The sequence below is a fragment of the Garra rufa genome, chromosome 4 (genome assembly GCF_049309525.1).
Source record: "Garra rufa chromosome 4, GarRuf1.0, whole genome shotgun sequence".
NCBI classification, from domain to species: Eukaryota; Metazoa; Chordata; class Actinopteri; order Cypriniformes; family Cyprinidae; genus Garra; species Garra rufa.
In genome coordinates, this window is record NC_133364.1 from 21,719,344 (window position 1) to 21,791,432 (window position 72,089).

Genomic DNA, 72,089 nt, shown 5'->3' on the forward strand with positions numbered 1-72,089 from the left:
CGTCTAGGACGAGTTCGAAAAAGTAGGTTTTATAAACAAAAAATTATAGAAAAAAAACTAAACCTTCGGATTTTTGAAATTTGGTGTTCATTCGACTCGGCATGACCCAAGGATTCAGGGAAAATTGGAATTTTGATTTTATGGCTTACGGTTCAAAAGTTATTAGCAAAAAGAAAGTGAAAGTTTGGACAAGTGGTGGCGCTAGAGAGTTTGAGTTAGAGACTCCAAACTTGCTATGGTTAATGTTGGGAGGGTCCACTATTAGTGTGCTAAATTATACAACTTTCCCGCAAGAGGTTCTATGGGCTGCCATAGACTTGCGGCGGAAGAATAATAATAATAATAATAAATATAGCTGCAAGCAGCAATTACGGGGCCAAGCACTCAAAGCGGAAAATGAGGAGCTAAGGATTCCAGGAACAGCAGACCAACTGCAACAATAAGTAAAGAGAAGCCATTTTAGGATGATTTTAGTCAAAACGACAGAAAAATGATGTAGAACGCCTACTGATATGATTTAATGGCTTATTAGGTTTGACCAACAGGTGGCGATGTTATCAGATTGATGTGGTTTGTTTAGTGTGAGGTGACAAAGGCACACACAAAGTTTGGTGTCATTATGTCAAAGCTTTGCAGAGATAAAGCCTCAGAGTCATTTTCACATCAAGCCTAAAATTTATAGAGGTGCTGTACGAAAACGGTTTCAGCTATCAACATGAAATCCATAACTTTTTGTCAGCACAGTCTGAAGATGATCTGACTCGATTTTGGTGAAAATCGGACAAACGGTCTAGGACTAGTTCGAAAAAGTAGGTTTTCAACATAATTCAAAATGGCGGACAGGGAGTTTGGCCAACTGTTGCATAATTGGTATCTATGTTGTCGGCTGGACCCAAGGAATATTTTGAGACCAGTTTCATTACAATAGGCTAATGCTATCTACAGTTATTAGCATTTTTGTTCATTTTAAAACTAATGGTTAATGAATGCTTCATTACTCTTGACCAATAGGTGGCGCTGCTACCAAATTATTGTGGTGTAATCAGTGTGAGGTGGTAATGCCACATACCAAATTTGGTGCAAATATCTCAAAGCTTTGCAGAGATACAGCTTCTGATGCGCTTTGGCATCTTACCTGCAAAGTCTTTCTTGCGTTAAATGAAAACAGTTTCGAAAATCGCCACGAAATCCATAACTTTTTGTCAGCATGGTCTGAAGATGATCCGAGTCAAATTTGGTGAAAATCCGACTAACGGTCTCGGAGGAGTTCGCAAAAGTAGGTTTTCTACATTCATCAAAATGGCGAACAGGAAGTTAGGCCAATTTTGGCATAATTGGTATCAATGTTCTCGGCCTAACCCAAGGAATATTTTGAGATCACTTTTATTACAATAAGCCATTTTTTTCAGAAGTTATTACCATTTTTCGAAATTTCGTTATAACTTTTGACCACAAGGTGGCGCTGGCCCCAAAATTTTTATGTACATTCAGGGCATGGTGCCGAACATTTTTGTAATTATTGTCGAAACGATACGTTAATCCGTTCTCAAGATACAGCATTTTAAAGCTAAATTCAAAATGGCCGACACCCAAAATGGCTAACATGGGAAAATTGGATATGGGTCGACTCGGCATGCTCCTCCGAATCTAACAAGACCAGTTTTGAGATTTTTGGTCAAACCACTGAGAAGTTATAAGCAAAAATAGCCATTTTTCATATCTCCTGACCACTAGGTGGCACTGTGAGGAAACACTGCAGGTAGCCTCAGGTCATGCTTATTATAACACACACCAAGTTTGGTCTCAATATTCCAAAGCGTTCCGGAGATATTGCCTCACTTCCATTTTTGAACACTTTTCGTAGAATTAATTAGCGCGTTATTCGAGAACGGTTTGTCCAAACAACTTGAATTCCATAACTTTTTGCCTGCATGGTCAGAAGATGATCTGACTCAATTTTGGTGAAAATCAGACAAACCGTCTAGGACGAGTTCGAAAAAGTAGGTTTTATAAACAAAAAATTATAGAAAAAAAACGAAACCTTAGGAATTTTGAAATTTGGTGTTCATTCGACTCGGCATGACCCAAGGATTCAGGGAAAATTGGAATTTTGATTTTATGGCTTACGGTTCAAAAGTTATTAGCAAAAAGAAAGTGAAAGTTTGGACAAGTGGTGGCGCTAGAGAGTTTGAATTAGAGACTCCAAACTTGCTATGGTTAATGTTGGGTCGGCCCTCTATCAGTGTGCCAAATTATACAACTTTCCCGCAAGCGGTTCTATGGGCTGCCATAGACTTGCGGCGGAAGAATAATAATAATAATAATAATAATAAGAAACGGAACGGATACAATAGGTGCCTCCGCACCTTCGGTGCTTGGCCCCTAATAATAAGAATTCTAACGGATACAATAGGTGCCTTCGCACCTTCGGTGCTTGGCCCCTAATAATAAGAATTCTAACGGATACAATAGGTGCCTTCGCACCTTCGGTGCTTGGCCCCTAATAAGAATTCTAACGGTTTCAATAGGTGCCTTCGCACCTTCGGTGCTTGGCCCCTAATAACCATTATTAATAATAGAGCACCAATGATAATTGCTAATAATTAGCCACCAAATCAGCATATTAGAATGTTTTCTGAAGACTGGCTGCTGAAAATTCACAGCTATAAATTACATTTTCAGACAATTTTCAGATTTTAAATAGAAAATATTTGTAAAAAATTAGGCTATAATAATATTTAATTAACTTCTTTCAAAAATATATATTTAAAAAAATCAGTTATCATTTAATATATTCATATAATTACTATTTAAATATATATGTCAAATATTTAGAATATATCCACCTTCAAGATTACATGAAGGTTAGCTGTATTGAAAACAGATGCGTCCACATATATAACATTACAGCTCCCCATCAGAGTGAAGTTTGCAGGATTTTGTCCACAAAATGATAACAGTGCACATTATTTTAACACATTATTTTATTATTTCAACACAGTATTTCTTAAGACAGAAACACGAGAGCATCCAAACGGAAGTTAGAATCCATCATGGATGGACGGCGCTCATCAGTTACTCAGAAAAAAGGTGGATATTCAAATAAGATTTAGCAGAAAATACTTGACCAACAAATACTTGGTTCATTCTTTATTTCAGCATAGATCAACTTTGAACTCAAACGCATTTCAAAATTAAGTTTTAGGTGTGCAATAAGACACATGGGATTCCTGTAATGCAATATTCATTGTCAGTAACAGTAGCATTCATAAAAAATAACCACATATGAACTTCAAAAATATCCCTTCTTGCGCATTTACTGTATACCTGAGCGAAAACACACATGACAAGATACAGTATTTAAGGTTAGACAATTAATATGACACGTTTTTGTAATTTATTCTGACAGAAATTCATAATTTGTTGTATTAATAATGCATAGTTATAATAATTGTTAAAAATAGTTTTTGTGCAAGTTGCAGGACAAACAAATTAAAATCAACTTAGATACAAGACATCTTTGAATTCCCATAACAACCTCTGAGAGACATATTTATGTCATAATGGTCATTTATTGGTCCATAGTTTACCGTTCTCTCTCTCATTTATACACACACACACACCCCAATAGATCGTGCACTTTTCCTCTGCTTTATATTAGAGATAGTCACATGCAGCTACCAGCCATAAATTCTCCTCTGTAATTTCACAGTTCAACGAGCTCAGCTTCTTTTCATCCCTGTGTGGGTCTCATTTCGATCCATCCTCATTGATGACACTGATTTTTTAAAGACTTTTTGCAGATGGTTCAGAGACAATGTGAAGACAGTCGTAAAAGCCCAGCACTGTTGAAAAATCTACAAAATTGTGAAATATAATGAGTAAAGCTACATATACACTACCAGTCAAAAGTTTTTGAACAGTAAGATTTTTAATGTTTTTTTAAAGAAGTCTCTTCTGCTCACCAAGCCTGCATTTATTTGATTCAAGATACAGCAAAAATTTTGAAATATATTTACTATTTTAAATAACAGATTTTTATTTGAATATATTTTAAAATGTAATTTATTCCTGTGATTTCAAAGCTGAATTTTTAGCTTCATTACTCCAGTCACATGATCCTTCAGAAATCATTTTAATATTCTGATTTGCTGCTCAAAAACATTTATTATCATTACGTTTATTATTAATGTAATGATAATTACGCTGGAAACAGCTGAGTAGAATTTCTACTCAAGAAGACTGGAAATCTTTTGTAACATTATAAATGTCTTTATCGTCACACATATCAATAAAAAGCATCCATAAAAATGTTTCTGGAACAACAACATATCAGAATGATTTCTGAAGGACCATGTGACACTGAAGACTGGAGTAATGATGCTGAAAATGTACCTTTGATCACTGGAATAAATTACATTTTAAAATATATTTGAATAGAAAGCAGTTATTTTAAATAGTAAATATATTTCACAATATTACTGATTTTGCTGTATTTTAGATCAAATAAAACTTTTGACTAGGATTGTACTTGATGTTGAATACTGTAGAAAAATATTGTGTTCTACTCCAGTCAACTTAAATTATTGCTAATAAAAACATGCTGAGTTGAGCGTGTGCACTATAGGTGATTCTCTTGGGAGTTTAACAGGCCCTCTGTCATCGACGGATGAGTGCAGAGACCGATAAACAGGCTAGGAAAAGCATGATGGATAAGCTGATTGCCACGGCCCCACCGCAGTCTTTAGCATTCTCCTAAAACAGACCAGAGACACAAAATATGTACCAACAATCTCTAAAAAGAAAAGTTATTTTGCATGCAGACAGATAATAATCAAAAGGCATTGCTGCAATGCACGTCTGAAAGCAGTCTAGTATGTGCGTGTTGTTTACTTGAGGGTGATAAGCGTGACAAGACTCAGGCCTTCTTCGTATCTTCTGAGATCTCATGCGGTCACATTTCACAGAGGCATTGTGTGCTCAGCGGTTAAGAAAAAATGAAGAAAATGCAAGAATAACAAACAAATACCTCGATCCAGTACACAGATATACGTTTTAAAAATCGAATATACTTTTATGATGGCTTGCTTGTTTACAAATCTATAAAGATATTTCCTGGTAAATGAAACATTTCAAATGAAGTTAATGTACTGGTTGCACCTTTAAGTGACTAAACTGATCTCATTGAAAGCAGTGATTCATCTCCTCAGTGTGTGGTCTGTGGAGCCTGATTTAGCTGGGGTTTTAAGGATATATTTGACCTCTTTGGGCTCCATGGTGATGGGTCCGTACTGCCGAGAACAGTCGCAATCTGCCTGAATCACCACCAACAGCAAGTTACTTTCAGGAATCTGATTAATTACAAACACCCTGTGGGCAATAAGGGAAAGAAAGAAAAGACTATTTAGGTCTAGCTAATGGTATTCTTATTACATGCCAAGTTTAATAAAAAAGAAACAGTTATTCAGAGCAAAATGAGGATTTGTAGTTAGGAGAGAGTCTGGCACCATGTAGACGCTCGTGAAATGAAGTCACGATGACATAAGAAGGTAACCATAGCAACATATACTGTAAGACGGCCTGTCTCAAGTGCCTTTTGCTAGAAACTGTACATCGACCAAACATAAATACAGTCATAGTGCTGTTAGGACTAGAAGAAATACAAACTGTGCCTTGTTATTCTTGTATACAAAAGGGTGTTTTTGCAGTAATACCATAGAAGAACAATTTTTGGCTCCCAAAAGAACCTTTCAGTGAACAGTTCCTAAAAGAACCATTTTGAAGAACATTTTAAAAATCTAAAGAACCATTTTTGACTATGAACAACCTTTTCTACATTTGAAAGATTTTCAAGGTTCTTCATAGAATCGTTGATACCAATAAAGAACCTTTACTTTTAAGAGTGTAGATTAGAAATAGAGTTGCATCGATCCGATACTCTGGATCGGTATCGACGCCGATCCAAGCTTTTTGAATGGATCGGATATCGGTGATGCGTGACCGATCCAAATTGGATACCGTTACTAGAGTTTGATTAAATAAATGGCAAGAAATAATAGTCTACTGTAAAAACTATAATAATTCATACAAGAACACAATTATTTTAAAACATTGCCTTAAAAATAAAATACATTTAAAATACGTTGCGCTGCTTACACAAGCATATCTGACGTGAGTGTGACAGGCGAGTTCAGAGGGAACTTTTACATGCAAAGTCTGCCTCAAAGTCCCTGATTTGGAAATATTTTACTCTTGATACAGCAGCTAGTAGCACTGCAAATTGTAATATTTGCAAAGCCAAAGTTTCAAGAGGTGGAAGTAGTGTTTCGAATTACAACACCACAAATTTAATCAAGCATCTTCAAAAGCATCACGCAAACGAACACAAGGACTTCGCGAACCAAGTGACAGCTTTTAATACTTTCTTTGTAAATACTTTGTAAATGAGATATTGTTTAATACAGCAGTTAAATAAATAAGAAGTTGTTATTAAATGACTTGCATTGTCTGACTCTGACTATAACACTGTCGCCTGATTTTGCTCTATTTCGTCGTCAAAAGTAATCTGAAACAAGTCACAACTATGAATGAACGTGCATTTTTAAACGAATCTATTGAAATGATTCAACTTCCCATTCAAACAGAGAGTCACTTGCTTTATTCCTGCTGAACCATCCGTTCGAACAAATCAAATGAATGAAATGATTCAGTAATTAAATCAGTGTCTTGCCGCCATCTGCTGGCAGATCTGTTCAGTTATTTATATCTGTAATATTTCTGTTTTCAAAATGTTATTTTTAAAACATTAATCTAAATATGAATTTGATTGCACTCATGCATGCATCTCTTTTTCCCCCTTTTTTTATCCAACAATGTGCAAGCAGATTTGGTATTTCTTTCTTTACCTAAAACAAATAAATCTTAATGACAAAGTGAATTGTATACATTCTTTAGTTTTGAAGGTAAAATACCCCCACTGATATTGTCCGGGTATCGGTATCAGCCGATACTCAGAATTTTTGGTATAGGATCGAACTGGTTTTGAAAAAATGGTATCGTTGCATTCATAATTAGAAACTATAGTTAAAAGAGTGAAACCCCTTTATGTTGTTGTATGATAAGCACGTTCAAGTAAACTGAAACCTTGTACAGAAATTTATTTTACCATATTCATTATTTCAAGTATTAAGCACTAAGACCATAATGCTCCCAGCCATTGTTGATAGGAAAATAAAGCAAAATGCTTAAAACAGTTGTTTTTCTAAATATGTCACCCTGGACCACAAAACCAGTCGTAAGTAGCAGGGGTATATTTATAGAAATAGCCAAAAATACATTGTATGGGTCAAAATGATCTCTTTCTCTTTTATGCCAATAGGATATTAAGTAAATATCATGTTCCATAAAGATATTTTTTTCAATTTCCTGCGGTAAATACATCAAAATTTAATTTATGATTAGTAATATGCATTGTTATGAACTTCATTTGGACAACTGGACGACAGCGATTTTCTCAATATTTAGATTTTTTTTTGCACCCTCAGATTCCAGATTTTCAAATAATTGTATCTCAGCCAGTATTGTCCTATCCTAACAAACCAGACATCAATGGAAAGCTTATTTATTCAGCTTTTAGATGGTATAACTATAAGACTGGATTTGTAGTCCAGGGTCATATATTATTAGCATATTCTCTCTGTGAAACTGTAGCTTTATCTTCCAGTATATTATTTGTGTTCACCACTAGAGGGCGTCAAAAAGACAGTTAACTATGTGAAGACAGTGAAGCTGTCTGATTGTGAGCATAGGTTTTCTTTTTGCTTGACCAACTAATACATTAACGCTGCATTCCAAACAGGATAAATCCATCTCCGAAGGGCATTTTGGAGTGAAAACGATCATGGCCGCAATATAAGGGTAGTTTCTAACTGAAGTTCTCAAAACTCAAGCCCTTCGAAACCCAAAGGGTACAACTGATGGACACTTCACTTCCATGATTTTTTTGTGCAGGTTTAATTGTCTTAAACTTTAAAGGGACAGTTAACCCAAAAATGAAAATTCTGTCATTAATTACTCACCCTAATGTGGTTCCAAACCTGCAAGACCTTTGTTCATCTTCAGAACACAAATTAAGATATTTTTGATGAATTCCATGAGTTTTCTGACCCTGCATAGACAGCAATGCCCAGAAAGGTAGTAAGGACATCATGAAAAAAGTCCATGTGACATCAGTGGTTGAACCTTATTTTAAGAAGCTATGAGAATACTTTTTGTGCGCAAAGAAAACAAAAATAATTTTTTTTTAAACTATTTATTCTCACCACATGTTCAGGAGAGTACCTCGATGCACTGCATGTTGTGCTGCTGACTTTATTGTTGAATAAAGTCATTATTTTTATTTTCTTTGCGCACAAAAAGTAGTGGCTTCATAACATTATGGTTGCACCACTGATGTCACATGGTCACATTGGATTTCATCAAAAATATCTGTGTGTTCTGAAGATGAACGAAGGTCAAGATGATGCAGAAGTGCATTCCAAGGATTTATAAATCCAAGCACAGCTTTAGGTTCTCGTAATTACAATTTCACATTTCGCAAATCTGACTTGTCAAGAGCTTATTAAAAATATATTTAGTTGTGAGATATAATCCAAAGGAATTGCATTGCAAATCCATCCGTGGTCAAGTGATCTATGTGTGTTCTTACTTTTGACATCTCCCACACTTGATCAAGCTGTTGGATTCTTTGATTGACGGCTCGTAGACGAAGCTGGGATACTCAGTGTCGCATGGCTGCAGAATGCCCCCCTTTGACTTCTTACTAGCTGCAAAACAAACCTACAGTTATCTTTCAAGATAAATTCGTACAACGGTGTTTTAGTGCCACACTCAAAAAAATTTTAAATTACAAGATTAAAGTCATAATATTATGAGAATAAAGTCTAATTATTTCAAGAATAAAGCCAAAATTATCAGAATTAAGTCGAAATAGTTAGCCAAAAAAGTCAAAATTATCAGAATAAAGTCTAAATGTTTCGAGAATGGAGTCTAAATGTTTCGAGTATGAAGTCAAAATATTTTTAAAAATAAAGTCAAAATTATGAGAATTCATTCATAGCAGTTATGAGATTAAAGTTGTCTCATTGTAATCGAAAAGATGATTGATTCACATGAATACTGCTCTGTGTCCTGCCACATTACATTATCACAGCGTGATAAACACATTATTTCAAGACACATTGTTTGTATTTCGCTTAAAAACTAACAGATTTTGTTTTATATTAAAAATAGCAAAAGCACAAAGCTTATTGCTATTATTGTTTGGCTGGCGCATTACAAATAGGCTTAATGAATGCAATTGATTATGTAGAATATTATTTCCAAGCATACTGTCCCTGAGAGTATAACACATGGTATGATTTCTGCTAATAATCCCACATATATTAAAATCAATTCCGGTGGCCTGGCAACTTCACGCATTGCTCCCAATGTGGGCCATTTGCATGCGCAGGCTACACTGTCAAAATATAACTTTAATTGCTACGATTTAATTCTTGTAATTTTGACTTTAGTCTGTAAACATTTTGACTTTATCCTTGAAATTTCGACTTTATTCTCGAAAAACATTTCAACTTTATTCTCTAAATATTTAGACTTTATTCTCAAAATAGTTCGACTTTATCCTCATAATATTTCGACTTTATTCTCTAAATATTTCGACTTTATCCTCATAATATTTCAACTTTATTCTTGTAATTTCGACTTTATTCTCAAAATATTACGAATTTATTCTCATAATATTACGACTTTATTCTCGGAATATTTTGACTTTTTCTCATATTTTAACTTTATTAACTTTATTATAACTTTATTCTTGTAATTTTGACTTTATTCTCGAAATATTACAACTTTAATCTTGCAATCTTAGATCTTTTTTTTTCTAAGATGACACTAAAATGCAGAATTCAAAAATGTAGTGTCTTTTTATTTTTAAATGCCATAAGCTATCTACCATTTTCTTTAACGCAGAAATTAGCCTAATGGGGTGAGACTTCCATTTCTTTTGCCGCTATAGAGAAATAATGAGAAGAATAACAACGTGCAGTAAACGGTTAAACCGTTTGCACTACAAACCAGTGTGTTCATAATTAAGATAATAAGTTAAAATAACATGGTAGGACAGACCAATTTGCAATATCGAGCAGCAAAACGAGTTGTTTTGTACAGCTAAATATAGCTTGATGCAGATGAGACCGGAAGCCAGACCCATAAAATTTACAAATGGCCAAGCCCACTTTTATGGGAAGAAAAAAGTGGATAGAATATTTTCAATATTTCAATTTAGGCAGCAATAAAAAAGTCACTTTTGATCATGAATAAGAACATGACCAAATCTTTCTCTGCTTTTTTTTTTCACACACAGCACTAGCAATATCACACACTGTGACGGCGACAGCACTTACATGCATGGAATAAGGTCTTGGCTGTGACACATCGAGATGAAGGAGGGTTACAGAATTAAAGATGAAGATGAAGAAGGAAGACACAGGAACACCCATACAAACAGGTGAGGAACACAAGTGAATGATGAATTGATTGTATTGCTTTACACAAGGGATGCACCGATACGAATCGGCCGATCATGCTTGCGCGTTTTGTCAGTAAAGCCGGTTCTGTAATAAGCGGTAAATGCCATCAGGTGCGTGATTTCACGTTGAGCCGTATATACTACACACAGCCGTTGTTTACCGACGAGCTGCGCAAATCAATGTTCATTATCTGTGTGAATGTGCGCAGCTCGTCAGTGAACAACGGCTGTGTGTAGTATGTAAGGCTCAACGTGAAATCACGCACCTGATGGCATTTACCGCTGATTACAGAACCGGCTTTACTGACAAAACGCGCAAGTGATCGGCCGATACGGATCGGTGCATCCCTACTTTACACCAAGCTTGTAGCTTAACACATACCCTCCGCAAAAGGATCTGAGTGCCACAGACTGTAGAAGTTGAAGTCCAGTAAAAACCTGGCAGAGAGAACATGTCTGATTTTACAAGGGATGAACTGAGTCACTGATGATTTGAAGCACAGAAAGCTCTGAAAAACAGCCACACTTACAAGAGGAAGTTCGATAGGAACCATTTCAGTGCTGCCAAAAGATTATAAAAGGGCTGAGGGAGGAAGAAAGACAAGCAGAATGAAGGGAAAAGCAATACAAGAAAGAAGCTGGCATCTTTTCAGTTCATGACAGAAATCATATATCTAGTCTTTTTTTCTCTACACCATCACAAAGGGTCAAGGTGTGAAGGCCAAGCCTTCATTAAGATCAGCCGTGACCTGTGACCTCCAGTCATGCACGTTGGTTTGCCAGAACAGCATTGTAATGTTTCACTGTAACACTGATAGCATCCGATGGTTGTGTTCTGGTAGACGTTATTCAAACAGACAGGACAATGCTTACACTTAGCAGGGGTCGAGCGCCGCTAGCAGAGTGAGGATTCACCTTACACATGGCCTGATAGTCATAGAGTAGCACTCTGTGGAGAACATGCAGTGACAGCGTTTACATGTTAATGCATTTCATCACTTTTCAGGTTTCGTAACGCACACAAAATGTTCTCATACCTTTTAAACATGCCCATTTTTAAGAGCTGCGACATCACCGACCCATCAATTTCCCCTAGAAACCTGCCAACCTACAGAGAACATAGAAACACGTGGCTTTAAGACTTGAAGATGGTAGTTATTTATTATTAATTTCAACAGGATTTTTTTCTGGTTCACAACAGGAACAATGACAGCTCAGAATGAATGTGACTGTATTAGTTCGTTTTTTTATAGGCATGGTGACTTTACTGTTCAGTGAAATCAAATTTTAAACAGTGTTTGGCCTCCGTAAGGTTGCAGGCCCACATCAGAGTCAGCGTTTACCGCACCCAGCGCGCTGAATTATTCAGATAACCCCTGTTATCCCTCCCCTCCTCTATATTTACCCTGATGATGCACTGTTCTCCTTCTTTCTCTCATAGGACCGCTGCTAATGATGGAAAACACCTCATGCATTTATTTATTTATTCATTCATTTCCACAGTCCCTTTCCTATGCTGAGTCAACATCAAATAGAGCTTTTTTTAATCTGTGTTATTCACACCTTAAAAGTCCTTATTTAGGACCCGTTATATTTCATGACTTTTTTTGTGACTGTGACCTGCTTTTAACCGAACCACTTAAACGGCACTCTAGATAAAAAATTACTGCGTGTCATTTCCCCGTTTTAACCTAAATCTCCACGGGTTGAATGACTACTAAGCACTAAAGAGGTCTTTTGTAGCTTATATTTTTTTTCCATGTTGTTGTCTTTAGAATTTCTAACAAATAATATTAATTAATAAATCAAGAATGATTTATAAAAAATAAATAAAATATTTACATACACACTGACATTCTAAAGATTATTTTGCTAATCAAAATACAGAAGAAAATGTAATTTTGTCAAATGTTATTGCAATTTAAAATACGGTTTTCTATTATGTATATATATTTTAAAATATAATTTATTCCTGTAAAGCAAAGCTAAATTTTCAGCATCATTACTCCAGTCTTCAGTGTCACATGATCCTTCAGAAATCATTCTAAATTGCTGATTTAGAATCAATGTTGGAAACTTTTTCAGTATATTATGATGATTAAAAAGTTAAAAAGAACAGCATTTATTTAAAATAGAAATCTTTTATAAGTCTTTACTATCACTTTTGAATCCATTTAACACAACCTTGCTGAATAAAAAACTTTTTGTTTGGGGTCAGTAAATTTTCTTTCTTTTTTTTAAAAGGTTTTTTCAGCAAGGTTGTGTTAAATAGATAAAAAGTGATAGTAAAGACTTGTATTGTTAGACAATATTTTTATTTGAAATAAATGCTGTTCTTTTTAACATTTTATTCATCAAAGAATCCTGAAAAAAGTGTTACAGGTTACAAAAAATATTAAGCAGCTCAACTGTTTCCAACACTAATAATAAATCACCATGTTAGAATGATTTCTGAAGGATCATGCGACATTAAAGACTGGAGTAATTATGCTGAAAATTAAGCCCTGCATAACAGACATAAATCATATTTTGAAGTATATTAAAATAAGAAACCAACATTAGAAATTGCAATAATATATCACAATATTACTGTTTTGTTTCTGTATTTTTTAACAAATAATTGCAGCCTTGATGAGCATATACTGTATATATGCACACACACACACACACACACACACACACACACACACACACACACACACACACACACACACACACACACACACACACACACACACACACACACATTTTGAAATGAGCTATGAATGCAATTTCATGTTGACCTTAACCTGTCACTTTAAGTGCTCTTACATCAGTCCTGTCCTTAGAGATGATGATGAAGCCATTACTGTCCATGACGTAGCAGTTAACATCCTGTAGACATAAAACACAAAAATGAAAAGCATTTGTCACGCTGAATTAGTTTCATGGAGGACTGACCATACATATTTTTACAGATATGTCCACAAATGCTCTAGATACTCAGCACTTATGCACTATAAATACTACACTGTTAGACACTCACCGCATTATCAGTACAGCTTAGAGGACAAAGCCCTTCTACACCTGAACACTGTGAAAGAGAGAGAGACAGACATTGATGAAGACAGACAAACAGAGCATTTCTATTAATATGTATTAAGTTTTGATTATGGTATCAGGTATTTGTAATGAGTACATACATCTGTGTCATTCCCCTGATATCCATCCAGATAATATGAAGCAGCAGTAATAAAAAAGGAAAACATTAATTGATATGAAATAAAAAGCTCAACTCAACTCCGGCTTATAACATCACTGTTCTGCCTTTGAGCTATCACATGATCTGTGTAGGCTCCGGTGTGCTTTTACTCTAGCCATGTATCAGATGAGAACAGGGATAGGAGAAGCAGAAACAAGCCCTCTTACAGGGACCTGTAAATATTTAGTATAACATCATATACTGTATCTTAATTTAAAGCATTTGTGTGTCCTTCTGAGGGACCATTGTTTTCCTGTAAAAATATTGAAACCACCCTAAAACAAGATAAATGGACGTTGAGCATCATGCTTTTTAATACACACTACTGCTCAAAATATTTTTTTTAAATAAATGTTTAATTTTAACAGCAAACCGTGAAGACTTTTACATTATTACAAAAAAATATATTTCAAATAAATGCCGTTCTTTTGAACGCCTGACTGGAATGGTGCTTTAATGGTGCTTTACATTTCTGGTCTCTGGCGTTTAAGTCAAATTTTTCAATATTTTCTGAGCCGACAATATAACGTTAAACCTATGAAAATGGTTTTAAAAGCACATTGGGCCATAGTTTCATCACTTTACAGTGTCGCAATAACTGTCTTTTTTGCAGTAACTCACCTGCCATAAGTTTAATAAGTGGAAAGGTGACATGAAGCAACGGACACATTAAAGAACAGATTAGCACAGGGCGAAGTTTGTGGGATTTTGTCCACAAAATGATAAGAGCACACATTATTCTATTATTTCACACACAGTATTTTAAAATTAGCATTTTAAGCCATGCTCATTGTCGTTTGTCATCATTTATGAAAGTCAGACAGTGCTAGATACGGACAGATTTGCTTGTGCGAAAAACAGGAAATCCTTAATACATTTATTGCTGTTACTGTGGCAGCCAGCAACAGCACAGCTTAACCCTGTGCACATTTTCATATGTAGTTAAATTGAAAAAGATTCAGTTCAATTAAAAATTAGAATTTGTCGGTTAATCAGGAAAAAGGTGGATAAAGAGAAATGTTTCTTGAGTAGGAAATCAGCGTATTAGAATGATTTCTGAAGGATCATGTGACACTGAAGACTGGAGTAATGATGCTGAAAATTCAGCTTTGCCATCACATGAATAAATTACACATTAAAATTTAAAACAGATGTTTTAAAATGTAATAATATTTAACAATATCTCTGTTTTTACTGTATTTCTGATAATATGTAGCCTATATATATATATCAATATATATATATTGTTTTAAGTTAAAGGGATAGTTCACCAAACCCATAAGACCTTCATTAGAAATTTTACATTTTCTTTGCGCACAAAAAGTATTCTTGTACCTTCATAAAATTGAGGTTCAACCACCGATGCCACATGGACTATTTTAACAATGTCTTTACTACCCTTCAGGGCCTTTAATGTGGTCATTGCTGTCTATGCAGGGTCAGAAAGCTTTTGGATTTCATCAAAAATATCTTAAATTGTGTTCCGAAGATGATTGAAGGTCTTACAGGTAAACTATCCCTTCAAGTTTATGCTTAAAAAATGCTTTATGCTTCAAAGATGTATACTCCTAATATTTTATCTTGCACAGCTTTGCTATGCATATACATTTTTATTATTTTATAGATGTGTGCTCTAGTGGCAAACACTCATTATTTTTAACTAGGACTGAGAATAACCTTGCACAGTTTACACAGAGACATTAATGCCAGGCTCTTTCTTACTTCATGCATGTTTAATCTTATAGTGTGTGCCATGTCGATGATCCTTACAGATTTACTCCAAACATTAAAATTGTAAAAATAATCACTATGCTGTTTCATTAGCTTTGACTTCACTGAGTAAGGCATTAGTTAATATCGCTGGAGTCACGAGTGAATACACACACACACACACACACACACACACACACAATGGTAATGTGCCAGCTGAGGTGGAAGAGCGTTCAGGGAGGCATGGAAAATCCCAGGGGTTCGAGAAAAAAGGGAGAGTGTCCTCCCTGAGGAGGATGTAGAGAGATATCGCCTCTGCTCCCCATTATTTTCGAGTGCCTTCTGGACTCTCCCTCCCTCTCACAACACTCAACAGCTTATGTTTGTATCATAAATGTCAAACAAAAGCCTGTGCTAGTAGTGTCACCACTAACATTATTGTGTTTGTCTTCACCTCCCATCACAGAACGCACAATGTTTACACAGATAGGACACATCCGGCCAGTATCACACACACGCTTGTGTGCATATCCTTGCGGAGACATCCTGTTGACATTTGTTTTATAATATAATATAATATAAGCTGTACATTATAACTGCAGTAGATGATTTGATATATTTTAGTACCTGAGTGGTTATGGACCAAATCCTTTTTTCCAACATCTCAAGAGATATCTGTACACCGATGGCTATGCAGGAAAGAAACAGACACAAAAATGAAAAAAGATCATGATTTTCATATTCAATTAGTATTATAACATTTCAAATAAAATGCATAAATTAAGAAACAGCAATGTATATGTGATAGTTGACTGACACAAAACCCTGTTCCATTCGACTGGGATATTATCCCAGAATGCATCAGTGGCCGCCCACTCTCACAAGCTTAAACATACAAAATGTGCTGATAGCTCATGTCTCAGCTCAATATATTAAACCTGATACCTCATTCCTCAACCCTATACCTTTATTAGCTTATACCCAGTACCTCATATATCAAACCCGATACCTAATAACTCAAATCTGTACATCCGCGTCCCCCATAAACTGCTGCTTTTTACAAAACAATGTTTTGTTGTTTAAGGGCTAATTAGTAAGACAGTTTGAATTTGCAATGGGCTGACGGGTCTGATTAAACTGGAGTAAATTGTTCGTTTGAGTAAAAATCTTTTAACTTCAATAATTCAGAAAGAGAGAGAGCAGAGTAGGACCATCTATCATACTGAAGCTAATTAATAGAGTTGAATAATAAAGAGCCAGAGAGTGGAAGGCGCCGTTGGTAATAGCTGCTCGGGGCAGGGAAGATGGCTAGCAGAGGGGAGACAGTCTCTTGAATGAATAGATGTGTATTATAAAGCCGTAGACCCGGCAGACATACTGTAACAACACTGAAAGATTACAGTCACCGTGTCTCCTCCAGCGTCCTAAAGATTTGGACAACCCTGCAATGAAGATTACCCAAAAATAGTGACGAGCGAGCGAGCTCGCAGACGCATTCCCCAGCGCAGTTAGAAGTGTGAATGACGGAAGACATGTGACTCCAGCAGAGCAGATAATTTAGTAAATACCCAGTTTTCTGAGCTTCTGTCATTCTCTTTTCCACACAAACATCCCACACACAAAAACAAACACAATGATGTGATACAGCATGAAGCCTCAACCAAATCCTCAGAGCGACAGCACGGCGAGAAATCAATCTTACTTTAACTGAACAGATTTTACCATTTGATGGTTAAGTACAAATCCTTTAATGAGGGAGCAATGGGATGTAAGGGAGAAAAATAGAGAATGTGTGAAATATATGTGGCACTTTCTATGAATAGGCTGCAAGAACAAAGCGTGAAACTTCAACAAAACAAATACAGTCAGTGAAAATAGATTTTCAACCTTCAGGAAAATTGATCATTAACCTAAGGTCAATATATAAGATGTTATATATTCCATTTAATATGAGATTTGTATATAAGATTTTTTATAGCCCTGCTACTAGTATGTAAATGCAGTTAAACTGTATAATCATTTGTGTAAATGTGTTTTAACAAACATGGCAATAAACAGTAAATCATTTTTTTTTTTTAAACATGGGACCCTGCTAAATATTATGTTTTTGGTTATTATAATATTATGAAATATTATAAATTCTAAAATATAATTGTCTGAATTATTACAATTTTATTTGATTAATAGAAAACAGATGTTTGATGTTTAAAACTTGATATGTTAATTTTAGATCAAATTTACTCTAACAAACTCTAAAAAAAACCTCACAATTCAGACAATTCATTTTTTTCTCACAACTGAGAGATAAACACTGTTGTGAGATATAAACTCACAATTCAGACTTTTTCTTAGAACTGCATGATATAAACTCTCAATTGCGAGTTTTCCAACTTTATATTTCGCAATTCAGTCTTCTGCATAATACAAACTCGGAATTCTGACTTTCTCAAAACGGTGAAATACAAACTCGCAATTCTGACTTTTTTTCTTAGAATTGTTAGATAACTTGCAATTCTGACCTTTTTTCTTGCTGATGTGAGTTCATATCTTTTCCTGCTGATGTGAGTCTCATATCGTGAGTTTGTATATCGCAATACGCACTTACTTCTCGCAGTTCCAAGTTTATATCTCATAATTCACACTTTTTTTCCTCAAACTCAGAATTCTGACTTTTTTTCTCTCAGAATTGCATAATGCGAAATCACAGTTCTGACTATTTTTCTTAGAATAGTGAGTTCATATCTTTTCCTGCTGATGTGAGTTTCATATTGTGAGTTTGTATCTCACAATTCACACTTTTTTTCTCAGAATTGTGTAATACAAACTCAGAATTCAGACTTTTTTCCCCAAAATTGCATAACACAAACTCATCATTCTCGACTTTTTCCGTGCAATTCCAAGTTTATATTAGAAAAGTCGGAATGAAAGTTTGAAAAAAGTCAGAAAAAAAGTCAGAATTGCGTAATACAAACAGAATTCCATGATATATCGCAATTGCTAGAAATAAAGTCAGAATTGCAAGATAATGAGATAACTTCATATCCAAGATTATATCTCACAATTCTGACCTTATAACTTGCAATTATGTTTTATAAAGTCATAATTCTGAGTTTATGTCATGCAAATCTGGGGGGAAAAAAAAATCTAAATTCCGAGTTTTTATCACACAATTCTGACTTCATATGTAAACTCACAATTGCAAAAAAAAAAAAAAAAAATCTGAATTGTGACATAACTTAATTACATTATTTAATTTTTTTTTATTCAGTAGCAGAAACAGGCTTCCATATGATTTGTGCCTCTAATGCTTTCTAAATCCAAAAATCATAAGACATAAAAGTGTACCATATTTGTGAAATGTATGTCAGAATATAATTACAGACAGAGTGGTGTGTGTATTCATGAGTGTGTGAAAGTGTGCTATTTCGATTATGTAAAACAATACCTCGTTAATTAAGAATAAGATTCTTCTGGTCGTAATAAGCTTAATGTCCAGTGCTCAGCTCGTGTGCGGGTTATTGAAGTAGAAATGAACTGAGTGTGTGTGTACTTCATGTATTGTTTTAACTGGTTCACTAATCTCTGCAGTAGATTCTGCTATATTGTATGGTTTAAAGCTTAGCTTAATATGCATTTCAAATTCTAAATTATATTCATGTATACTAATGTAGTTAATATCTATTTGAATATGCCAGGACTAAACTGCAGGGTGTGTGTGACGGCAAACAGAGCAGAAGGGTCTTTACATTGCAGATTATCACGAAGAGCTCAAGTAGCATACGCTAACAGTGAGTCAAAAAACACCCTCTCAATCCCCCCACCTCTCTCTCTCTCTCTCTGTTTCTTTCCCTCTGTTGCTTAGGTAACATGATGTCAGCACAGCCCCTACCAACACCTTGAAGACTCACCACCAAAATATGACACTGTCCTCAACGTGAGCAGCGCACACGGGATCATCAATGTACGTGCCCACAAACACACTTCATAACATACAGAGCTTCTGATAAGGAGAGAAATGGCATGGTAAGGATTTAATGGAACTGTAGTGCTTTTTCTTGTCAATGTCTGGCATGTGAAAGCATGTGGGCGGCACTGAGGTCCTTCTGAAATACACGGTGTGTTGCAACAGCCCACAACACACAGGAGGTAAATGCTTGTCGCAGAATGCTTTTCCTCTTATAAATAGCTGCAATGGATGCATTTCTCCTTTTTTCTGAGGTGCTGGTGCTGCAGCCTGGCCTGCATGCCTCTATGCATTATTCAGCATGCCAGGCAATAGCAGGAATGTTTGTATATGTGGATGAAGTTTGGTCTAGTTAGTCCATGTGAACAATGGCCAGAACATGTATGATTACATTCCTACACCGTTGCATGATGTCAGCACTCTGATGACATCACAGAGTGTAAAATGCACTGCTGCTGGTGTTGGCTACATGTGATTGGATCAATCTGTCCATTCCATTCGTATATCCATGCAGCATCCATTCATCCATCCCTCCATAACAAGGGAGGAAGAATCATGTTTATTTTTTAGATAGAAAGATTCACATGCAGCCATAAAGCAGCAATGTTGCATAATGATCTATTTATCTATATACATAATTGATACACTATAGGTCGGACAGATCTACATTATAGATATAGATACGCTATACGATAAATAGAGGATAGATAGATAGATAGACAGATAGATAGATAGATAGATAGATAGATAGATACTCTGCAGATAGACAATATACACTATATGATAGATAGATAGATAGATAGATAGATAGATAGATAGATAGATAGATAGATAGATAGATAGATAGATACTCTGCAGATAGACCATATATACACTATACTGTAGATAGATGAATATATTGTAGATAGGTGGATAGATTTATATACTACGCAGGTAAATAGACAATATACACTATACTGTAGATAGATAGATAAACTCGGCACTATATACACTATGTTGTACATAGATGGATAGATAGATTTAGATACTCTGCAGATAAATAAACAATATATAAACTATACTATAGATGGATAGATAGATTTAAATACTCTGCAGATAAATAGACACTATACACTATACTATATATAGGTTGGTAGATAGATTTAAATACGCTGCAGATAGTAGACAATATATACACTATATGATAGATAGATAGATGCAGATAGACAATATGTACACTACTATACTGTAGATAGATGGATAGATTTAGATACTCTGCAGATAGACAATATATACACTACACTGCAAATAGATCAATTTAGATACTCTGCAGATCGATAAACAATATATACACTATAATGTAGATAGAAAGATAGATCCATTCATATTCAGCCAATACAAGAAGCAGTTGAATGATGTCAGTGCTGACATCACAGAAAGTCAAATGCATCTATCTATCTATCTATCTATCTATCTATCTATCTATAAAGAGGGACAACAAATCAGCTGTTTTCTCGACCCCCTCATCCCTCACTAATGTTACTATCTTTGACAAGGCTGGCACACGCTTACACTGCACGCCTCACCACATGCACATATGGAGAAAGCAACACACGCACACACACACTTACTCACGCAGACACACATGCGCACCAAAGGCTAGCCTGAGGACAGCACGCGCTTGAGAGACAACCTCCTGACACACACACACAATCACACACACACACACACACACACACACACACACACACACACACTCAAGTGCATTCTGTGGACTCAATATACCAACACAGAGGCGAGCCGATCTGCTGGAAACCACAGAGAATTGAAAGACTGGAGCACACCTCCCCCTCCTCTTTCCCCCCAACTCTCTCTCTCTCTCTCTCTCTCTCTCCTTCTCACTCACTCACTCACTCACTCACTCACTCTCTGTGTCCTCCTCTCTCTGAGCATTACAGCAAGGCATTGCGCAGGATTTAACTCCCCTCCTTCATCTCCCTCTTCTTTATTTTAATCGTTTTTTTTTCCTTCCTCCAATCCATCTCTCCTTCTGTGGCAGCCGTTGCTCTTGGCAGCGGAAGGATATTTTCATTTCCATATTGGAGCGTTACGAGAGCTGCTATTCGCTCATTTCTCCCACAACCGTGTGTGCGTGCGTGTGTGTGTGTGTGTGTGAGAGAGAGAGTGTGTATGAGCTTGGGGGGGGGACGCCGAGAAGGACGGCATCTAAAGACGGTGAGTGAAACACTGTTAACCTATAACACACATACACACGCGCATATTGCATTTTGCCTTGATTATGATTGCATGAGGTTTGCCGAGGGATGTTTTTTTACGAGACCGACTCATACGCCTGTTGTTTTGGCTGTAGAGAATGTGATGTCCAGTTTTTCTATATAGACACAAAGGAAATGTAAAGACTTGTGTGTGAGCACAGGTGATGTCTTGGAATGCTGCTTTTGAGTGTATATAAGCATTTAGGAGTGAGATGGTGTCTGCAATATGCAAACACTTGCATATATACTTACATTTATGGTAGGACTGTTTGTGTTATAGCTTTGCATGGCTTTATGCATACTGCATATGTGTTGCTCAAGTGAGCGCGTGTGTGTGTTTTTGCGAGCGTGTCTTTGTTTGTGATTTTGCTCTTAATAATTCATCCCGTGGCCTCCGCGCCTTTGTTTCTAACGTTTCTTCCCTCAGCCATTGACTTCGATGGCCTTCTTTTTTGTGCGTGTGTGCATGAGAAAATGGACCAGAAGGACTGGTTCAGTGGTGAATATCTAAAGGGCGTTTCTATTTACTTATGTGTTGCAAGTCACAGTAACAACATACATGCTGTTGCACACATGCATAGTTGACCTTGTGCATTCGCAGGAAGTTAGTGCGGCGTGGGGTGAGAATGTGTGAAATATGTGCTGAACTGGACGTGGAGAGAGATGCTGCTAAAGTGAGAGACTATTACATCACGTGTGTGTGTGTGTGTGTGTGTGTGTGTGTGTGTGTGTGTGCGGGCTGCATGCTCAGGAGTCAAATGACACATCTCTCAACTAATTATCCTCTCTTCACACACACACACACACACACACACACACTTGCATATTATCACACTCTGAAACTTGCATGTTCTAGGAAACGTAATGCGGGGAAAATGTTCACGTGTTGAGCAACTCCAAAAGGTGTTTGCAGAAACTCTCACTTGCGCACACACTCATACACACATGCAATATAACCTCTAAATGTCTGCACATTTTTCCACTGTGCCGTTTCGGATGACAGCCTGGTGAATTGGTGTTGCGTTGCGCAAATACGCACACACAGACACAAACACTCTCTGATGGATGTGGCAGGTGACAAGGCCGAAGTGTCACAGAAAGGGAGTCTAAGACAGCAGCGGCCATTTTACAGCAAACCGGCCTGGCGTAAACAGAAGCAACTTGTAACCTTGTGCTCGATGATCTGAGACGCACACATTCACAGCATTGCGTTACACAACTGGTATTACATAATGGTACGTCGTTATAATAATAATATTCCCGTCTCTGTCATGTGCTGTAAGTGTTACAGTGTCAGATTACTGTACTGCAATTAACTAAATCGTGTCTGCGGTGCCAGTTCTACTACGGTTTTGTACCCTGGAGAGCTGTATTACTGTAAGCACCGCTGTATTGCAGATGGCTTTGTACCGGGAGGAAAGTTCTGTTGCTCAGATGTTGCTCTTTCGTAGCTCAGGGATATTTCAGTTCTGTTTGATTGAGGTGTCAAGTTTGTCTTTGATATTTCTCGTGAAATTCTATAGGAGAAATACAAATAGAAACAAATGTGACCCAGTCTTAAGTAGCGCAGGTATATTTGAAGCAATAGTCAGCAATACATTGTAAGGGTCAAAATGATTGATTTTTCTTTTATGGCAAAAATCATTAGGATATTAAGTAAAGATCATGTTCCATGAAGATATTTTGTACATTTCCTACCATAAATATATCAAAACGCATTTTTTGATTAATAATATGCATCGCTAAGAACTTCATTTGGACTACTTTAAAGGTGATTTTCTCAATATTTTGATTTTGTTGCACCCCCAGATGGCAGATTTTCAAACTGTTGTATCTCGGCCCAAATATTTCTCCTATCCTAACAAACCATACATCAATGAAAAAATAAAATAAAATAAAATAAATGCCCCTTATGACTGGTTTTGTGGTCCAGGGTCACAAATGAGATAATTGTTGACTTGAAGTACACTTCCATTTCCATAATTAAACAACATATTTGAACTTTTGTTATTTTCTGATGTTGGTTACAAATAGCCTTTTTTCTCAATTTATTATGATTTATTATGATTCTATTTATTAGAGTTTGACATTTTGAACAAATCTAAGAACAGTTTGAGACATTGTTTATATCTCTTCTGAAACTTTAGAGGAAACTATTGTGAGATTACTGAAAGGAAAAATGTGAGAAGCAGGCGATGCATAAGTCTCTATTTAATCTCATCTGAGAAAAAAATAATATTATTAACAGTATTAAATAATAAAATTAACTTTTATATAAAAATTAAATTACAAAATAAAATGAACTATTATATAAATATTATATGATAAAATATTTAAAATGAAAATAATTTTACATATTTAAAAGCTCACTTTTTATTTTTATTTTTCATAGAAGTGAATGTAATTGTACTGTCCATCACTGTACAGAACTGGAATATGTTAAATAATTTAACTGATGTTACGGTAGAATATAGAACAGATTTGAGAAGCACAGTGTTGCAATATTTGTGTTGAAAGTTAATTGCTAATGTATTCCTAATTTAAAGGGGTAACGGCTTTTTTATTATGTGTGACCCTGGACCGCAAAACCAGTCATAAGCAGCACAGGTATATTTGTAGCAATAGCCAAAAATACATAGTATGGGTCAAAAATATTGATTTTTCTTTTATGCCAGAAATCATTAGGATACTAGGTAAATATCCATAAAGAATTCCATAAAGACATTTTGTAAATCTCCTACCGTAAATATATCAAAACTTAATTTTTAATCAGTAGTATGCACTGCTAAGAACTTCATTTGACCAACTTTAAAGGCGATTTGCTCAATATTTAGATTTTTTTTTGCACCCTCAGATTCCAGATTTTCAAATAGATGCATCTCAGCCAAATATTGTCCTATCCAGCCAAAATATATTCAGCTTTCAGGTTATGTGTACATCTCAGTTTTTGGTCCAGGGTCACATTTTGAACTGTTCTCTGAGGTTCTATTATGTTATCAAGATTTTTACATCGAAAAACATAATTTAGAAGTAACAGTCTAGTTTCTGTTCTGTTTTAACCTTCCTCATCAGAACACTCTGTTTGAATGTGTGTGGCGGATTGTAGACTCAGACATAAACGCCCACTGCTATGATTGGCTAACACTTGTGTATGTTTGACAGCCTACATCCTTCATAGATGAGGCATAAGAACTCAGTACATACCAAACGATCTGTAATAACAAACAAAGCAACAGTGACCATGTAATAAAAACAGTCACACTTGTCTGGTTTGACATTACTGTCGGATTCACTTTTAGTCTTAATAAATGAGTTTGTAAACAAATTTGCTGTAAAATGTGAAAAAACTTGGCACTGCACAGCATCTTGTTGTATTCGGAGCCATCTTTATCGTTTGGTTTCTGCGTAGACCTGTGTTTGCCTCTCTCATTATTTACACTACATGCGTGAATAAACAGGCAGTGATGTAGAAGCAGGTGTTGATGTTCTTCTGCGGAGGTGGTGTTTACCCTCACTATTACGTCATAAAACTGTTGTTTTGGCAGATTCAATATAAGCTGTTTTTAGACTAACGAGAACGTTTTAAGCTCTGAAACTTACAGGATGTTTTTATAGTACAATGACCTCTTATTTGTCAAAATATCAAGACAATTTTAATTACTCAGTTCTTGACCTCTTTAAGAAACTTTCCATTGAGCCTAGACTAGAATACGCACAGACGAGATAAACCTTGAAAACCTGAAACCCAGAAAGTAAGCTGATTTGAAAAATAAGCCGTGACATGACAGTGATACTGTTGTTACCAATATGTCAAGGTTTATTTGACTTTCACCGCAGCCACTGAAAACACAAACCAGCAGCTCACACTCTCAGTAAGTCATCTATGCTGAGACAGGCAGAAAACAAGTGCTCACCTTCAAAAGTCATATTAAGTACAAAAAAACTGACTATCCTTCAAACTCTCTCTGCAGTCTCGTCACTGGCCCCAAATCGCTGCCTGCGGAGGCTGGCATCAGGGCCGGCTGATGCCACAGCAGATCTGAGGCAGCTGCAGTAGTAGAAGCGCAGACATGCAACTCAGCACTGCACCTACAGTGGGTCGCAGGAGGAGAGGAAATCCGGAGAGCCAAGGTGAGCCCAACACACACACATCCACACATTCACTCTTCTGTACAGTACAGTCCATTCATAGTTTTAAATGCTTTGTGTGACTATCAGCGAACTAAATCAGTTATTTACATGTCACGCAGATTGATGCATTTTAGGAAATGATCAGTTTTACTAATGTTTGTGGGAAGAAAGTTGGCGTGTGTTGACGTATGCATCCGTGTGGGTGTGTATAGAGTGCGGCAAACATCACCAGCTGCCCCAACAACAGATGGATTAGGATGGCTTTAGTTAATGTTTGTCTGATTAAAGATCTGCATGAAGCAAAGCAAAGGCAACACACACACTCTGCTGCATTGTCACGTATACTTACTGTATAGTGAAAATTTTTATCTGCTGGTTTAGAGTCCGATTTGAAATCTATATTGAAATCCATAGGGCTTACTTTTTGGAAAGCGTTTTGAGAGGAATATCCTAGCCACTCCTTTCAGTCTAATGAAAGTGAATGAGGACCAGTGCCGTCAAACTCCAAAAACACCATAAAATGATCTTAAAAGACTTGCACACTCTTCAAAGACTTCTGAAGCCGTAAGCTAGCTCAGTGTGAGGAAAAGCCTGTACACTGATCATTCACTGCTAATCTTGACATCCACACTAGCTCGTTTATGAGAGATCTGTGAATGAATCTTTCCTTTGAGTCTGATTGTTTCAGTGAATGTGTTGAACCAGTTTATAAAATGTGTCTGAATTCAATGAGTCAAAAGACTATGGAGTATAGAATATAGAGTATGTATGTTGTATGGTGCTTTTGTGTCCTTTTTGTAGCTTTAAAGTGGCAGTCTCCATTAATTTTCAATGAAGCAACCAGCACATTCTTAAAGGGATAGTTTACCCATCATTAATTACTCACCCTCATGTCATTCCAAACCCGTAAGACCTTCGTTCATCTTCGGAACACAAATTAAGACATTTATATTGAAATCTGAGAGCTTTCTGACGCTGCATAGACAGCAGCGCAACTGAAATGTTTTATGCCCCAGAAAGGTAGTATGGACATTGTTAAATAAAGTCGTTATTTTGTTTTCTTTGCGCACAAAAATTATTCTCGTATATAAAAAATAATGGTTGAAACACTGATGTTACATGGACTATTCTATGTTGTCCTTACTACCTTTCTGGGCCATAAAACATTTTAGTTCAGGGTTAATTTCACTGACAAGTAATTTTCGTCATAATTTTTGTCAACAACATTTTGTCAGCGAATAAAAACGAGATGTGAGGTAATGTTAGGGAGGGATGATTTGGAAATAGATTTGAACTTTGGACTGTAACTGTTACACTGTACCTGCCTATTGATCTATTCGGCGGGACATAACCTAGAATACACTTGCTGCACGTCTCATAGAAAATTAAGAAATGTCAATACATACATTTGACGACGCAAACAAGAACTCAATTCGGTCAGGTTTTCTGAGCGCAGACATCTCATGAATGTAGAATAAACACAAAATTATGCTGAATTGTCCATTTTGATGAGTATTCACGTGAACATACTTAGACGTGTATCAGTACATTATGTACTTGCATTCAGTTTTAAAGGGACAGCAGCCTAATTTAGTTACTGTTGTTTGTGGGATTGATATTAATTAAGCAACAAAAGAAAGACAGGAATTCACTCACCGCTTTAGACTGAATCGCTTCAATAATTTTCTTCATTATTTTTGAAAATTTAGGGAAGGACGATTTGGGAAGAAATTCATTCAGAACGAATCTGTTGCGTGGTTAGGAGGTTATACATTTGAACTCTATCATAGCCTATTGATCTATCCGGCAGGACATAAGCTAGCATACACTTGCTGCACGTCTCATAAAACGTTCAAAAATGGGAGAAAGATTAGAGTAGACATATGGATAAATTTGTCGACGCAAACGAGAACTCAATTCGGTCCGGGTTTCTGAGCGCAGACACCGAAGCAGAGCATCTCTCACAGCGCACGAGTACTCTTTCGCATCTCTTTCGCATCTCTTGAGCAGAGAAAAAACATAAAATTATGTCGAATTGTCTATTTTGACGAGTTTTCACGTAAACACACTCGGTTACGTCTTAGGAGAATGTAAACAGTTGGAAGAATATCTGACATGTATCAGTACATTGCATTCGTGTATTCGGTTTTAAAGGGACAGCAGTCTAATTTAGTTGCTATTGTCTGTGGCATTGATGTTAATCAAGCCCTAATTAAGATTAATCTAAATTTATTTATATAAATAAATGAAGAATGTGGTAAACAAGTTGTTGTAAAGATTGCATAATTAGCCTACACTATAAAACCATTAGTATTTAATTGAAAAGAAGACCATTTTCTTGTTTCTTTATGAGAAGTGGTTTTATTTAATTTTTATATTAAAGCGTGTTGTGTGTCACAGCAGATAAATCTGTCTGTCATGATAAAACCTTAATATCAAAGCTATACAATGAGTTTCATAATTTTAGAAAAATGCTTAATAAATCTGTAACTAAACCCATTAGAACCTAGTAGACTTGATCTACTGTAGATTTAGATTTACTGAAATCTTATGAAATTTAGTCGACTAAAACTAGACTAAAACTAAAACAAATCAGATGACTAAAATATGACTAAAACTAAGTGGCATTTTAGTCAAAAGACTGTGACTAAGACTAACTCAAAATGTCAAAATTAACACTGATGCATGTTCAGACAGCTCGTGGAATTCATCAAAAATATCTTAATTTGTTTTCCAAAGATGAATGAAGGTCTTACAGGTTTGAAAAGACACGAGAGTGAGTAATTAATGACAGAATTTTCATTTTTGGGCGAACTATCGCTTTAAAATGTCCAAATTTCTTTAGTGATTTGCTGTATTTATTCTTGGAACTGGAGTCCTCCCGTTAAAACGAGCCAATTCTAAAAGCTAAGAAAAGAAGGACACTTCATAAAATTGCAGTAAAGGCACAGAATAGACGTTTATCCTATTTTAAACTAGGTCCAGTCGCTAGGAGATTTCCGTCCTCGCCAGTGACATACAGCCTTCTTTGTGGTTATCTCCAGGATTGTTCTGCACACATAGGGAACATGACAGCGAAAGAACATTGTGTTTCAATAACAGCAGTCATATGCCTATCCTGATGTGCTGACACACATTTGTCCTCAGTCAAGCAGAAGAGATAAAAGGAAAAAAGGCAACTCGTGCTGGAAAAAAAGCGATATACTGAAGATTGAAGGTTGATTGGCCAAAACAGCAATTCTAGAATCATTCACAACTACATAGTTTAAAAGGATGGATTAATTATTGACATTACAGAGAATTGTGTGAGTGTGTATAAGAGAGAGTGTGTGTGTTTGTGATGATTGTATGTGTCTCTGATTACAGAGGGATCAGGGTGTTGAGGCTGGTCAGGATCAGATATCTGAGTGCTGTAACTGCATCTGTCTGCACTCAAACTGCCAAACACTTACACACACATTCAGCAATGAGACAACTGGGAACTCAACGTTTAAAGCCGTCATATAGCATGTGATTGTCTCACACACACAGAGAAACACTGCTCCCCACCCTCATGCACAGTTGCATAAAAGAGAGAGGTGACGAACAGTTGGCAAATGTTTGTTTTGTCATAACAGAGCAGAGGACGTTCTCTGTTTAACTCTGAGGCACATTATATTCCCATCATAAATGTTCTTTTAGAACGAAAAACGCATGCCATCGGAGAACCTTTTTAGGTTCCACAAATAACATTCGATTCTCTAGTTCAGTGGTTCTTTAGTGGTTTTACTTGACAAACTGAAGTATTAAAATTGTTTATGGCATGAAAATAACAGTATTAATGCTACTGTACACTGCATAGGCCCAAAAATATGTAAAATATATTAAAAAACATTTCAACTCCCTATTTATTTCACTAGCCTATGCTTTGTTTTCCCTTCTGCCTTTAATTATATCAAAACAGAACATGAATCCATTCAAAACGCTTGTCCAATTAATGGTAGAAAAACACAATTTTAGTTGCAACACACCAATTGAGGACCACTGCAGTTGCTATAATGCAGTGTTTTTCAACCACTGTGCCGTGGTACACTAGTGTGCTGTGAGAGATCGTCAGGTGTGCCGTGGAAAATTATTCAATTTCACCTAATTGGTCTAAAACATATTTTGGAAACTAATAAGTTATCAGCTCTGTGTTCATACAAACAGGCCCAGGTTTCACACTGAGTAGGTAGAAATATGAAAGATCAAAAAACTGTTTTCATTGTGTTTATTTGATTCCTATTCAAGACACCTAAATAAGAATGACTGTATATTGTTAATTGCACTTTTTATTTAAAAGTAGAAGAAATATGAAAGATAAAATACTTTTTTCTTTGTGTTTATTTGATTCCTGTTCAAGACACTTCGATAAGAATGGCTGTATATTGTTAATATAGGCTACAGAGTTAAATTTTTTTTACAGTTTCGATTGTTGGTGTGCCTTGTGATTTTTTTTCAATTAAAAATGTACCTTGGCTCAAAAAAGGTTGAAAAACACTGCTATAATGAAACCTATTTAATTCATTAAAGAACCCAGAAACCAATACTGATCTCAAGAATTTGTTACATCAGCCAACAAGCAACCATTTAGCCAACTCAAGGACCTCATTCAAGAAACGACAAAGAAATATCTAAACTGTCTTCATTCATTCAACCTTATGTACGTTCAGTATAGTTCTCAAATCTCATTTGCACTTAGTTCTCAATCACACTCACATTTAATTGAAATATTGAACGTTTAATGTAAAGTATCATCGACTTTTGTGTTTTGTAATTGATTTTCTGTAAAATAGCAAGTTAAATTACAGTCTTTTCCTCAAACAAAGCAAGCGTATGGTTTCAGAAGACTTTGAATATAGCGCATAAGTAACATAGACTTATTTTTGGTGCATTTGTTGTCATTTTTAGAGCTTGACAGCTCCATTCTCCATTATTATAAAAGCATTTTAGACTTTCTGCATCTTTTGTGTACTATGGAGGAAAGGAAATCATACATGAAGGCGTGTAAATAATATCACGGTTTTCATTTTGGGGTAAAATAAGCCATTAAAGGATTACTCCACTTTTCACAAATTACTTGTAAAATTTACTCACCCCTATTTCATCCAAGATATTCATGTCTTTATTTCTTAAATCGCAAAGAAATTGCTTTTTGAGGAAAAAATTCCAGCATTTTTCTCCATATAGTGAACTTCAATGGTGCTCAATGGATTGAAGGTTAAAAATGCAGTTTCAATGCAGCTTCAAAGAGGTCTAAACGATCCCAGCCAAGGAATAAGGGTCTTATCTAGTGAAACGATCTGTCATTTTATAAAAAAAATATACATATTTATACACTTTTTAACCACAAATGCTCCTCTTGTCTAGCTTTGTGATGCGCATGCGTATTCTATGCACTCTCGTTCAATATAATTGCAATGCAATCCGGTTCAATATAGTTAGGGTATATCGAAAAACTCCCATCTCATTTTCTCCTCCAACTTCAAAATCGCCCTTTTTTTTGTAAAGGGTGTTTGATCCTCCTTGCATGCTCACTTTGTAAACACTGGGTCAGTACTTCTGAAGCGAGTTTTGAAGTTGGAGGAGAAAATGAGATGGGAGTTTTTCGATATACCCTAACTATATTGAACCGGATTGCACAGAGTACACGCTCACATTGCAGAGCTAGACAAGACATGCATGTGAGGTTAAAAATAATAAATGTAAATTATACACTTTTTTTTTTTAGATCATTTCGCTAGATAAGACCCTTATTTCTCAGCTGGAATCACGCAGAGACCTTTGAAGCTGTACTGAAACTGTATTTTAACCTTCAAGCTGTCGAGCACCATTGAAGTCCACTATATGAAGAAAAATCCTGTAATGCATTCCTTAAAAAACATAATTTCTTGGCGACTGAAGAAAGACAGACATGAACATCTTGGATGACATGGGCTGAAAATTTTCAGGAAATGTTTATTTTGGAAGTGGAGTAATCCTTCAAGAGCACACCATACATAAATCAAAAAAGTGAGTGAAAAAAAAAAAACAGCCTGAAGGTGCTGCAACAGATAGCAGCTACTTACAGCAACTGCATTAAAAAATACTGCTATGTCTAGAGGTCTGTTTTTATGATCATGTAGGCTCCAGTTTAAAATAGTGTGGTAGGAGCAGTAGCTACAGGTTCAGTTCTGTTGAGCACTGGTCTCCTTCATTAAATACAGTACATGTGATTCACAGTAGCACTTAATCAACACCTGTCAGATCTTTCACATCAATCAAAGCTGCTTTCAAAAGGAAATGGCTTGTGTCAACTATTTCAGACGATATACACTTCTGTTTTTTCTTCTTTCCCACAGGTCTTCTAGGTGTGCTGAGTGTGTGTGCTACGTTACTGCAGTTATGCACTGGCTGTCCTTCAGAGTGTGTGTGTAACTCACTGGAAGCTAACTGCAGTGGGCGGAGTCTAGTATCTGTGCCCGCTCTCGCTTCTCTCCCGGAGGATACACATACCCTCCTTCTGACCAATAACCGCCTTTCCACCCTCCCCGTCTCTGCCTTCGCCAACCTAAGCACCCTGGAGATGCTCGACCTGTCCAATAACTATCTGGACAACCTGCCTTCCAGACTATTCCGTGAGCTGAGTAACCTGAGTGATTTGAGTTTGCGTAACAACAGCTTGACGGTTTTGGATCGCGAGTTGTTTCGCGGCCTGATCCAGCTGCGGAGACTGGATCTGTCTCTGAATGGCTTGGCCGCTGTGCCGCTGGGCCTGCTGGATGAGCTGCAAGGGCTGACCTGGCTCTCCTTGGCTGGGAACAGACTTCACGCCCTGGAGAGAGCCACGTTTGAGCCTCTCGTCAACCTTCAGCACCTGGAGCTGGGCATGAACCCATGGGAGTGTGACTGCAACCTGAGAGACTTCAAACACTGGATGGAGTGGCTGATATATCGAGGTGAAGTGTTTTGATTCTCTGCAGGTGTACAAACACATCCTTTAAAGGGTTAGTTCACCCAAAAATGAAAATTCTGTGATAAATGTCCTTCTCATGTCCTTCGTTCATCTTTGGAACACAAATAAAGATTTTTTTTTTGATGAAATCCGAGAGCTTCTACCCTGCATAGACAGCAACACAACTACCACATTCAAAGCCCAGAAAGGTAGTGAGTATATCAATAAAATCGTAATTTAATGACGCTACGAATGCTTTTTGTGCACAAAGAAAACAAAAATAACGATTTTATTCAACAATTTCGCACGTGTCCTTACTACCATTCTAGGCCTTGAACGTGGTAGTTGCGTTGCTGTCTACGCAGGATCCGAAAGCTCTTGAATTTCATCAAAAATATCTTAATTTCTGTTCTGAAGAACAAAGTTCTTACAGGTTTGGAACGACATGAGGGTGAGTAATTAATGACAGAATTTTCATTTTTGGGTGAATTATCCCTTTAAGCAATAAGCCACAAGAGGCTGTGCATTACTGGGATTTTACCTTAAGTAAGAGATGAGATCCAAAGTGGACGCTTTAAAAATCACTGTCATCATTTTGTGCCTATAAAACGACGACAACAGTAGTATGATTATAGTGTTCAATAAATAATTAAAAATATTAATATTTAAAATTTGAACAAACTACTCTTCCATGAAGTAATATAGTTCACTGGTATTTTCCAAGGGCTTTGAATGTGGCTTAACCAATTAAATTTAGAGAATTATCAATTTAAAAAAAGCTTTATTAAGCCTTTTAACAGATGGCGCTGTAAGCTAATGGTAAGTGCATGTACACCAGACATATTGTAGGATATGTACCAACTCCCTCCCTAATAATTTCCTGTCTATCTTTTGTCTACCACTGGCAATGAAATGTGGCAAAACCCCAAAAATCATTGTGAAGCAGAGCTTAGAAGCCTCTGCTTCTTATTCTCCATACCTCTCGCTTTCTATTTTTCTCTGTCTCAATCCTTCTACTCTGAGTCAGAGAAACTCATTTCATTCTATTTCAGAGCAGCTTTGAGAGGGAGGGGGATTTGAAACAGACATGAGAGGCTGAGTCACAAAGCTTTTAGCGTGTGTGAGAAAGAGACTCCAGTCATGGTGGGCTCTGGCTCTCTTGCTCTGTTCCAAAACCTAGTGAGCTGCCTACGGAGGCAGCATTTTGAGGCTCTCTTGACATGAAGGTAGGTATCTTCCTTATGCTACCTTCTGTTTTGATTAAATTCTAAGGCAGCATTGTTTATTTTCACGGAGATACTACAATGCAACAAACAAGAAAATCCAAGTGCGAGTCGACTATCCTGTGCAAAAATAATTAAATAAAAAATTGTGTGGCATGCGGAGTCGCTGCCTATGTAGAGCACTCCAAATCAGTCAGGTTTCATGACAGTTAACATGCTGCCTATGTAGGCAGTAGGCAGCGTGGCAGCTCAAAAGGTTTGGGAACAGAGCTTCTGTATGCATGTCAGGCTTATTAATTATACACCAGCTACCGCTCTTCCTCTCACACAAACACACACACGCAAATTGAAGAGGGCTGCTGACCCTACTAGCTGTGCAGTGCTATTTTGGAGAGCTTGAAACAGCCATTTAAATTCATTAGAGGTGACTATTGTTTACCTCAGAGACCTAAAATTTTGATTGTCTTTCTCTATTGCTTTCTGTCGTAGGCGGTTATGTCGATGCCGTCGAGTGTACACTTCCGAAGGACTTAAGGGGTCGTGACATCCGGGGCGTTCCTGTGGAGATGTTCAACTACTGTCTGCAATTGGAGGATGAGAACGGGGGTGGGGCTGGGAACACAAAGGGTGGATCTCCACCTTGTTTTCGAGGGACAGCCGTTCCATCGCCTGAAGGTGCAGTGGTGCGTACAGAGGCGGAGCTGCCAGACTGTGTGAAGCAGCGTTATCGGCCGGTCAGTGTTCGCAGGGCGATCGGTACAGTAGTGATCGCTGGTGTGGTCTGTGGAATCGTGTGTATTATGATGGTAGCTGCCGCAGCGTATGGCTGCATTTACGCTTCTCTAATGGCAAAATACCAGCGAGAGCTAAAGAAGAGGCAGCCGTTGATGGGTGACGCAGAGGCAGAAGCCGACCAGGAGGAGAAACAGATCTCATCAGTTGCATAGGGGAATGGGGGAGAGGGGTCAGAGTTCAGAGGTCAGCCACAAATATAAAGAAGCCTTTACTGGTTGAGCTGCAACATTTGATGATCATTTAGCTGACCAGCGGAGGATTCATCATCCCTGTTTCCTGTTTCTCTGTCCTTCCTGAGACTCTCTCTGACTTTCAGACTTACACTTTACTCAATCTCTAAACTTTGGCCTATGACCTTTGACCTATTTGCCCCAGGACAAGAGGGACCACTCAGCACTTTAGCACTCCCCCACCCTCCTCCAGTGGATCTCAGCAGAGGAGGTGTGGATGCAACTGTTCACAGTTCTGAACCCTGATGTTTCTAGAGGATCATGTGCTATCATTAGCATTAGCCTCTGTAGCAGCCTAACCATCAACCCAAACCTCCAAATCATAACCCTAGACATTTAACCTCTCAAAACTAATCCAAGCCCCCAACTCTAACCCCAACCCTTACCATAACCATCACCTCTAACACTGTCTACACCGGGTCACACATGCAATTGACACATCACATTTAAAGCCAATAACACTCATTATAATCAATGCTGTCTACAATGGATACATTCTGATGCACTGCACCGTAAATTGATGTCCCGATTTCTGACGCACTATATGTGCTCGTTTTACTTCCAACAAAAGGACAAATTGATTTGGAATGTTGACTTTAAAGAGTCCCATGTATGCAGCCTCAAGCCGTTGCAACATCTCGTGTCAATGGACGTGCTCGGTGTAGACATGGTGTACTCCTAAACTTCAAACTCTACTAACAAGCCTAACCCTAAACTTCCACCTCTACTTCCAAACCTCAAACCTAAACATACAACACAAATCCTTACCCTTACCATAAACCTCAATCCCTAATATGAACCCCCAACCCTAAACCTCCAACAGTAACCCCTACCCTCACCATAAACCTCCATCCCTAATTTGAATCCCAAACCCTGAACCTCCGCTATGAATCCCAACCCTTACCAGAAACTTCCATCACTAATCCTAATCCCCAACTCAAACCCTAAACCTCCAACACTAATCTAAACCCCAACCCTGAACCTCCACTATGAATCCCAACCCTTACCAGAAACCTCCATCACTAATCCTAACCCCCAACTCTAACCCTAAACCTCCAACACTAATCTAAACCCCATCCCTGAACCTCCAACATGAATCCCTAGCCTTACCATAAACCTCCATTACTAATCCTAATCCTAACCCCCAACTCTAACCCTAAACCTCCAAAACTAATCTTAACCTCAACCCTTAACCTCTAACATGAAACCCTAGCCTTATAATAAACTTCCATCACTAATCCTAACCCCCAACTCTAACCCTAAACCTCCAACACTAACCTGAACCTCCAGTCCTAAACCTGTAACGCTAATCATAAAGCTCCATCACTAATCCTAACCCCCAACTCTAAACCTTAAGTCCAAAGTATCCTTTATTTTTGTACACATATAGTTGAATGCGTAGCATTTCAAAGTATACTCCATTTAAGTATACCCCATAAATTATGACCGATAACAAATATTTCTGAACTCTTTTAAACCAAAGCTGAGCTGTCTCATACCCTCTCGCTCACAAGTGCTTATCAATGTGAGCGTCTGTTGTTGTTCTGTCTCTTTAGTTTCGTTTACTACTGTGGAACAATGGCCTGGGACAGTGTTGCCACCTTGTGGAACAACTGATTACTGCAGAACAACTTCACGAGTTCGCCTGCCCATCCAGTCCTGATGGTTAATGGTAAATGAACTTGGCTTGCTGTCCTCAATGGAGGCTCAAACCCGAGGCTCAGCTTGAGCTCCGAGTTTAAACCCCCAATTGTGGTACTACCTAGAACAGGGGTGCCCAAACTCGCTCCTGGAAGGCTGGTGTCCTGCAGAGTTTAGCTCCAACTTTCCTCAACACACCTGCCTGGAAGTTTCTAGAATGCCTAGAAAGAGCTTGATTAGCTGGTTCAGGTTTGTCTAATTGGGGTTGGAGGTAAACTCTGGAGGACTCCGGCCCTCCAGGACCGAGTTTGGGGACCTCTGACCTTGAGGGAGGATAAAAAAAATAGAGGAGGAGATGGGGAAGTAGAGGGTTGCTGGAAGAATTGACACTGGGATGGTGCAACGACTGCTGCTTATATAGGCTTGTAATGATGATTGACAGGACTGAATGAGTAGGCTACTCCTGAACCCGTGTTTGGAGTTTCGTTTCATTGTGCATGTGTGACCTCTGCGTATAAAGTATGCTTGGTTACAAAAATCGGGTGGTGCGTGTGGAGTATGAATTTACTATTCTGATGACAAAATTAATGTCACGTGCACTATATGCTGTCCCTTGCTTACACGTAAAAAGTGAAGTATACTTTGGGCTCAAGCCTCCAACACTAACCTACACTCCAACCCAAAACCTCCAACATGAATCCCTACCCTTACCATGAATCTTCATCACTAATCCCAGTTTTAACCCTAAATCTCCATTGCTAATCTAAACCTGTAACACCAATCCCCACGTTACCATAAAGCTCCATCACTAATCCTAACCCCAACTCTAAACCTAAGCCTTCAACAATAACCCAACATGAATCCCTAACTTTACCATAAACCTCCATCACCAATCAAAACATCCGACTCTTAACCTAAACCTTCAACTCTAATCCCAATCCCCCAATACTAACTCTCACCTCCAACCTTAATTGTAACCCTTAACCCTACCCCAGTGTGAACTGAACATCATAACCCCAACATATCATATTTGAAATATTCCCATCTTATTTATCAGCTATAATATATTCTATACAATGTGACGTGACCCCAGTTTTATGTTTTTAAGTGTGAGGTTTGTCCTTTGTATTGTGTGACAATAATTTGTGTTGACAACATTGTTTTGTTTGTTTACTGTTTGCTGTTTCTCCATGTTCATCTCTAGAGGTCAGATGTGTTTTTGTACGACTAGGAGAATCCAGCCCTGGTGTCTATCGTGAAGTGTCTTGAAGTATCGTGAAGTGCTAATGTAGAGCAGGCTGAGGACTCTGTTGATGTTAGTGGAGGGTGGCAGATCGTGGCTATTGGAACTGTTAATTACACCTTGGTGGCTAAAGGAGCAAAGTGGCCCTACAAGAAAGCTGCCCTCTAAACAAAAAGCAGACAGACAATAGCTGAGAAAGAACTAAACCTTACCTTTATTAAGATAGACTTTTCTGTGCAATATAAATCAATGTCTTTGTTGATCTGTTGTTTAATTCTGGACTAGGATGTCATAGCTGATTTAGTCTGATCTTTTCTCTTGGGCTGGCGATGGAGGAGAATCGATTGCGCCTTGTGTGATCAATTTTCTGCTTGTGGACCAATTTGCATAATCCGCTTTTCCTTGAGGGCAGAAGTTGTTTAGACTAAATAATTCAGATAAATTTGACTTGGGCTTTCAGAAGCCCACAGATATTATCAATATAAGCTTTTCTGCAGCAGTCAATCTCAAAAAAGGCAAAGAAAGACTGTCAGAACTTAGCTCCACGCTGTTAACGTGAACCGACATATTCATTTCGAATCATTTAGAATCGGATTATAAAGTTGCTAATAATGTCAAGAGTAACGTCATCACTGGGTGTCTTGCACAATGCTGCCATCTATAGGAAGGATGTGCGGTAGGCACAAGGATGTGGAGCAAATATCACACCACCTCATCAGGATTTAGGAGATGCTCTTCCGCTGTAACTATAGCAACAATCTTTCCCACACACTATTCATTACCAATGCAAATTACTGGTAAGGTTGCTGGCAAAAAGTTGTTAATCAAAGTACAACTAATTTGTGTTCTACTACTCACACCAGCAGTTAAGCGTCTAGGACTTTGTCTCTGTGTTCAGTGATATCTGCAGCCATATGCTGGGTATATATAAGTACAGATATACATTTATTCAAAAGTATGTTGAATATATGTATATATTTTAATCTGTGTCTTACAAATTATTTATGAACAATAACTTGATTGCAAAAATTGAGTATACTTTTTCCCTGTGTTTCCTGTGCAAACTCCTTTTGTAGAGGAACTCTCTGTCAGAGAATTCAGAGAAAACTCATGAATTATAAACGAGGGGAGTTTTGCCTAATGGTTGCGGTCTTTCCTGCCATTACTGTTCATTTAGCTCTTATTTTATACAGCATGTGTCAAAGGCCTGTACTCTGCACGGGGCGACAAAACACGTACCCTGTATCCTCTGTTATGAGAAGAAGAAAAAAAAACAAAAGCACTTTTGCCACTGGTGGACTAATACTTTCCTGTCAATTTGCACTTATTGCGAATATTCTCAAAAGTGAGCACATGCTTGTTTATTGACGATGTCAGCAATGCGCTTTATTTGAATATAAGCCAACATGGCGGTTGTGATGTAACGTGAGTGAATATGAAGGGCGGGTTTATAAATGAGCAATGCATATAAGAGCAGGGACACCACACACACTTCACTACGAACCCTCGCTAAATAAAGGCTTTGTAAATCCCAGTTGATGAATGAGAGGAAAGGATTTGCCCATTTGACTGAGCTGAAAGCATCTTCGAGATCTATATGAAGTTCTGGTTTAATATCTTATAGCTTATCGATGTGACCCTTTCTTCACTTGACCTTTTTTCTAAGACTGATATGAGATCCTTCTTTATATTTTCGCTTGATAAAAATCAGTTTGAAACATGATTTGTGAGCTGTGATATAATTCTGTGTTAAAAATGAATAAAGAATGTATTTCCGTAAATGCTGACGTGTAAGATTCAACAAGCACTCACACGGTGTCCTCAAATTACAATGATAAAATATGCTTCATACAAAATGGAGAAAGATCCAGATTCAAAATCTGAAATCCAGTTTGCCTCTGCTGGTAGATAATAGAACTACATTGTAGTGGCTTAAAGAAGTAGTTCACCAAAAATTAAAATTCTGTCATTAATTACTCATCCTTATGTCGTTCCAAACGTTCGTTCATTTTCGGAAGACAAATTAAGATATATTTGATCAAATCCTTGAGCTTTCAGACCCTGCATAGATAGCAAAGCAACTGACACATTAATGGCCTAGAAATATAGTAAGGATATCAATAAAATAGTCCAAAAATTTTAAATTGTTGAATAAAGGTGTTACTTTGTTTTCTTTGCGCACAAAAACTATTTTCAAAGCTTCATAAAATTACAGTTGAACCACTTATGCCACATGGATTATTTATGACCCTGGACCACAAAACCAGTCATAAGTGTCAATTTTTTTGAAACTGAGACAATATTTGATAGGACAATATTTGAGATTCAACTATTTGAAAACCTGGAATATGAGGGTGCAAAAAATATTGAGAAAACCACCTTTAAAGTTGTCCAAATTAAGTTTTTTGATTATATTTATGGTACAAAATTTACTAAATATCTTCATGGAACAAGATCTTTACTTAATATCCTAATGATTTTTGGCATAAAAGAAAAATCAATCATTTTGACCCATACAATGTATTTTTGGCTATTGCTACAAGTATACCTGTGCTACTTATGAGTGGTTTTGTGGTCCAGGATCACATTTTATCGATGTCCATACTACCTTTTGGGGCCTTGAACTTGTCAGTTGCATTGCTGTCTTTGCAGGGTCTGAAAGCTCTCGGATTTCATAAAAAACATCTTAATTTATGTTTTGAAGATCGAAGGTCTTACAGGTTTAGAATGACATGAGGGTGAGTAATTGATGACAAAATGTACATTTTAGGGTGAACGATCCCTTTAAAACTCACTTCCGGTAACTTCCTGTTCTTTTCCTTTTCATAAATGCATTATTACAAGTCATAAATGTGTGTTTTCGTGAGTACAAAAGAAATAACACAAGCAAAGTTAATGTTGAAGAAAAGAGATGTTTACAAGGAGGTGAACTCCATACATGGGCACATGCACACACTCAAGCTTAAAATGGACAAGATAATAGCATCTCAGTGGGCGGCTTTTCATAAGCACAGTCTAATAAAAAATTATTAAAAGATATGAATAAACAGGGAAAATCGTACCTCCAGCAACTGCTGTCTTTTTGTTCACAGAGACTGTAACAGACGTGACGGCAATCACAAACCTGCCATCCACTGCAGGGAGAAAAAAAAAAAAAACTAAGCACAATACACTCAACAGGGTGTAAAGTCTCTTAATCTGTATGATGTAAACTGCATGGTGCAGGCTACCTTGTGTGCTGTCCCCTATAGGGACGTAGTACAAAAACTGTCCAGCTGGATTCTCTGCAGCACGCCGATACCAAACAGGGAAATGGTCCAGGGTAAAAATATTCTCCTTATCCGATGGAGATAAGAATTTTCTGCAAAGAAACCATCAAACCATCAGTGTGTGTGTGTGTGTGTGTGTGTGTGTGTGTGTGTGTATATATATATATATATATATATATATATATATATATATATATATATATATATATGTGTGTGTTCCGGAACATAAATATATATATTATACAAGTATTTAGATGCAACTACTATCAATGCTGTTCATTGATTTTTTTGTATAACCTCATTTATGTATAACCAAGGTTTACTGTGTTTTACTGCCTGTTCCTCTTTATCTCCCCAGTGTCGCGTGTACGTATTTTTGAGTGCATGCTGATGAAAGTTATATGATGTGCTGTGGGAGTGAGTGGCCTTAAGGAAACCTCTGACAATGCAGATGCGGTCTATGCGGTTGAGTCGTGACGCAGCCAGCAGGAGCTCTTGATTAAAGGTACTCACTTCGCCACACGTTTCTCTACGCCGACATATCTGATCATTCTCATGAGGCCGGAGCGTGTGCCCAGGAACGCCGTCTCCACACCCCCATCAATACTGCACACGACGGAGGCGAGTAAAGAATGAGAAAGGTCACGGCCGAGCACGTATTTGACTAATGAAACTTGTCTGTGACGCTGTGTGTGTGTGTGGGTGGGAAGTTTTACCCGGAGGCGTTGAGCAGCAGTGCGGTCCAGTAGGCTTCCATAGGAGCTGTGACCACTGCGTCAAACAGAGTCTGCTGCAGAAGTCTTTCATCACCTGAAGAAGAGAGAGAAGAGAACTCAACTGCAGATATCATCGTTATTCAGAACTGTTTAATTACATCAAACGGTTATGCTGTATACAGAGAATAAAAGGTACAAAGATATGAAATGATTTACATGTGCAACTAGTTTAGCTCTGTTCCGAAATTTACCAAAGTAACATCCGAACCTAAATGTAACCTTGCATGTGGCAAGTATAGGTTTATTTTTAATTCAAATGACCAATTGTGACCCTGAACCACAAAACCAGTCTTAAGTAGCATGGGTATATTTGTGGCAATAGCCAATAATACATTGTATGGATCAAAATGATTGATTTTTAATTTATGCCAAAAATCATTAGGATATTAAATAAAGATCATGTTCCATAAAGATATTTCGTATCGAAGATATTTTCCTACCATAATTATATAAAAAAATAATTTTTGATTAGTAATATGCATTGCTAAGAAATTCATTTTGACTTTAAAGGTGATTTTCTTAATATTTTGCTTTTTTTGCACCCTCAGAAAGTTGTATCTCAGCCAAATATTGTCCTATCCTAACAATCCATACATCAATGGAAAGCATATTTATTCAACTTTCAGATAATATATGAAACTCAATTTCTAAAAATTGACACTTATGACTGGTTTTGTGGTCAAGGGTCACAATTATTATTGATATTTTACAGTAAACAATGAAATGTGCATTTCACAAAGCAAACTGCGTTTTGAAACAGGGAATTTATGTTGTGTTTGTTGCTTAAAGGGACACTTCACCCAAAAATTAAAATTCTGGCATTTACTCACCGTCAAGTTTTTCCAAACCTGTATGAGTTTCTGTCTTCTGTTGAGCACACTGTTGACTTTCATAGTATGGTAAAAAAAAAAAAAACGCATGGAAATCAGTGGTTACTGTCAACTGTTTGGTTACCACATGTGACCCTGGACCACAAAACCAGTCCTAAGTAGCATGTGTATATTTGTAGCAATAGCCAACAATATGGGTCAAAATTATCGATTTTTCCAAAAATCATTAGGATATATATTAGGATTTTTTTGCAACCTCAGATTCCAGATTTTTAAATGGGTGTATCTCGGCCAAATATTGTCCTATCCCAACAAACCATTCATTAATGGAAAGCCTGTTTGTTCAGTAGATGATTTGTGGTCCAGAGTCACAAATATCTTCTTTTTTGCTCAGCAGAAGAAAGAAACTTATGTAGGTTCGGAATAACATAAGGGTAAGTAAATTATGACAGAATTTACAGTTTCAAGCACCTTGTTGACTACTTTTGTGATAGAATGCTTTTGTTTTTGCTTATTTGTAATTGAATGTGAATATAAATCAACATAAGTACACAAGTATAAACTGAAATACCAGGTTAAAACTTCTTGTCTAGTGAAATAGAACTCACATTCCAGGTCTGGTTCTTTTCCTGTTAGGTACCGAACGACAGCCTGAAACTGTGTCAGTTTGCGGTGATGTGGATCGATGTCAGTCTCACAGTATGTCCTGAAATATCAAATACCATCAGATTAGAGTATGTTCTGTCATTTCAGATGTTAAAAACAGTCTAATATGGTCGTTGATAACACCTACCATTCATTAGCAATAGTAACATCAGAAGCAGTCAGGTCATGTAGGCCTTTAAACAGGAAAACAACAGCTGAGAGGAATTACAAACAGAGGCAGGCAAATGATCTTTATTTTGCAGGTACTAATCTGAAAGTCTTTACCTTCTTCAACTGAAACATTTCCGATGAAAACATTCTTCCCGTGACCTCTGGTAAGTACAATTCCAAGACTGATAACAGAAACACACAATATTAGTCCAGAAGTCTCACACTTAACAGAGATTTATATGTGACACTGGACCACAAACCAGTCTTTCGTAGCATGAATATATTTGTGACAATAGCCAAAAATCCATTGTATAAGTCAAAATGACTGATTTTTCTTTTATGCCAAAAATCATTAGGACATTAAGTAAAAAATCATGTTCCATGAAGATATTTAGTCAATTTCTTATTGTAAATATATCAAAACTATTTCTGATTAGCAATATGTGACCCTGGACCACAAAACCAGTCATAAGGTTAAATTTTACAAAACTGAGATATATACATCATATGAAAGCTCAATAAATAAGCTTTCTATTGATATATGGTTTGTTAGGATAGGACAATATTTGGCCGAGATACATCTATTTGAAAATCTGAAATCTAAGGGTGCAAAAAATAAAAATACTGAGAAAATCACCTTTAAATTTCTCCAAATTAAGTTCTTAACAATGCATATTACTAATCAAAAATTACATTTGGATAGGTTTACAGTAGGAATTTTACAAAAAATCTTCATGGAACATGATCTTTACTTAATTTCCTAATTATTTTTGACATAAAAGAAAAATCAATAATTTTGACCCATGCAATGTATTTTTGGCTATTGCTACAAATATACCCCAGCGACTTAAGACTGGTTTTGTGGTCCAGGGTCACATATGCATTGCTAAGAACTTTATTACGACAACTTTAAAGGCGATTTTCTCAATATTTTTTGCACTCTCAGATTGCAGATTTTCAAATGGTTGTATCTTGGCCAAATATTGTCCTATCCTAACAAACCATACATCAATGGAAAGTTTTTTTTTATTCATCTCAACACTTAGTTTTGTGGTCCTAGGTCACAAATATGTTTAAATCACTACTCACCTGAATGGAGTTTCATTAATGGTAGTGTAAAAATATTCATTTTTCAGGAAAACAACTCTTTTCTGAGAAGGGAAGATATCAGCATGTAAGTATAACAGTCACAGTAGTTTATTATGAGATGAAAAAGTAAACCTAACTTTAGCTGAGAAACGAATTAAAGGTCAAAATCAACTCACTCCTTTCTCTACTGTTGCTCTGACGTCCAGAGAGAGTGTCCCACTTTCCCCTTTTACCATCGCTGTTCTCAACTAGAGGATCAAAACACACAAACACCTCGAAGCGATTGATCTAAAAATGGTGTGATGAGAGTGTGTGGATGTTTATTTATGTGAATGTGTGTGTTGTTCCACTTACTGTGTCTTCTGTGTCTTCCCACTCAACCTCTGACAGATCCACACTGTTATAATTCGGCTTTGGCCTCAGTTTCTTACCATCTTTATACTAACACAAAGTATAGAAAACAACGTTAATGTGATCCAAAACTAATAACACAATGTAATCAGCTCTTATATACAATCTCTAAAGGGAATATTGTGGAGCTCACCAAGGGTCGAAGGTCAGGATGAGAGAGTATATAGCCATTATTAGTATTTAAGAATGCATAGCCGTGAACTCCCAGCTAAAACAGTAAAGAAAAGAGTCAAAACACTGAATAATTAAGTAAAATCACATGTATTATTAAGTCTAAATAAGTCTAAATGGTCAGTAATCACTCTTATCTCATAGATAAAGCCTACCCAATAAAAGAAAAGATATTAAATTATTGACATAAGACATTATGAGGGCACCTTGTATCGAGGAGTCAATCTCATGAGCTCTTTTAAGGGGACATCAGTGCCAACCACACCAAGGAGGATCCCATGAGACAGCTACACACAAGAAAGAGCAAATTTAGAATAATGAACAATACAAATCTCTAATCAAATTTTAATTTGATTTGACCACCAAAAAACCTAATTTTTAATAGAAACGAATGAATTGAACTGTATTGAAAGATAATATAATGTATAAATGGTTAGAAACGTAAACTATTTAAATATTAATAACACCTGTCAAAGACACATCAGCTATTGATTACTTCTGGCTGGTTATATAAGCGCGTTCCCGAGCTCATTTCGTCGTCAGGCGCGGGAAAGCCGTTTGTGAGGAAATGTCGCCTGAGCGTGTTATTTACAAACCTTATCGCCTTTTAGGTACAAAAGTCGGGTTATACATTCAAAATGTAGCCGTATATATTCGACAAACATGTTGAGAGTGTTATATATTATAAATTTAATGGTTTTGTTGGATTATATGAGAGTTAATGCTTTACTAGCGATGATTTATAAACAAGGATGTGACTAGCTTCCTTCCAGTATATTGTACATTATCCCAGTTCCCAGTATCACGAACTCCCAGTGTAACTGGAAAACGCTACATTAACAAGTAAAAATAACTAAATATTGAGCATTTTGATTCATCCCAATGATTCGACTCACTAAAAAGAGTCGTTCAGTTGCCTTTCTGCAGCTGCAGTGTTTTTGAATCATTTCATTCAAAACCTGTCTTTATTATTATCCTCATTATTTATTCAAACAAGTTTTATCTTTTATTTTTCCTTTATTTAGGTCATGGCTTTTATCATGACAACAACAGTAATAACTTTTAGCATTTTTATTATGCATTTCATTTTTACCCATTCACATTTCTTTCATCCCTCTTGTTGAATAACTGAATTACATGATGAACTGAATAAAATAGATTTTTTTTGTGTGTGAAGCTACACTTTGCCTTAATATTAGGCAGGTCAGGAGTCATTTCAGAGAGAGCTGAAGCTTTTAAGTTTAAGTGTTTTTGGTAACTCACCGTTTCTTCTTTCTTGCTGAACACAGGCATAGCCACAGAGGTCATCAACAGCAAACTCTGAGCTTGTGTGTTAAAAAGCTGAAAGACGAGAGAGACAGAGAGGAAGAGAGAGACGACATAGACTGAACTGATGGTAAATCCCAGCAAGGCCTGTGAAGTGGACAGCAAGCTGAACAAGACCATAGATTACTTCCATCAAAAGCAGGAGCTTCTCTGGTAGGTGGAATCAGTTTCTTATTGTTCTACCAAACACAACCAGAGTTTTTAAAGAATTTATATCAATTTCCTGAGGGAGTAGAGCCAAATAGTTGAGCCAAACCCATCTGCTACAAGACAGATCATAGTCTAAGAGACCTTATTTTCAAGTAGTGTACTTACTGTCTATTGCCTTTGTAGGACAGTGTAGTCATCTCAAAATCCCACATAATTCTTTAGAAACCTCTCCATTTCCACAGAATTCAAATCTTACACATTGAAATTAGCCCTCTCAGCTCTATGTAACACACTTACCATATTTAAATCCACATAATCGATGCAGAAATTGCGTGTAGCACCTTTGTGAAAATTATTTGGCCTAAACCTGCATATCACTTTCAATTTTTGAGTGAAAATCTACCAGATGTTTGATTACACTAAAACCTTCACAGGTATCAGAACTTCTAATTGCAACTAAATTCTATTTAACAAGGAACTTTAAGGAACTAAATTGCCAGAACACATGAACTACTGCATTTAGGTGTACAGGATCATTTTTGATCTACTGCGGAGAATGTAATAGTTTACCTCAGCTGTATTGGGTAGCTGAAATGGGATGACAGACATAATAGAGTAACAGACGTAATGAGATCATGTTCTGCTAATGAAATTACAATATGAAATGTTCAAGATTAATGAAGGCAAAAATGATCAATATGACGTTTTCGGACAAAATGCAACATGACTGATGTCTACAAAAGAAAAGAGAGAGTGAACGATAAAAGGTAAGCGGCTCACCACACTGTCCATGTAAGCCTCTGTCCAAATTATGTCATGGTCATGGTTGATGACCATTGGCCTGCTCAGCACATGAAGATACTCCATCACATTCTCTTGTACATCCGCCAGAGTAGAGATATGAGTGTAGTAACCTAATTACAAGCACACAAAAACAACAGTAATGAGAACATGTGATTGATTTATTGATCGGTTACCAGCAGAGGGCATAACTGTCACACAATTTAATTACAATTCTATTAGAACAGCTTGTGGAAAGAACAGAAATATCAAGATTTTTTTTTTAAATTGTCGCTTCCAGGTTTGAAGAAGGAAGGTAAATTAATAAAAGCTAAAAAGTCATGAACATTTCTACTGTCAGTTTAATTTTGCACAAGTCTGTCAAACTGCCTTTTGTGATCAGTGTTGTCATTGTTAGTTTTAGAACTATATAAAAACATGGTAATTAAAATGAAATTGAAATAAAGCAAAATATATATTACACTTTAATAAAAATCAATTAAACTTTTAAATAAATTAAAGTTTTTTTTACAAGTTTTGTACTACTAAATCTAAAATTGGGAAAATAAATTAGTTAACAATATATTGAAATATAAAAAATAAAATAAAAAATGTCAAAATGAAAAAAAGCATTGAAGAAAGTTAGTAAAATCAAAAGTAGTTAGTTAGTAAAAATAAAAACTGAAGTTAAACTACCAGTCAGAAGTTTTTAAGTAAGTAATATTTTAAATATTTTCTATTTGAATATATTTTAAAATGTAATTTATGTATTTTTTTGTCTAATTAATTTGTCTAATATTCTGATTTGCTGCTCAAAAACATTTATTATTATTATTATTATTATTATTATTATTATTATGCTGTAAACAGCTGAGTAGATTTTTTTCAGGTTTCTTTGATGAATAGAAAGCATTTATCTGAAATAGAAATCTTTTGTAACATTAGAAATGTTAAAAAAAATAATATACTGATGCCAAGCTTTTGAATGGTATAGTGTATAATGTTACAAAAGCTTTTTATTTCAGATAAATGCTTTCTATTCATCAAAGAATCCTAAAACAATGGACTCAACTGTTTCAAATGCTGATGATAATAATAATAATACATGTTTCTTAAACAGCAAATCAGCATATTAGAATGATTTCTGAAGGATCATATGACACTTAAGACACTAAAGAGTAATGATGCTAATAATTTAGCTTTGATCACAGAAATAAATTACATTTCATATATTCAAATAGATAAGTTATTTTAAATAAATAGTAAAAAAATATTTCAAAATTGCACACTTTTTGCTCTACTTTGGATCAAATAAATGCAGGCTTGGTGAGCAGAAGAGACTTCTTTAAAAACATTAAAAATCTTAATGTTCAAAAACTTTTGACTGGTAGCGTATATATAAAAATAAAAAGTTATTTTTAAAATATTAATAAATATTGTAGTTGTGTATAAATAATGCTATATGTTTTAACTATAGTGCTCAGAAAAAAACAACGGTTTAGGAAACACTGGAAAGAAAGTCAGTATGCATTATAAATATTGTACAAAGTGTGCACAGTTTCCTTACAAATAATAGATGTGACTAGCTCAGGTCGTTTCCAATAATCCTCTGTTTTAATTAAGGTAGATCTCACCTTTATTGTTGCATGCAATCCATTTGACATTGTTAGCAAATGTTAGCTCTCGTCCAATCAGATACGTGAACACGCGCACCTGTTTGAGAGCATATTGTTTTATCAGATTATGCACACATGTTAAGCATGTATCCATAGTGACTCTCTATGTGTTTGTGTGTATTTGGTACCTTGCGTTCTGGCCAATTGAACTCCTCAAACACCTGCTGAAAATCTTCCATGGCTCCATCGGTGATCAACATAATTGCCTGGTTACATAAACTACCCCTGCCTTCTGCTGCTGCCTACACACACAAACAAACTTTTGATATAGCAATATTTCCATATGGATATACTGTGTATTCATCCCCTCAAACACTAACTCTTACCTCGTTGAGAATCTTGAAGGACTCTTTTATGGCTTTCTTCACCTTTCCTTCACCCTTCACCTGCAACTCTTCCACCAAAAGTTTGAAGTGCTAGAAATAAATAGGATGAATGAATGCAGTAATTATTAAAATCTCAACTGAATCGACTGCTCTGTGCAAGTAAAGAAAACATTACCTCACGGTTATCAAGGTCGGCCTGTACCAGTGTGCCTTTAAAACAGGGCTCTACATACCGGACATAATCACTGTACTAGAAAGAGAGAAAATATTAGGTGTTATTTATATTGTTATTATTAATATTAGGTGTACTGATGTCTTTAGGAAATAATTTTTTTCCTAATATTTAACCATTGACAAAAGCCATTCAACATTAAAGTATAATTAAGAGCTATCAGTTTTAACATTTACTAAATGTTGAAAAAATGAAAAACTTGAAAAAATAACAACTTCTAATTTAAGTGAACTTAAAACAATCTTCACATAAACCCATTATTTACCTGTGCCTTTCAGCAAGTGGAAAATATACAGAAACTAAAAGTTAGCAAACACTAAGAACTAAATTAAATATCCTTAAAGCTACGAAAGTTATTGATTTCCTCTTTTTTCTTTTATTCTTTCTTAACAGACATCACAGCAGCTTGGTTTTTAGGTTATTTGGCTGCTATTACTTTAAGAGCTGCCGTTGCTGAAAGTAATGCCATTAAATTGGAAAAATTAATCATTTTGACAGCACTAGTTCAAAGTCAAGTTTAGGCAACAAAGCCTTTGTTGCACAACATCAAAAGCACTCTGTAGTGAGGACACTACATTACACGCTTAGTGTAATTTAGGTGCGCTACAATAAATCAGTGTCATCAGCATAAAAAAAGAAAATTAACATTACTAATAATATTACTAAAATTAAAGTCAAGGTTATTAATGTAAATAATAAAAAAGAGGCCCCAAAACAGAGCCCCGAGGAACACCCCTCACATTGTGATCTGCAATGGTCCAGATGAGTGTAGAGGATTTTTGTTCTTACCGCAATGACGTTGACAAAGTCGTTTTCACCAAGTGTGTCTAGAATGGTGTTGATGGTGTGTTTAGCAATGGTGAGCCGTAAACCCTTCATACTTCCGCTAATGTCCACAGCAATAATGATGTCTTTGGGAGACGTGGCTGCCTGGATGTACCTGAGAAGGAGAAAAAAAAACTGAAATGTTCGCCTAATTTTTAAAGAAATACTAACAATCAGTTTTGTTGACTACAACTATTAAAAATGGTTTAATTTTAGTGAAATAATGCTGAAAAATAAATATTAAATATTAGATGAAAAACCTAAACTTAAGCAATATTAGAAATGTTGGCAATACATACATTTTAATTACTAAAATTACTAAAACTGAAACAACATAAATAAAAGCTAAAGAGTAGTGCTGTCAGTCGATAAAAAAAACGATTAAGAAAACAAATTAATCACACATTTTTCTGAAATTAATTATTCCCACCTAACATTAAAGTTTTTAATTATAATTTTATATTGTAGTACCGTATATTGACCCGAATATAAGACTTTTTTTTTCTTCTTGGAAATACATCTGAAAAAACACATTCGTCTTATATTCAGGGTCTAGACTTTGACATGTCAATAATACACCTAAAACTATATGTGGCGCCAAATTCGCGTAAAACCAGTGTGCCAAGAAATACGTAATGTAATGTTTGTCCATAATGTTAGAGCAATGCGATTGAAAACAAAAGAAAAAGAAAAGCTTACAGCAGCATGAGTCTTGACGGTCATGTTAGCCTGATGGAACCAAACTTCCTCTGTAAGTGATTTTAAAACGTCAGACAGTACTCAGATTTGAAGACTCTTAATGAAATGTTGGTTGGCTACTATGAGATGACCTGATATTTTTATGGTGTATCAAAAAGTGTATATTTTTTATTGTTGGTGCATTTTACCAGTATTTAGCACACTTTAAAAATAAAAACTAAAAAAGGAAAAATATGCAATATAAACTAATTAAAGATTTTTTTCCCTTAATAAAACACAAGATTTGGTTTTCAAAAAGTTTTTTTTCCAAAAGGTACATTTTTTCCAAAAGGTACATTTTAAAAAAGGGGGTCGGCTTATATTAAAGATTTTTTTCCCTTAATAAAACACAAGATTTGGTTTTCAAAAAGTTTTTTTTTCCAAAAGGTACATTTTAAAAAAGGGGGTCGTCTTATAACCAGGGTCGGCTTATATTTGGGTCAATATGGTAATTTCATATTCAGTCTTCAAATTAATGTATAAACAACAACAAAAAAAGACAGTACAATCTTAGAATTTGTTAATTTTTTTTATGACTGAAGGTGAGTTATTGATGTCTCTAGGAAATTGTTCTTTTTTCCTAATATTTAACAATTGACTATAGCCATTCAACATTACAGTATAATTGAGAGCTATCAATTTTAACATTTGTTAGACTTAAAAAAAAACTTTGTTCTTCAGCAAGTAGGACATATACAGAAATTGAATTGAGATATCAAACACTAAATACTTAATTAAAAATAGATGATTCCTTAAAGGCACCTTTTGTTCTTTAATTAATAGACATCACAGCAGCTGGGTTATTTGGCTGCTATTACTCTAAGAGCTGCCACTACTAAACGTGTTGCAGATCTGACACGCATGCGCATAATGTTTTAATATGAAATGATACGTGCTTTTGAAGCACATGTGCTACGAACACAGTATACCAGCTAACAGGACAGATAAATTCGTATTTACTGACATATGGCCTGACAACTGTCACTGTCGTTTAACTGAAGCTGCTTAGTCACCTGTACCTTTCCCTCGCTCGTTAGACTAGCACTTGGTACTGAAGTGAAGTTGGAGTGTGTATCTGAAAAGTCTCCCATTTGATGTGGTCATAAAGTCATGTGCGTCTAAATAAACACTTCTTTTCAAGAAAAGAGACAGAAGCTGGAAAAATGAATTGCCTGTTTTTAAAATTACTAAAACAAATTCAAATTAAAATGAAAACTGATTCTAAAAATAGAAGTTCAAAATACGAATAAATACTAAAGTAGTTTATAAATACTACAATAACACTAGCTCAGATGACCACAGACAAACACTCGAGACCTTTCACAGTAATAATTCCTCAACCGGATAACAGTGTGTGAAATCTCATCTACGTAATGTTCTGAGAGAAGGAAGTAATGAGATCACCATAAGAAGGTGACAGAGAGACTGAAACTTAAGACTGAACATTCCAGTAGTAGTCTGCTATTCACATTTTGAATTAGCTTACTTGTGTTTATTTAACTTATTAATATAACAGAACTACTCAAATTACATAAACGCAGCACAGTGATTACTTTAGCTGTTCAGATATAGGAACGTAACACAAGACAACGGGCCTGTACTTTGCGTTCGTTACTGCTAAAGGGATTGTGAGCATTAGCTGTAATAGTGTTAGTCCTGGCAGAAGGTGTTTGAGGAAACTGGGCAGATGCAGCAAGTCAGTCACGGAAAGGAATAAAGATTAAAATCTTGCACTGAGATCAGACCTGCAGCCCTTTGACCCTGGACTGCAGCCAAATCACTAATCTTGATGTCCCTCTTGAGTTCTTAATGGTTAATAGAGGTGAAAAACATCTATCACACTCAGTAATCCAACATTTGTTGCAGTTTTGAACCTATACTCACCAGTTGCGATTCCTGCCATCAAAAGTGACTACTCCATTTTCATCAGGTGTCCACTTGATACCTTAAAGAGTATAGAAATAGATATGATTACAGTCTCTTTTCCATGCGAGAGAGGGATTTATTTGTTCATGTGTGTGAGATCTAGGAGGCTTGAGTTTATCGGTTTTGTTACTGTGTCAATAGTGTGATGACATGATGATGAATGAGAGAGGCAGAGAGAAGAGCCTGAGTCACTGTCACCACTAATTACACCAGTAATTCCATGTCAGTCAGACTCTCAACTCTCTGTCTGAAAAATGCATGTTCAAACGCTGTAATTTATGTGTGCTATGTTTCATCCCGTAACTTGCAATGGTGCATTTGAAGTAGTAAGGCTGTTGTGTAAAGATTACCAGGGTAAAGTCTGAAAAATCCTGTTGAGCTGCCGAAGTACTGCCAGGTTAGAGTCGGGTCCTTTTCAAAGTTACTGGTAAAAATGTCATTCAGCGCTTCTGACATAAAAACCTGGTTCAGAATATCAGGATCTGGAAGACAAATTGAGATTTGCTTTATCTTTTTCTAATTAGGGATGAAAGTGGACTGTTTCATTTCTGCATCTTACCTTTGTTATAGACATTGGTGGGCACTTGTATGACACTTTGCTGGGTACTGACAGGCAGTTTGTTGAAGTGTTCATTCGGTTCCAGAGGAAATTCACCCCCCAGATCCACAAAGTTCCCATCCTCATCCAGTGTGTTAATCATCATGGAATTGTAGTAGTCAAACTGCAGAAAAACTAATTAATTTGAATATAGATCGAGGGATGGATAGAAGCTTAAGGAGATGGAAGAATGGATAGACAGCTCACCTGTAATGTTGCATTATATTCATGATAAAGATCTGCATCTTCTACTGTCTCTGCCATTCTCTATATATCAAAACAAACATAAAAAAAAAAAATTCAGGAGATGACTTTCTTATTGAAAACTGAAATGATTCCATAACAAATCATTTTGATAGGAAGACATTTATAAACACTGATATCTCTGACCTTGACGGATTTCATCTTTCTGCCCAGCATGTTCTCCATATCTTCAGCAAATTCCTTCACCATCTTTAAACCATCCACTTCCTGCATCTTGACTATGGGCTCCACATCTTTATATTTCTACAGACACATACATTTACTTTAATAAAGAGGTACCATGCCATAGTTTTTTTAGTTTTTAATATAAAGCTAATTAATATTAATATAGACTAGTGGGGTAGGCTGTTATAATTCTAATTAGCTTTACCCTACTCCTAAAAGATACGTTTTTCCATTAAAAAACATATTTGAAAACAGATTTAAAGGGATAGTTCACCCATCCTAGGTGTATATGACTTTCTTCTTTCAGACGAATACAATCAGAGTTATAAAATGTCCTGGCTCTTCCAATATTTATAATGGCAGTGAATGGGTGTTGAGATTTTGAAACCCAAAAAAGTGTCCATCCATCATTAAAAGTGCTCCAAACGGCTCTGTGGGTTAATAAAGGGCTTCTAAAGTGAAGCGATGTATTTGTGTAAGAAAAATATTTAAAACTGCGAGAACCGAGTTTTGTTTACAGCCAAGGAAAACCAGCCTCCTCTTGGCTTATATCGAAATCATCCAACATTTTTCTTTGCATATCCTTGTTTTTTACTTCTGATTCATGAGAGATGTTTTGTTTTGCTCTCTCTTCCCCGTGACTTCTCACCGGAGCTTACGCAATGCCTTAGTCATGTTATCTGCTGGAACGCTACTCTCTCATGAACGCGTGTACAACAGTTAACGGAAGCTAGAGATTACAGTTTATAAAGCTTTAAATATGGATATTTTTTTTACACAAACACATCGATTCACTTCAGAAGGCCTTTATTAACCCCCTGAAGCCATATGGCATTTTTTTAATTATAGATGGATGCACTTTTTTGGACTTCAAAATCTCAACACCCATTCACTGCCATTATAAAGCTTAAAAGAGCCAGGACATTTGTAATATAACTCAGATTGTATTTGTCTGAAAAAAGATGAAAAGAAGTCATATACACCTAGGATGGCTTGAGGGTGAGTAAATTAATAATATGAAGAATAATAAGAAGATGTTGAAGAGGTAGAATTTCATTTTATAAAGCACCTAGGTCACTTTGCAATACAGAGGAATGATAAGCATCACAGCAATTCACAAACATGCTGTTTCTGTAATACACTGTTTTGCAATGCACTGTTGAAGTCAGAATTCAGAAAACAATAAACAGCAGATCACTTTGATAACCGCAAAAGCAAAGGCCAAGTTCTACATCATTGTTCAGTATCAAAGGCCAACATTGAGCAGAATCTCAATCTGTGTCCAAAGCAATGAGTCCTGCTCTCTGCACATAGAGGCCAGGAGGAAGCAGGAGGTCAGACAGGGATAATCCACCTCCACACAACACACTGTAAGAGTACCAGGCTTTATTCTGAGCTTAGATTAGAGACACAAAAACAAAAGGGGAAAAAAAACGAGAGAAAAAGAATAGAGGGAGGAGGAGATGCAGCAGTCTGGGAAGGTTAATCCTCTTCCTGCCTCACTGTTTCAGGCACATCCTGCTGTTGTGCTCCACTAATAAAGGCCCTTAAGGTGAAAGAACGCCCACATATTCAGGTCAGATATAAACTGGTCGTTATATGACTCTCTGGTAGGCAGATGGGGCTGCTTATAGGCTGGCACCGGGTCTATGGTTAACAGTACAAAGTAATGTTAATTAGAGTGTAGTGTAAATTCAAACAGATGTCAGATAACTAAACACAGCTGCATCTGACATTTACTAGCAGTTAGTGATTTACGGATAAAATCTGCTTTCTCTGCAGATTATCAGACAATAGCAGAAATATCTCTGATTGCTTTGGGGATAAAATCAGATTTTCATCTTCTACTGTCTCCATAGACAAACCTTCTGTAAGAGTTGAGCGCCTGAGTATCTGTTTGACAAGGCCAAAAGCTGTTTTCCAAAGGTCTCAGCCCACTGTTGAACCCTGTTCAAAATACAAACAGAAAAGCATTAGGCATTACATCTTTCTTACATTTTACAATTAAATCTGAGAGCTTTCTTACCCTGCATAGACAACAACGCAACTACCATGTTCAAGGTCCAGAAAGGTAGTAAGAACATTGTTAAAATAGTCCATGTGACATGATTCTCATTGCATTTTATGAAGCAAAATGCACACCGAAAGTATTCTCATAGCTTCATAAAATTAAGGTTGAACCACTGATGTCACATGGACTAATTTAACAATGTCCTTACTACCTTTCTGGGTCTTGAACGTGGTTGCGTTGCTGTCCATGCAGGGTCAGAAAGCTCTCAGATTTCATAATTTGTGTTCCAAAGATGAACAAAGGTCTTAGAGGTTTGAAACGATATGAGGGTGAGTAATTAATGACTGAATATTTATTTTGGGGTGAACTGTCACTTTTAAGATCAGTGGTAGCTCAAAGTAGAGGATTTTAGGCTGCTATCATCAACTAATAGTGAGGGAAATTTCCACTTTTGCCACTCTGCCAGTGTGACCGTTAAAGATTTTAAGCTTAGTAAGGTTTGTGTTTGCCATAGTTTGATTTTCAGGAATTAAATTAGCTTTCAGAGGGACCAAAAAGTCTGTTCAGACAGGTTGTGTGTGTGGATTTTGAGCAAATGTTGCCAGTGGAGGTTAAGCTTTGGCTTACAGTATTTTGGCTTTATACAAGGGGTGACAGGAGGTGTGCAGATCATGACCTGCAAGCATTAAGATGAGATTTGGAGACATACTGCAGTTCTGCTTAAGGAATCAAAGGAGTACTATTAGTGGTTCATATATTTGCTTTGAGTTTCTATATAAATGTGTGAGGGTAGAGTGCAAGTGTGAGATATTAATCAATAAAGGAGCCTAAAGCTCTCTCTTACATTGTGCAGATTTTATATTCATGGGGTTGTTGGCATGTTAATACAGCTAAACTCGTGCTGAGATAAACTGGACTCACGTTTCAGGCGGTATCCTCATCTGAGCTTGTGTTTGGATGGTCCATGTTGAAATCAGCACCCAGAGCAGTGTGATGCTCCTCATCCTATCCATTAACCGCCTGCCACGTGCATAAAACAGCAGTGTGTATGTTCTCCAGCTCACCGGAGCCTGAAGTCAGAAGGTGTGCGGTAATTCCAGTCTGGTCTTGATATCAGAACGGACACAAAAGAAACTCCGGAAGCTTCAAAAGTGTGTTTTTGGGTGACACAAAAAACTTCCAAGAATGTTCTTCTGAAGTAATGACATCCAGTTCTGTTTTCCCCATTACTGATCATCCCCGCTTGATGTTTACGTCTCATATTTCCATCATTCTTTTCATCACGCTCTTTCTTCCTCTAAGAGTCCCACCGATGATGTCTTCACTTGAACTGACTGGCCAGCTGGTAACTTTTGCAGTTTCACCTGTCTTTCGGTTTCTCTTATGTTCAACGCAGCTGGGAGGAAGTGAAACAGAAGCAGATACGCTCACACAATCAGTTGGCCCTCCCCACTATGATAATCCACATGGATTACTCTTCACTCCCACATTGGAGAGAGAGAGAGAGAGAGAGAGAGACGTAGAAGATGTAAGGGTGGGTGAGGGGCAGATGTGTTGGAATAGAGAGATAAAGTAAAAGAGAAAAGGGTGAGTGAGAGGAGTGCATCTCTCAGATGTGATGCAAAGCTGAATTTTCAGAACCATTCTTTAGTGTCACATGATATTTAGTGTCACATGATCCTTCAAAAATCATTATCATATGCTGATTTGTGCAAACAGTTCTGCTGATTAATATTTTTCTGAAAACTTTTTAAATTTTTAAACAGTCTAATGCATCCTTGCTTAAAAAATGAACGGTGTATGCACAAGTGTTCACACAAATGTGGTTAATCACATTAATCATGAAATTACACAGATCTACTTTGACAACTTAAAATCTTTTTGTCTCTCTGTATTTAATAACATATCTTTTGTTTTACCATTTAAAACCCAACAAACTTCTTTTTTTGTGAAAAGAAATACACTTTTACTCTTTTTCTTTCAAACAATCATCTACCCTCCATTGAAATCTCATTTAACTTTAATAACGGCAGTATGATTTTAATAACAGCTGCATTACTGAACTACATAATCCTTCTTTATTTTAAGCACTATTAAAACAGTCCACATTCTTTTTCCCTAAAACACACACAGACTTGTGAGTGTCAGTGTCCAGATGTCATGTTCTAGATTTTTCCCACTGACCCAGTTAGTGCGAATAACAGCTTTCATCCTCCAGACAGATACACACCTGCACTGTGTGTGTGTTTGTGCTTGCAGAGGTGAGCTGAGGATTTCAGTCTTGTGAGAATGAAAGTGGACACAGTGAGCGCGATTACAGAATGACACATTTTATTCTGCAAGAGAGGATGATGTTAAGCTTTATTGCACAATATGTATTTTTTTTTAGATTTTTTTTTTGTTTTTGAAAATGATTTCTAGGAGTTAAATTGAAATGAATACTTTTTCAATAAGGAAAAAAGTATTGTGTGTGTGTATGTTCGTGTGTATACAGTCAACCCCGAAATTATTCATACCCCTGGCAAATTCTGACTTAAAGTTACTTTTATTCAACCAGCAAGTTTTTTTTTTTTTAGAAAAGAGAATGATATAGACGTCTCCCAGAAGATAATAAGATGATGTACAAGAGGTATCATTGTGGAAAAAATTACTACTCATCTTTTATTTACATTTGAACAAAAAGTAGCATGTCCAAAATTATTCATACCCTTCTCAATAATCAATAGAATAGCGTTTATTGGCTATTACAGCAATCAAATGCTTCCTATAATTGCTGACCAGCAGTTTGCAAAGAGTATGAATAATTTTGGACACTTTTTGTTCAAATGTAAATAAAAGCTGAGAAATATTTTTTTCCACAATGATGCCTCTTGTACATCGACTTATTATCTTTTGGGAGAAGCCTGTTATTTCCGGTCAAAAAAAATCTTGCTGGTTGAATATATAAAAGTAACTTTAAGTCAGAATTGCCAGGGGTATGAATAATTTCAGGCTAGACTGTATACAGTTAGGTCCATATATATTTGGACACTGACACAATTTTTATTATTTTAGCTGTTGACCAAAACATATTCAAGTGACAGTTATACAATGAATATGGGCTTAAAGTGCACACTCTGAGCTTTCATTTTTAGGGCAGTCTCATCAAATTGGTAGAAAGGTTAAGAAATTACAGCTCTTTAATATGTACCTCCCCCTTTTTCAAGGGACCATAAGTAATTGGACAGTTGACTCAAAAGCTGTTTCATGGACAGTTGTGGGCTATTCCTTCATTTTTTTCTACATCAATTAACCAGGTAAAAGGTTTGGAGCTGATTCTAAGTGTGCCATTTGCATTTGGAAGCTGTTGCTCTGAACCCATCATGCAGTCGAAAGAGCTCTGCATGCAAGTAAAACAGACAATTGTTAGGCTTCAAAAACAAAACAAATGCATCAGAGAGATAGCAGGAACATTAGAAGTGGCCAAATCAACAGTTTGGTGAATTCTGAGAAGAAAAAGAACACACTGGTGAGCTCAGCAACATAAAAAGGCCTGGATGTTCACAAAAGACGACAGTATGGTAGATGATTGGATGATCCTCTCCATGGTAATAAAACATTTTACAACATCCAGCCAAGTGAAGAATACTCTCCAGGAGGTAGACCTGTCACTGTCAAGTCTACAATCAAGAGAAGACTTCACCAGAGCAAAATAGAGAGGGTTTACCACAAGGTGCAAACAAGACCAGATTAGACTTTGTCAAAAAAAACATTTAAAAAAGCCAGACCACTTCTGGAAAAGCATTTTTTGGACTGCTGAAATTAAAATCAATGTGTACCAGAATGACAGGAAGAAAAAAGTATGAAGAAGGCTTGGAACAGCTCATGATCCAAAGCCTACAACATCATCTGTGAACATGGTGGAGCAGTGTAATGGCATGAGCATGCATGGCTTCCAGTGGCACTGGGTTACCGGTGTTTAGTGATGATGTGACAGAAGACAGAAGCAGCCGGAAGAATTCTGAATTGTATAGGGATATACTGTCTGCCCAGATTCAGTTAAATGGAGCAAAGTTGTTTGGGCGGCTCTTCATAGTACAACTGGACGATGACCTAAAACATACAGCAAAAGCAACCCAGGAGTTTTTAAAGGTAAAAAAGTGGAATATTCTGCAATGGCCAAGTCAATCTTCTGATTTCAAATTGATTGAGCATGCATTTCACTTGCTGAAGACAAAACTAAAGGCAGAAAGACTCACAAACCAACAACAACTGAAGTCAGCTGCAGTAAAGGCCTGGCAAAGCACCATAAAGGAGGAAACCCAGTCTATGGTGATGTCAATTAGTTCCAGACTTAAGACAGTCATTGCCTGCAAAGGATTCTCAACAAAATATTAAAAATGAACATTTTATTTATGATTATATTTATTTGTCCAATTACTTTTGAGCCCCTGAAAATGGGGAGTCTGTGTATAAAAATGGCTGTAATTCCTTAGCATTTTATGTTATATTTTTGTTCAACCCCTTGAATTAAAGCTTAAAGTTTGCACTTCAATTTCATCTTGATTGTATCATTTTAAAACTATTCTAGTGCCATACAGAGCCGAAATTATGAAAAGTGTGTCAGTGTCCAAATATATATGGACCTGACTGTGTGTGTGTATATATATATATATATATATATATATATATATATGTGTGTGTGTATTGAGTATATAAGTATATAATGTATATAAGAATTGAGCTGCTTTTAATCTCTAAGTTCTCACCCAAGTACATATTTCCGTTAGGAGTCTGCATATAGAAGGCGCTATACTTACAACAATGTCTTAACCAGGCATCTGGCTTGGACACTTTTGTTTGTGTATTAATGTTATTAAGTCTTGGCATACAACTCCATTATCTAAATGTCAGGACTCTACAGATGTCAAATATACACGCTGATATACGCCAATATAAACCGATCTATAATTACTGACTTAAACAGAGTACAAAAATACTTGACAGGATACACACATGCGTGTGATCCTCCTTTGTTTCCTATATTCAAAGTGGTGGGTTGTAGTATGACAGTGTGTGAGGGGAATAAACCATGGAAATCAGCTGAACTTGACACACAGTCAAGCATGAAGGTTACGTTTAGCATCTTTCACCCGTAACTGTAGCACGTGCACTCCTGGCAATACTCTGGCTCTTGCTATGCTTATTTAGATTAAACCATTTAAGATTGCTTATGAGTTCATCAGCACTAATGCTTATGAAAGCTGCTCGCTCATAAATCCACACAATCAGTTATTAACTGGAGATACCGGATGGCTGCAGGATGTCTTGTTAAGAGGGTTCCCACAGCTTTTGACCAATCAGATACCGTGACTTTTCCAGTCAGGGGTAATTACATGGATTATTACTTTCATTTGTATGTCAACAATAAAGCAAAAGTTCTGAGATTTGATGGAGAGCTATATAAGACATTAGGTTATTAGCAAGTATCATTGGCTAGTTAATATGGATAAGCTGTCCAAAACTAAACGTTACACTCTCTATTTAAACCGCCATAGGTTTTATTGGTTTCAAACCTCACCGAAAGGCCAGTGTGCTCCTATGGTTAGACAAACCTGTCAGCATGCAGGTTACAGCACTGTTAAAAAGTTTGAGGTTGGTAAGACTTTTTAAATCTATTATGCTCACCAAGTATTTGCATTAATTTGGTCAAAAATACAGGAAAACACAGTAATGTTGTCCAGTTACATTACAGTTTAAAGTTATGCTGCTTATTTATTTATTTTTTTTTACTTTTTTTTGTGAAAACTTTTCAGGATGCTTTGATGAACAGTCAAGACAACATAATTTTTTACAAAAACAGATATTTTATAATATTTCAATGTCTTTATTGTCATTTTTGACCTAATGCATCCTTAATGAATAAAAAAAACTATTAATTTCTTCCTCAAAAAAAAAAAAAAAAAAAAAAAAACACTTACTGACCTCAAACTTTTGAAATGTATTCTGAAACTTTTCTAACATGCGTCATAAATCAGCATGATCAACTAGAAAACCAGAACATACACTATGTGGGGTGTTGGGATATTATTTTAATAAGAAAAACAAATAGAAGAAAATTAAATGATCAGCTTGTTTGCAGTTTAACACGCTGATTGGGAAACACTGATGATATGGTCTTTTGTTTAGCCTTTTTAAAAAAGGAAACCAAAAATATTGCAGCATGTTGATATAACAACAGAACCATAGAAAAATAGAATATATATATGTACAAGTTTTGTTTGTATATTTAAACAAAATCAACTTTCATTTTAAAATGTGATTAAAATTAATAAACTATTTCTGCTGGCTTGTAAAGGGATGAGGGCAGTTTCTGCTCGTGTCAGCTGTGATATGAAGATGCTAGGAAACAAGAAAAGACATGTTTGCTTTTTCTTGCCATTTATCATATAGTATTTCTATTATATAAGCTAGGGTCCTGTTTTTTCTATCTTTCTTTCGAGGGTCTGTTTAGAGGATAAAAATCCCTTCATAAAAAGAAGAATGTCTTTCCACTCCTTGGATTTTAAACATATAGCACATTTCTTGCCCTGTTGTCTGAAAGATAAATGTAAAATCCATAAAATTCTCCTTTCAGAAAATACTTAAGATTGCCCCTTGTTTACAAGGAACAAATTCAAAGCTGATATGACATTCATATCATTCAATTTGCAATCAAACTGGTCTTCCTGTTGTGAATTTGGTACTGAGGTGCTCAGCTTATTGGATGCTACATTCAGAACAGCAGGGTAGTCCTGAGATGGGATGAAAGCTGAATGTACATGTACATGTACATGTGTTTAGATGGTGTTCTTGCTTCAGAAAGGTTTTGAGCTGGAGTCTGTAGCAAGACGGGAGACATATGCTTCATAGATGGTGTCCAGGAATGAGGCATCATTCTGTGAATCACAGAAAAAGAGAAACAACCTATTAGAAGTACAGCAGCAATCACAGTCAAACACACTATATATATTACCATTCAAATGAATACTTTTATCAACATTGCATTAATCAAGAAATTCATAATGTTATATACAATGGTATACACTGATAAAAAAAATCAACATATTAAAATGATTTCAGAAGGATCATGTAACACGGAAAACTGGAGTAACGACTGCTAAAATTTCAGCTTTACCATCACAGAAATGATACAGATATGTTTGGTTCTGACCTTGATAAGGTGGAGCAGTGTGGCCTGTAGCTGAGTCTTGCTAAGTGCTCTAGGTTCAGCTGGTTCAGCTTCTGCTTTTGTGGCTTTAGTCTGGGTGAACACGCTGGGTGACAGAAGGAGGGTTGGAGCTACAGTTGCTGGGATACGCTGTGGTGAGCTCACCTGCACCCATACATATTAAATCACAGGTTATAGACAGGATGTTGATGTAGAATGGCTTCTTATTTATTTGAGAGAAACATACAGGCGACACAAAGATTTATTTTACCTGTGTCGAATTAGTTTTGCTGAGACTGGAGCTGCTGGTGGTCAGACTGGGCTGTAGGAGCTCCTGAAGGGGATGGAGCTCTTGCGCTTGCTGTACCAATGTAAGCCTCTGCAGAAGTTCATGTGGCGACACCACGTTCCCTGCCACTCCAGCAGGGGGTGCTTTATTTGGAACATAGAGCAAGTGCTGAGCCGGGGCTGGTCCTGAGGCTTTAGCCTGTGGGTGGATTTGGGGGCCCACCACACTTTCTCCCTGATTTAACTGTAAGGAAGGCATCCCCAGAGTCCCTGCCACAGGAAAAGGGTTCATTAGCAGTTTTTGTATTGGGTCAGGCTGGTTCTGGACTGTCCCGTTTTCACACCGACGGCTCTCTGGCGATTCAGACAGAGGCTGCAGCAGCGAACCAGACATGAGCTTGTGGATGGCTGGACAGTGCTGCGTAGGGGTGTTTGACACCACAGCGCCACCTGCGGGTGAAGGGTCATCGTAAGATAGCGAGCGGGCCACTGCAGATCGTGTTGGACCCACCCTGCTGGCAGTTGAGTTGGGCTGTGGCGAGACAGAGTCTGGTTTTGACTGAGCACCAAACAAAGTGACAATCGAGAGGGGCTTTGAGTCCATCTCTGGATCCTGAGAAAAAGCAAAAGTTAATATTACATTTATATTATGCCTGCTGTGTCACAAACATGCTAAGGTAGAGTATTCACACCTGCTGTGTTTGTCCCTGAATGTGTGCATCCTGTGCTGGTTTGAGGGGAATGGGTTTGATCAAATGGGGGTTTCCATAGATGACACCACCACTGCCAATTTCTTTCGGCTCGCTGAGTTTTCCCTAAAAAGAAAGAAAGAAAACTCAAGTAGGAGAAATGTATGGTGCACTGGTGACCTCTAGTGCATACGAAGCACCTTAATACTTGGCTCTGTTATTAATTAGTCACCCTCATGTTGTTCCAAACCCACAAGACTGCATAGAGAAAACCAAAATAACATCTTTATTTAACAATTTCTTTGTTAAATGCCGTATTAGCGTGTTCACTAGAGTACCATGACGCATGGGTTGCTGTCTATAGAGGCTCAGATTTCATCAGAAATATCTTAATTTGTGTTCTGAAGAGCAATGAAGATCTTACAAGTTTGTAACGATATGAGGGTGGGTAATCAATGACAGAATTTTTATATTTGGGTGAACTATTCCTTTAAGATGTGTGTGTCACCTTGTCATAGTCATCTCGTGCTTTAGTGAGCATCTGCATTATATCCACACCCTGCTCTGCAGATCGTGGAGAGACAGAGGGAATTGCCATTTGCGGCTGTAACTGCTGTAACTGCTGTTCCTGACTTGCCAAACTGAAAAGCATAAAGAAAGAATGAGTGCATATTTGTGAGAAAGTAAGAGTTGAGGATGGAAAACCAAAAGATTATAATGACATTTGGTTTTGTTAACAGCTTTTGAACATCTGCCAAATGGAACAAAGCATTAAAATACTCAGAGTGTTTCCTCTGCTGCAAAAAGACCAAAATAACAAAGACAAATTGTACACTTAATGTTGGAACTTCTTGTGACGAGATAAAAAGATAGCAATGCTAAATCAGGGGTGTCCAATTCTTGTCCACTTTTCGGCAGACTTCAGCTCCTGTCCTAAATGAAGACACTTGAACCAGCCAATTGTATAAGGGCCATTCTACAAAATTGTGTCTTTTTTTTCAAAACGTTTTATTTGTATGCCAACTGTTTAATATCAAAGGTACACATTTTTAGTAACTGTGCAGTTAATTCTCATATTGTATTTTCAAAAGGTTTTGGAATATTTGTCCTCTCTCCAAACTACCGAAACAGTTATAATAATTTTATTAGAAAGGTTATATTGTTTATTGCTTACATCTACATTGCAAATATTTTTTTTTGCTATTTTATTACAATTTTTTACAGAGGTAAGTTAATAACAATTACATTTTTAATAATAATTTAAGTGTAATTTATGAGATTTGTTGTATTTTGAAACTAATTTTTTTTGTAAAAGGCAAAAAGATGATCATACTGATTTTAAAGTTAGGGATTCATTAGTCTGAATATATATTTAACCAAAAACTATCATAACATCTTTAAAATTTCAGTATACTTAATTTCTGACAAAACATCCCATTTTTCGGTAATGACTGCACATTTTCAGTGACAGTAATGCTGTAAAACATTACAGAATTTTAACATGCATACTAAAACATACTAAAATACAAAGAATTTGCAGAGCTGTACTAAAATTTTATGAAACATGAAAGAAAGATGTCACTACCGAAGAAACATGTCACTACCGACATGCCAAATAAAGAAAGATGTCACTACCGAAATGCCATCAAATGTTTCCATAGTGACTGTTTTGGTAGTGACAATTTAAGATACTTTTGAACCTAGTTCAAGGACACTTATCTAGCACAGTTCTGACCAGTTATACACATATAAAAACTAAATGTTATGGAATTACTGCCCAAAAAAGTGTGCTTAACTGCAGAAAAAAAAGGTGTTCGGTAGAGGCATTCTTGAAGTTTTTTCAGACTTTTTAACATATTTACCTCAAAATGATGGGGCCTGATCATAAATGTAGGGATGTAGTTAAAATCAGTCTAAGCTAATCCACTAAAACATACACTGTTTCGGCAGTGACATGAAAAATTCGGGACACATAAGATTTAACATTAAGTTCACAAAGAAGATATAAAATAACTTTTTTTTGTAAATTTCACTTTTTTAAAAGAACCTTTTGTAAGATTATTTCAATATAATTTTCATAACTTGAAATTTAGGGGTTAGGGTTTGGGACAGTCACCTCCCAATTGAAAGTACCCAATAAATTATGATTTTATATATATTAGGCTAAGCGATATTTTAAATATTACTGTGGGTTTCAACAGATAATAGAAGGATCCTAGTAAACATCTAAGATTTGAATACTTAAATGCTTTTTAAATGTGTGTTTCGGTTGTTGGACAGCACCAACTATGTAGAATGGCCCATAACTTTTGGGCATACAGGTGTGGGCCTCCATGTACCTGGGATTGCATACCTCTACACAAAGTCATACAAAGACAGCAATTTTCTATCGCATTGTCCTGACTGGTTGAAGCATGACCAGTGTAGCCCGATTTAGGAATGGATGAATCTCTGAATGAGTAGACTCTTGTAATGAAGTCTTAAATCAATCTAAAATGAGTGTAATTTTAATTATCAAGCACATTCTAAAATGTTATGATTCCTCATCGAAGTAAGAGTAATCATTAAAGGAATTAAGGAACTGGACTCATTAAATAGAATTAGAATCAGAAACAAAAAATGAAAATTGTAGATGGAGGAGAAACTCACTTCTTCATGAGCTCCGCTATACGCTGACAGTCTTCTTTATCATAGAACCAGATGCCGTAGATGGACACTGCCAAAAAACAAAAAACAAAAAAAACAACAACATATAAACACATTAATATTAAACTTAATCAAAGATGGAAATACAAACGTTTAACACAGCAGTGGAAAAGGAACACTGAAACCGACAGCATACATGCACTTACAGTGCCATCATACATACATACACACACTTCACTCTGACATTCCTTTCCCAGAAAATCCAAACTCCCAAGTGCCCCAAGCAGAACTGGAGCCAACTGTTGTGCCAGGACACCAAAATGTCTTTAAAGACCAAGATGAAGTCTTCAGATGCTTGTATCAACAGTCATGGTTGTTCTAAAGAACAACCGTATTAGGAACAATTAATAGAGATTTCAGTGATAAGTTCAGACTGTGGCTCCTCATGAACTAAACTTAGAGCCTGGTGCTGACAGCTGAACAGGACCTGTTCCATTCACCTCCAGAAGTAGCAGAGAGATAACAAAACCCAGGGCAGTAAAGGAGAAGAGAGAGAGAAAGAAAAGGCTGGTGCTATATCCACAACCGTTCATTCTCAGAACAGAGAGCACCACGCGGGTCAGCGCCTGGGGAAAAACCCCAAACAAAATCCTGCCTGGGAACCGAGGAACACAACTCTGAGAGAGCGAGAGCAAGCAGGGGGAGGAGAACAAGAAGGACAGAGAGGGATAAGAGGACACTGCGAATGCTTTTGAAGTTGAACTTAGCAAAACACAACAAAGAGAAAAGAAATACAGAGACCCGAACCGCACACCCTCACTCGTGTCAGACAGAGTGCAGAAGCATTCGCTACATGTTTTACTGAATGGAGTGGAATCCACACACGCAGTGAGGAGACGGTGAACTTTTGACCAACTTCAAACAGACCAAAGCTTCAATCAGCCGAGGATTCAATCTCAGAAAGAGAAAAAAAAGAAGATGCTGCGGGGGCTGTTCAGTCGGCGCAGGCTGAAGCACGAGCGACTGGAGGAGGAAGTGGAGGTGCGGTTCAAAGGGAAACTGGTGTCGGAGAGAGAGCTGGGCTACACGTACGTACGGCCAGGAGGTAAGAGCTTTGTATACGCAACAGTCCGGCTGAAAGTCTCCAGCTACACAGTCACAAATCACAACCACAACACTGCGTTTGTTTAAGAGACGAGCTGACAGAGTCCAGCACCCTCTGAGTATGAGTAAAAGCGATGTGTTAAGATTGACAGTGTAGGTCTTACTTCCTGTTGTCTGAAACCTTATTAATAGTGTTTGTAAAGGCACTATTATTGGCCAGACAAGTATTCAACTAGTAACTCTTGCAGTGTTTGTGCTACAATACCTCAAATTGTGTGGTTTGTTAAGCAGAGGTGTACAATAAGTCGCCACACTTTGTTTTCATCTCCTGGATGATCTAACACAGCTGTTCTCAATTCCAGTCCTCACGCCCCACCGCTCTGCTTATTTTGTGTGTTTCACGTATCGCTTCAGACGTTTGTTCTATTCCAACGTTACTGCCCTTCGAAGTGGACATCACAGGATATTCCGCCATTATTCATTAGTTCGAAGCGAGCGTATGTGTTCCATTTGAAGGTCATTAATGCGTTCGAGACGTAAATTTAAAATGTATTTATTTACAGATGCATTTATGTCACACTTCTCTAGTAAGTTTCATCTGTGTGTGAAGACACATGCGGTGGCGTAGCGCAAATATGTGAATGAATGTTTCGAAGTGTAGTAAACAGATTTCCCCCGCTCAGGGAGCAGGAAGCAATGAACACTGTGCAGGGACCATGTCAATCGGAACACAGGTCCTGCACTGGGTTCACTTCTAACGAGCTGGTTATTTGAATCCGGTGTGTTAACTAAGAGAGACATGCAAAATATGCAGAGCGGTGGGGCGCGAGGACTGGAATTGAGAACCGCTGATCTAACAGAAAAAACATTCCTCAGACTTACATTAAACAAGTAACAGGAGCCATATCTAGAAACCAGAATAGAGTCCTGCAGGAATGAGTACAAAACCTGGCAACGCACTTCCGGTTCCTTCGTCCAAATGTCAGTGGGTATTTTTAATAGGATTTTGGTCAAATGCCTAAAATAAGGTCTCAAGACATTTCTGTGTTTTGTTCTACGACTAAAAGTACACAAGTAATATCCCACTTGTGATTTAAAGGAATAGTTCACTCAAAAATGTAAATTCTGTCATTAATTACTCACCCTCATGTGGTTTCAAACGCGTAAGACCTCGTTTATTTATCTTTGAAACACAAATTAAAAGATCTTTCATGAAATCTTTCTGATTCTGCATAGACAGCAACGCAACTGACATGTTCAGGGCCCAGAAAGGTAGTGAGGACATTGGTAAAATAGTCCATGTGACATCAATGGTTTAACTGCAATGTTATGATGCTATGAAAATACTTTAACATTTAACATCTTCTTCTCTTCCGTGTCAGTCTTCGGCACGCATTCATGACTTTACCTTAAATAAAGTCGTTATTTGTTTTCTTTGCGCAATAAAAGTATTATTGTAGCTTTGTAACATTACAGTTGAACCACTGCTGTCACATGGACTATTTTAACAATGTCCTTAATGTCTTTCTGGCCATGTCAGTTGCATTTCTGTCTATGCAGGGTCAGAAAGCTCTTGAAAAATAAAAATATCTTAATTTGTGTTCTGAAGATGAACGAAGGTCTTACAGGTTTGGAAGGACATGAGGGTAAGTAATTAAAGACAGAATTTTCATTTTTGGGTGAACTATGCATTTAAGCTTTTACGTGTCTTGAAAATGATGGCTGACGGAGACATTAAACCGTATCGATATCACAGTAAAACGTATCTGTTACTAGTGATTATACTATTCTATTATACTTTGCAAACTATTCTACCTCAATTTTTTTTTTACTTTCAGATTTTGAATAAGAGTTTTTGAAGTCATGCTACCATGGTGTATTTAGTTTATAGCCTAAATTTTGTTTTTTTACTTATGGTGATTGTATTTAGATTTCAAAATTCATGAATGTTGTGTTCATTTGTGAAGATCTTCATAAACGAAATGTGTATGCATTTGTCATTAGCATTTGTTGCTCACAGAGTTTATTTTTATCTGTAATAATCAATGGAAAAGTCCTATTGGCTTTTTGTTTCGAGAACCAGGGTGATACTAAATTCAGTGTTTGCAAACAGAGATGACTTTTTTGGGGGCGGAGCCTATCTGGTGGCAGAAAATGCCAGTTTCCAAGTGGCAGTCTATGGAAACCATGGAATAAAAGAATTTAAAAAAAAGGTACATTGGAGTTTATATTTCAAAATTCTGAAGTTATTCTCACAATTGCAAGATTATATCTCACAATTCTGATAAGAAAAACCCATATTTCTGGCTTTTTTCCCCCTCAGAATAGACAAACTCGCCATTGTTGAGTTAAATCGAGTTATAAAGTCCGAAATACGAGATATAAACTTGCATTTGTGGGAAAAAATCAAATTTGTGAGATAAAATCCTTATCAGTTCCCTATGAACTGCACATGTGAATATGTGACACTAAACCACAAAACCAAATTGAGATTTATACATCATCTGAAGGCTGAATAAATAAGCTATGCATTGATGTATGGCTTGTTATGCTTGAACAATATTTGGCCAAGATACGACTATTTGAAATCTGAGGGTGCAAAAAAATCGAAATATTAAGAAAATTGCCTTTAAAGTTGTCCATGAAGTTCTTACCAATGCATATTACTAATCAGAAATTAAGTTTTGATATATTTATGGCAGAAAATATACAAAATATCTTCATGGAACATGATCTTTTCTTAACATCCTAATGATTTTTGGCGATAATTTTGTATCATACAATGTATTTTGTGCTATTGCTACAAATATACCCATGCTATTTAAGGTTTTGTGGTCCAGGGTCACATATGATGTAGACCTATTGTTTGAATCAAATTTATGCTTTAGAAATAGAGCTATCATAGCAGGTTTTATCCATAGTCTGTCCATTTAAACATCTGCGTTTAGCTTAAAATGGGCTCTCTTATTTTCTATAAAATTAATTTGCATTCTGATTCTGACATTCAAAGGCACAACAATACATTTTTTTCTCTTATTCCATGGATTTACCCATTTCCCTCCACCTGTTACCAGTGTTTTTCTGCCACCACAATGCGCCTGCAGCTGCAAGTGACGTAATTGGTCTATATTATTGAGAATTAAGGCTGATTTTTGCCCTGATTCACAGGCACATGAAGTTGCCAAAGGACAGAGTCAGTCTAGAGATTTGAGCGGACAGATTCCACAGAAAATCTCGTAGTGTAAGAGGGTCTTAGACTATGATTCCATTCAGTCGGAGGATATCAAACGTTTGATATTTTGAGCCAATTTTAGAATACATTGTTTTGTTTTAATTTGTCAGGTGTCTCCTAGCAGCAAGGCGCAGGTTTGTTCTGATCGGAACAACTTTAAAGTATGGTAGTGTGCAATCCTAAGTCATTTAGTGTTGTTTTTTTACTCTGTGAATGAGTATTTTAAGATCTTCTCAGTTTTTAAAAGTCATGTAGTTTATTCCAGCCTTTATTGGTGGGCTCTTTTGACTGTAAGCAACTGCCCAGAACACCGTAGAATGAGCCAGAACACCCTAGCGATTGCATTACAACACACTAACAACCACTTAGAACATCTTTACAACCACAGAGCAATGCTATGGCTACCACTCAAAACATTGATTCTACAATCGAGGCGGCGAGTTTAATCAGAGACAAAAACCCACTCTGTGGCAAAATCTTAAGTAAAATCATCAGCCACTAAAATCTCACCTACATTTGGAAGCAGCCAGGATAAATGCTCCCGTCAGTCAGTTTGCAGTATCACAGAATTTCACTGTCACTGCAATGC

The 72,089-nt window shown here is 36.6% G+C and overlaps 4 protein-coding genes across 4 annotated transcripts in view; 2 read left to right on the forward strand and 2 right to left on the reverse strand.

Annotated features, from left to right (window-relative positions):
• Positions 1-2,966: 2,966 nt before the first annotated feature.
• cacna2d4a (calcium channel, voltage-dependent, alpha 2/delta subunit 4a) lies at positions 2,967-57,725 on the reverse strand. Its single transcript, XM_073838854.1, has 40 exons — positions 57,274-57,725; positions 56,207-56,288; positions 54,303-54,419; positions 54,120-54,179; positions 53,874-54,036; positions 53,665-53,796; positions 53,273-53,333; positions 50,615-50,765; positions 49,769-49,843; positions 49,594-49,683; positions 49,396-49,509; positions 49,226-49,304; positions 47,592-47,725; positions 47,382-47,399; positions 46,599-46,676; positions 45,542-45,622; positions 45,298-45,372; positions 45,108-45,194; positions 44,930-45,001; positions 44,754-44,815; positions 43,779-43,846; positions 43,642-43,687; positions 43,457-43,554; positions 41,959-42,052; positions 41,756-41,848; positions 41,204-41,334; positions 41,036-41,107; positions 16,167-16,228; positions 13,771-13,785; positions 13,614-13,661; positions 13,400-13,462; positions 11,626-11,696; positions 11,462-11,537; positions 11,119-11,171; positions 10,971-11,026; positions 10,464-10,484; positions 8,708-8,825; positions 5,254-5,370; positions 4,894-4,975; positions 2,967-4,755 (listed from the first exon to the last, which is right to left on the reverse strand). The coding sequence occupies exons 1-40, from the start codon at positions 57,363-57,365 to the stop codon at positions 4,660-4,662; spliced, it is 3,303 nt and encodes a 1,100-aa protein (XP_073694955.1). The 5' UTR covers positions 57,366-57,725; the 3' UTR covers positions 2,967-4,659.
• Positions 21,307-38,956, forward strand: lrtm2a (leucine-rich repeats and transmembrane domains 2a). Its single transcript, XM_073838855.1, has 4 exons — positions 21,307-21,717; positions 25,730-25,889; positions 32,249-32,845; positions 34,554-38,956. The coding sequence occupies exons 2-4, from the start codon at positions 25,829-25,831 to the stop codon at positions 35,009-35,011; spliced, it is 1,116 nt and encodes a 371-aa protein (XP_073694956.1). The 5' UTR covers positions 21,307-21,717; positions 25,730-25,828; the 3' UTR covers positions 35,012-38,956.
• Positions 57,726-63,188: 5,463 nt separating the features above from the next.
• dcp1b (decapping mRNA 1B) lies at positions 63,189-67,757 on the reverse strand. Its single transcript, XM_073837779.1, has 7 exons — positions 67,652-67,757; positions 67,168-67,234; positions 65,027-65,159; positions 64,522-64,644; positions 63,813-64,442; positions 63,545-63,706; positions 63,189-63,269 (listed from the first exon to the last, which is right to left on the reverse strand). The coding sequence occupies exons 1-7, from the start codon at positions 67,755-67,757 to the stop codon at positions 63,189-63,191; spliced, it is 1,302 nt and encodes a 433-aa protein (XP_073693880.1).
• A 385-nt stretch (positions 67,758-68,142) lies between these two features.
• Positions 68,143-72,089, forward strand: part of cacna1c (calcium channel, voltage-dependent, L type, alpha 1C subunit) — a 140,453-nt gene continuing 136,506 nt past the window's right edge. The window contains exon 1 of the mRNA XM_073837781.1: positions 68,143-68,269. Within this exon, the coding sequence (XP_073693882.1) occupies positions 68,143-68,269 (127 nt within the window). The remainder of the gene's footprint in view (positions 68,270-72,089) is intronic.

What these genes read in the sequence shown, in the direction of transcription:
- lrtm2a (XM_073838855.1), top strand. Translation starts at nt 25,829, where the DNA reads ATGCAACTCAGCACTGCACCTACAGTGGGTCGCAGGAGGAGAGGAAAT. An exon ending in AGGAAATCCGGAGAGCCAAG is followed by an intron (nt 25,890 to 32,248) that starts GTGAGCCCAACA and finishes TCTTTCCCACAG; the next exon opens with GTCTTCTAGGTGTGCTGAGT. An exon ending in GGAGTGGCTGATATATCGAG is followed by an intron (nt 32,846 to 34,553) that starts GTGAAGTGTTTT and finishes TTTCTGTCGTAG; the next exon opens with GCGGTTATGTCGATGCCGTC.
- dcp1b (XM_073837779.1), bottom strand. Translation starts at nt 67,757, where the DNA reads ATGAACGGTTGTGGATATAGCACCAGCCTTTTCTTTCTCTCTCTCTTC. An exon ending in CACGAGATGACTATGACAAG is followed by an intron (nt 64,645 to 65,026) that starts GTGACACACACA and finishes CTTTCTTTTTAG; the next exon opens with GGAAAACTCAGCGAGCCGAA. An exon ending in TTCAGGGACAAACACAGCAG is followed by an intron (nt 64,443 to 64,521) that starts GTGTGAATACTC and finishes GCTTTTTCTCAG; the next exon opens with GATCCAGAGATGGACTCAAA.
- cacna2d4a (XM_073838854.1), bottom strand. Translation starts at nt 57,365, where the DNA reads ATGGATAGGATGAGGAGCATCACACTGCTCTGGGTGCTGATTTCAACA. An exon ending in ATCCTGACCTTCGACCCTTG is followed by an intron (nt 45,195 to 45,297) that starts GTGAGCTCCACA and finishes ACTTTGTGTTAG; the next exon opens with TATAAAGATGGTAAGAAACT. An exon ending in GGGAAGACACAGAAGACACA is followed by an intron (nt 45,002 to 45,107) that starts GTAAGTGGAACA and finishes TTGATCCTCTAG; the next exon opens with TTGAGAACAGCGATGGTAAA.